The sequence below is a fragment of the Haemaphysalis longicornis genome, unplaced genomic scaffold, assembly GCF_048455015.1.
Source record: "Haemaphysalis longicornis isolate Haplotype H1 unplaced genomic scaffold, Haemaphysalis longicornis Haplotype H1 scaffold_2, whole genome shotgun sequence".
Taxonomy (NCBI): Eukaryota; Metazoa; Arthropoda; class Arachnida; order Ixodida; family Ixodidae; genus Haemaphysalis; species Haemaphysalis longicornis.
Genome location: NW_027526295.1, coordinates 64066187 through 64138275, shown reverse-complemented (window position 1 = coordinate 64138275; position 72089 = coordinate 64066187). Strand labels below are relative to the sequence as shown.

The 72089-nt window shown below is 48.5% G+C and overlaps 1 protein-coding gene and 1 pseudogene across 1 annotated transcript; one reads left to right on the top strand and one right to left on the bottom strand.

Annotated features, from left to right (window-relative positions):
• The window catches only part of LOC144168931 (uncharacterized), a 2063-nt pseudogene extending 2038 nt beyond the window's left edge, over positions 1–25 (top strand).
• A 20588-nt stretch (positions 26–20613) lies between these two features.
• Positions 20614–66190, bottom strand: LOC144168929 (tRNA (uracil-5-)-methyltransferase homolog B-like). The gene is made up of 14 exons (XM_077697925.1): positions 65926–66190; positions 65688–65864; positions 61411–61465; positions 57704–57826; positions 56180–56279; positions 55413–55486; positions 52000–52146; positions 50071–50165; positions 42751–42868; positions 41483–41579; positions 39221–39322; positions 28413–28529; positions 27706–27805; positions 20614–20814 (listed from the first exon to the last, which is right to left on the bottom strand). Exons 1-14 carry the CDS (start codon positions 66027–66029, stop codon positions 20691–20693), a joined length of 1533 nt encoding a protein of 510 aa, XP_077554051.1. The 5' UTR covers positions 66030–66190; the 3' UTR covers positions 20614–20690.
• Positions 66191–72089: the final 5899 nt, after the last annotated feature.

Sequence of the window (72089 nt, the reverse complement as noted above, 5' to 3'; positions counted from 1 at the left end):
GTTGCTGCCAAGCCATTTTTGTTTTGTATCACGGGATCGGCAATTATGACTGTTGGCGTGATGTGCATATTTTGGGTAATTTCAGTAATTAAACTGTGATTAGTTTTCACTTTTATTTGGTAACATACTTGAAGGGTCTTTTTAAACAGCCCTTTTTAAGGCAAACTCAAACGAATCACTTTAGGATCAAAATCTAAAAAGATTTCTTAAAAGGCGGCAACATAAGAAAAAAAGAGAACGGCCATGTGGCCCACTAGCTCATTTCCTGCAACAGAACCTATGATGTCGTTGACTGATTTTAGCGTTTAACGTGCCGACGCAACGCAGGCGATGAGGCGCGCCGTAGTGGAGGGCTCCGGATTAATTTTGACCACCTGGGGATCTTTAACGTGCACCGAAATCTCGTACACACGGGCGTTTTTGCTTTTCGCCTCCATCAGAAAAGCGGCCGCCGCAGCCGGGAATCGAACCCGCGACCTCGTGCTCAGCAGCGCAACACCTTAGCCACTGAGCCACCGCGGCGGGTACCTATGATGTCGTATCAGCCAGCTGTGCGATTGGCAGAGGCCAGCAAAAGCAAACACAAAGTAGGCAGGGCTTATGAGCTTGCCGAAAGCTATTTGAACTTAAATTTAGGCCACATTCTTTTTAAAGCAGTAAGAATGGTGGGATCGACAGGGGAAGTTACAAAAGCACACGTAAACGTAGAAGTACCGCTGCGTACTGCTGTCGGTACTGTGCGCACTATGCTTGGTTTGGTTGCACAACACTGCGGGGCTTTGGGTTTGTCTCAGACGACACTAGCCGACTGACGCAAGCAACGGCGTCCTACGTGACCATATTTGTCGAGCGAGCACTATGTTTTGCGAAAACGATTATTTTCTCCCAGAACAAAAACAAGCCAGGTTTAAATATCGTCAAAAGCAAACCAAAGGCAGGAAACGGCTTGCTGCGGCATGGTGGCGCGATCTAGGTTCACCAACGGTAAACATGGTTTCAGAATCTGCTGCAGAGCAGTCAATCCCTGCGATGTCATTGCAGACCACGAAAACGCGATTTAGTGGGAAAGTTAAAATGTTAACTTAAAATAAGTTGGTTGTTCCAGTTGGTGCATATTCCAGGCCTCACATTTGCAAACGCAGTCATTTGCCTCTCACCAGGAACACGAGAGTTGCTAGAGCGCCAGCAGCGGGAAGTAGAGAGAGTCGCCCTTGGATGCCATAGCCGTGTCGCCAACGAGGCTGAGCAGGGGGACGTGGGATCGTCGAGCTTCGAGGCACGGGAAGCTTCGAGCAAGATCGCCTACCGCGGCCGTCTCCTCTTCCTGCCACGCATGCTCCTTGTTGCTCGGCCAGCACGAGGTCATCCCCGCCGGATTGCGTGATGCGCTGAAAGAAATCAGCTTCGATGACTACGTCGACGCAGACAGCAGTGCGGTTGTGTGCGGCGCTCTGAGCGACGAAGATATCATCGCGCAGGTAACTGGCGAGGAACCTGCCGATGAAGATGACAGGGACGAAGAGGAAGAGGCGCCAGTGCGGCCCTCAGCTTCTCAAGTGATGGAGGCGATCGGTGTCGCGCGCCTATTTTTCAGCTTCGGGGAGGGCGAAGATGATGCTCTGTGTCATGATCGCGCTTTGGAAAACAAAGTGACAGCCATAGCTTTCAAGGAAAAAAAGCAGAAAGTGATCACTGATTATTTTCGACAATACCTTTGTGTGCTGGGAGTGCTTTCAAGCAACGCGATCCGAATTCTGGCTGTTTTTCAGTGACTTTCGTTAGTTCGAATTCGGTTTAATTCGAACTCGTTAAGCGTCCCCGTGAAATTCGAATTAACGAGCTTTTACTGCATACGGCCCCAGGAGCTCGGGGAACAAGACATGGGACGCGCCCCCACATCGAGGCCTTTTGACCTGCAGAAAACGTGGCTTGTCGCCTAAACACTACACATGGTAAGCGGCCCCTAGACAGGGCCTCATGACCTAGAGGGAGCGAGAGCCCCCCGGCCGGCGCCGATTGGAATGAAAGCGGGGAAGTTTCAAAAAGAACATGTCAGGAAAATGTGCATTTGTATGCGCAGCACTTAATCTGATGAAAGCAGTTGTTTTTATTTGTTTACTGGAAGTGCCGTTATTTGTTATAAAACGTCACGGACAAAAACTTTGGTGCCGAAACTTGGGAGTCACCCAATTATTGACTTCAATAGACTGTGTTTCCACGACGACTTGGGCGCTCTGCCAACAAACATCAGACCTTACGCTAAGCTGCAAACAAAGAACCTGGAGACCCTCGACGACAAAATCGAGATGCTTCAGCCAGATGAAGACTTCAAGGACAAGTCCGCGCAGGTGCTGGATTATAACGACCGCATCTTATCGTGTCTCACAAGAGTCCAGCAACACATGAAGTGCTATTCAGTGCCAAGTGCCGCCACATCAATGGTCATCAATGAGGTTGTCAGCACCGAGCAAACGCAACGGTCCAATATCAGGTTGCCAAAGCCAGAGCTGATCAAGTTCAGCCAGTGACGTAACGAGTGGCAGCACTTTTTAGAGCTCTTCGAGGAAGTTGTCGAGAAAAATGAAGACCGTTCATTTATTGACAAATACAACTTCCTGAGGGCGTCCGTCACTGGAGATGCTGCCACTGCTTCGCTAGACTTCCACCAACAGCTCGTTGCTACAAAGATGCCATGCAACTACCAAAAAAACTGTTCGGAAACGACGAATTCCCCATCCAAGAACATTTCAAAAAGTTGATAGATCTGAAACCTGTTCGGTCATCGAAAGATGCACGCGGACTGCGTCGACTGCGCGGCACCCTTGCAGCCCACATCTGAGGCCTGGAGACACTCGGGCGCGAGCAGGATACCTTCAGCTCTACATTTCTACCCCTCATACAGAGGGTGTTGCCAAGTGACCTGCTACTGGATTACAGTTGGAAACGCGTCCTCGAGACATCGAACAACGACTACAGCCGACAACTGCCTCTCACTGACCGTGCCCGAGGCTACCGCTGACTCGCAGAAAGGCATCGTGAGGTCTTTTTCTCGGCTTATGGACTTCTTGAGTAGAAGTGGAAAGTCGTGAGAACCTGACTGCTTTCCGTCGCATGAATGTCAAACAGAAAGCAAAGCACGACCAAAAAGATCACCAAAAACAATCTGAAAAGTGACCTGAAAAGCATGCATACTCCATATCAACGTTGCGCGAGTGTGCCAGTCAAGAATGCTGCTTTTTCTGCAATGACAACGCGCATTCCACTCAGGAGTGCAGCTCTGGAAAAATCGATTGAGGAAAAGAAGATGCTGCTTTCTTATGAAGATGCTGCTCATAAAACTTGGCGTTAAAAGCAAGCTGAGTTCGTCTTTAAATCAAATATTTAACTTCTAATTCTGCTTTCTATGAAAACAAAGGTTCTATAACTATTATTACTTATTGCTCATACAAGCCCCACATGTCTAGAATTACACACACAACATTCATTTCCATATGTCTCTGTGTCGATGCATGTGACGTGATCCGACTTGCGAAAATGGTGGCTTTCGCGCCTGGTGCGACCGACACATCAGGTGTGCAAAGTTTGCCGAAGTTGCTCTGGTGCCAGATATGTGCATTCTTTACAACAAAGTATTCTAATCCCCAAGTTGAGCAGTGGGGGTGAGAACTGGCCAGCTCGAGTGTCGAAGATCAGCTACGGCCAATTCACCGGACTGAGACGGCTGGACGCTCAAACGGGGTTGTGAACTGAGGAAGCCATCCACTTGGCTCCTTTCATTTTAATAAAGTATACTCTCTCTCTCTCTCTTTGTTCTTCTTGACGCACATTGGCGATTACCACAGCTTGGAGTTGAGCCTTCAAGCAATGTGTAGCATTGAAGGGTGCACGAAAACTTGTTCAGTCATAACGTCGTTTAAGAAAAACATGTACATGTACCGTAAACACAGGAGCTTCATTGGTGCCGACGTCATGGCCAGTGCTGCCTGCCTTCACCATGGTGACACAGGCCTTGCCAATGATGTTACGACACCACCAGATTCTGCGACTGCACCAGGAGCACCGCCAGCAGCCCAGAAGGGCAGTCATGCTGAAGAGGTGTGCACCGACGCATCCCAAACAGGTTGTTCAATTTAACAGCCTTCACCCGAATCCATCACATCACACTTTGTCGAGAGGGCTAAGAAGAAAATGTGCTTATTTTTTAAAGTTCCCAGAGGAGCACAGAGTTCTGCATGCCGTAACGCAGCGAGTGACAAATGACCTGAAGTGTCTCTTTGAGGATGCACATCAACTCTTTCCCCGTGAAGTGAGGAAGCTTGTGCCTGCATGCTCTGGGGGTTACTGTAACCTTTACAAGCATCTGAACTGCGATTTCATACCGGAACTGTTTTCATTCTCAAGGGCGAGTTTCATGTGCAAAAGGCTTAATGCCTTTTGCGCCTGGTATCAGGTGGACAGGCAAAATACTCCCCCATTCTTGGGTCACCACCACAGAAACGAATTCAGACAGGGACTTGGAAATGGTCCTGCAGCTCCTGGAGGATGTGGACTTGGAGACTGCGGAGTCCGTGAACTGGAACTCACAGAAAGCTGACCGACTGAGAAAGAACGCCCAAATCCTGGATCCTGGTAGAGGCTTTCAAGGAGCGCTTTCCAATGGGGCAGACCCACTTCAAAGTCCGAACGACTAAGAACGGATACAGGTTAGTCGACAAGGACTTGTCCCAGAAGGAGGGCTTGAAAACGGCTCTCGAGTCAGTTGGAGTGGGAATGAAGCCACAGAAGAGGTGCTCCGCTCTAGCAGAGGACATGAAACAGCCCGAACCAAGGGGCAGGGAGCAGAGAGTAAGAAAGTATGAAGACTGGATCCATCAACTTGTGCATAGCGAGCCTCGTGCCATTATGTTGCCTCCAACTCTGTGGATTTCCAGGAGGCGGACTGTGTGCACCCTTGGGATCTATTGGCGCAAAACATGTGTTGGGAAATGTATAACACTTTTTGCAGACTTCACATAGGGCACACCTGTTACCGGATTATGGGGTTCTACTCCAGACTTGGAGGCCCATATGCACTGGATTTGGTCCTCGGTGTGTTCATGCACCCTTGCTGAGGACCTTTCTTTACTTGTTCATGTCATGTCTTTTTTTTTTTGGTCTTTTCACCGCCCCCTCCTGTCAAAGACCTTGTACTAGAGGTCGGCAGTACCTTGTAAATAAAAAAAATAAATAAATAAGCAAGTTTCCATGCTCTGACCTCCTCCATGGTCAAAAACCGAGGACCCCAGTGTTCCTTTGGTAGCAAATACAATGAGCCATGCAAAATTTGAAATATTCAAGCAGCACATCCAAGCATCTGACAGTGAAAATCTTCAGAAGGGTGACAAAATGGCAAAGATAAACATCCACTTAGGCTTGCCAACATCTCCCTTGAGCCAGTTCGGAATTATTTTGAGGAGTTTCAGCCTGTGCGGGCAAACGGTGCTGCATTTTGGCCAACACAGCGGCAAGGTGTTGTGGAAAGGGTAGTAGCAGAAACCCGCACCCACCGGCACGGGGCACGTAGGGGCGATCGCTTTTCACCTGGGGGCAAGGTCGTCACCTCCACGTCACGCACCACGCGAGTCCAGACGGCCCAATGGGGCACGGGGGTGAACGCGGTGACGTCACGAGCCGTATGGCCAGGCGGGAGGAAGGACACCGCGCGCGCCCGAGGGTGTCCGGTTTGGAACAGCGAGAAGAACGGCCGCCAGGTAATTCCTCTTCCCTTTGCAGGCGAACGTACGGCTCCGGCTGCCGCCTTGCCGGACCAAGACGAAGAAGGGGGACGGGGTTTGGAGAATAAACCCCGCCATTGCTTACGTTAGACGGTTGCCTTTGCGTTGCCTGCCTCTCACGCCGGCCTGTATACACGGCAGCCGCATGCGGAGGATCGTCCGAGTGAGACCCACGCCACATTTTGGCGCCCCTAACGTGGGGCCTCGTCTGCAAACGCAGTTGAGGCGAACAATCAGGCAATATGGCAGGCAACGCCAGCGAGTGGTGCGACCTGATGATGCTTGCCGGCCAGGCCGCGGAAACCCCTCATCGGCCGACGTTCCTCACACCCCCAGCGAACGCATACGTGAGTCGGGAGCACCCCCTCTACGGCCGAGTCATGAGCGCGGAGCGCGCACAGTCGGCCCCTGCACATTTTCGAGGGCACGGCGAGCAACTGGCGCCGACCGGCACAGGGCATTCGCCCTTCGCGTACAAGGCAAACGCCTTCCCCCGCACGCCATTCCCCGAACGCAGCGAGCACCCCGCGCGAATCGGCACGGGGCCCTACTAAGCTGCACGGGCGGCACACTCGACAGACCCTACGGTGCCGCGGACATGTACCGCCTGGACGAACGACGCTGCGCCGTACATGCTGATCCAGTCGCCCCCGCAAACGGTAAGTGAGCGCAAGGAAGAGCCAGCAAACATGGCTGGTGTCGCAACTGCACTCGCCAGCGCGATACAGCAAGCCCTGCAGGCTGTATGGCCGTCCGGCCCACGCATGAACATGCCGGTTCCTACGTACAGCGGCTGCCGCAACCAAACAAGCGCCAATGCGTTCTTGGTGGCGCTGAATCGGTACCGACAGGCGACCGGCTGCAGCGACAGCGACGTCCTGAGCAGAATTTTGCCCACGACCTTGGTGGGGGACACACTCGGGTAAGTGGGGAAAAAAGGAGGAACCTGCAACGACAGCCACCCAATCGCGGGCCAAGTGACCCCATGGCGGCGAACGCCTCCCAAGCAAGGCAAGAAGCGGCCAGCCCGCAACCAGCGGGGTCAGTCTCGCAGCAGCAGCCGAGCGGACTGAAGCATGGAAAACTTCCCATCGCCACCACCACATAGCAGCAGCAGCGGCAGCAAGGGCGGCCCTGGCCCACGGAGGAGGCCCCGGCCCAATGTCAACCAACACCATCGGGACGCGCGATACCGGCCGTGGTTCCAGAGGCCGGAGAGGCCCAGCAGCGGCGGAGGTGCCCCAACGGCCACATGGGACAGCGTGGTGCCACGTGCGGCCGAGGCAGCACGACCATGGGCACCGCCGTACGCGCCACGGTGGAACTGGGAGAGCCGCGGTGCCCGAGCACCCTCCACGCGACAACCACCAGCCGATCCGCTGCGGGACAGCAATTCCTGCGGCCCGGCGCTGCACCCTCGACGACAGTCTGCCCCGGGGGGCAGCGGGGAGCCCCGAAAGAAGCGCAACGTGGGCACGTAGGTGGTCCAAGAGGAGAATAGCCCCCCACGTGGCTACTGTAGCTCGGCTCCATGGAAGGTGCAGCTGCGCATTGAGCCGAGCCTGCCCCTGGAGCTCATCCCCAGAGTCTTCCGGGGCCACACACCGCGCGACTACCTGGCCCGTTTCCCCAACGGCGTCGTGGCTCCATACCCGCTGGCCACCTACTGCCCCAACTGTGGGATGCTGCTGGTGTCGGAAGCGAAGCACCGGGCCCTCACGGGGCATGGGCCAGACCTGGAGGACGGAGGTGACCCTACCAGCATGGCCACCATGCGGGCCCGGATGCAGCAGGACTCCGGGTACCGGGCCGCCATTATGGCCCCACCGGCGGGCAGCACCAACGCGGTCGGACCGGGTGTGCCCACCGAGAAGGGAGGGGTGCCAGCGGCCCGACCAGGCCGCTCACCGGTGGCGGAAGCCCCGCCAGCCAGGCCCGACCCCAAGGCGCTTAGGCTGTGGGAAGGGTCGCCGTCTTGCGAGGCGGCCGTCCTGCAGACCCAGCATGAGGAGGCAAACGCCTCCAGCGACGGGGACGCCGACATGCTGGACTTGGGGTGTGGGGAGCCCAACGTCTCGGACGAGTCGTTGGGTTCCAGAAGCTCTTGGAGGAGGTGGAGGCGGAATGAAAGGTAGGCGAAACCGCTTAGCCTAAGGTGGTTAGAATGCTAGCCATCTTGTATTCAGACACCATCATGAAACCGGGGTGGTGACAGTCTTAAGGGAGGAGTGTGGAAAGGGTAGTAGCGGAAACCCGCACTCATCAGCACGGGGCACATAGGGGCGATCGCTCTTCGCCCGGAGGCAAGGTCATCACCTCCACGTCACGCACCACGCGAGTCCAGACGACCCTATAGGGACCGGGCAGCTGGACGGGTGGCGCCACCACTCGGCGCTCCCCTCGTCAGTGGAATGAGCCGGTGCATTGGACTACATAGCCTCCCGATGTTTTTGTCGTGTTTGCTTCGGTGCTTTGTATGTTTTGGTGGCGTTGTGAGCAGACATGTGAGATGAAACGAAGTCTAAACAGATGTGTTGGGTTCTTTGATGCAGTAATGACTACGTAAACTTGTCGGACGCGTCTAAAGTTGGGTATCGGCTGCAATGGCATGAGCGCTTTTTGCAGCGATCTGCACTTGGCTGCACCCGTTCTGAGTACGAATAAAACTACTATTATTAGCATTATTTTCTTCTTAAATGCACTCACAGCTACGCAAACTTATTGGATGCCTGTAAGGTTGGGGAAGGGCTGCATTGGCACGAGCGCTTTTTGCAGCGCTCTGCGCCTGGCTCCGCGCGATCTGAGTAGGAATAAAACTATTAGCAATATTAGAATTAATGTCTGCCACTTTAAATTATCTTCACCGGTTTCAATGACTACGGTTTCCACGTCAGCCTTATCGCTGGGATACCTCGCTACGTGTGCTTTAAATAGAAAGGCATACGAGATGGATTACCGTGTAGCCGTAGCAATGTTGCGGTAGTTTACACTTTCTGTAACCGTGAGCTTTGTACCTTTGGTTTTGGTGAGCGACACTGCGACAGCATGGGAGTCTGAAAGCCGAAGTGGAAATCCCACGTTTGTGGTGGTCATTTTATCAAGAGCCAAAGTTATTCAACAGCCCAAGCTACAAACCATCCCTCCTCCCCTTCCCGTTTTACACTCTGCGTAGAATAAAGGCTGGTACCGATAGTTAAAAAATGTGGCAGCGTTAACGTCAGCCGGTGTTTTTTAATGCTTACGTATTCTTTATAGAGTAGAGTACCTAAAAAAATCGTGTAATGCCTGTTGAAGACACCAAAAACGCGCGATTAGTTGCCTCAAATATGGGTGCATGAGCCCGAGTCCTCCACCGCAGACACATTTCCGACACGCTGTAAAAAGTTTACATTTGGAGAGGGGGCATGGAAGTTCAAAATTAAGCAGCAAAATCATCTAGCCCTCCGTTTAATGATTATGATGGTTGAACACAAAGCTTTCTTCGTGCGAAATCGAATGGGAAATGGTGAATGTCAAAGACGCTGCGATCAAAAGACCAAACTGCCTGCTGGTCCAATTCGACGCTTAACTAGTCAAAGTTTAACTCCAGAAGGCAACCAAGGAAACCCATACGACAGAGCTTTGCAATAAACCATCATCGTCGTTAGACGGAGGTGCGCATGATTTTTCAAGCGTAGGTGGCAGCTTGTAAACCGACCGCAGCATTCAGTTGTGAAGCTGAGTACTGGTTTCGGACACCCTCCTGTCTTGCGTCCTTCAGCCACGCAGGAATTGGTTTTTGAAAAACCATTTACCAACTAGCCAGCAACCATTGCAATTCTTGTAAAGCAATGCTTCTCCACGACAAGCAATAACATTCTACTATCATGCGGTATTTATTCTATCAACGATTCCCGATGACTGAAGTAAGAGAATTTCTGTGAAATTAAACACGTTTCAGCCGTAGGTAATGAAGATACGGAAGCTTCGTCCGTCACAATTCCTGTTTTGAGGTAAATTTTCGAAGACACCCTCCAACTTTGTATTTCGCTTGTGCACGACGTCGGCGCCGTTTCGTCATCAACTTCCAAAGGCCAGCGCCGCAGCATTCCTAGATCGGTTGCACACACCGGCTTTGTGGGATCATTTAGCGGCAATATACTCCTCGATTCGCGAAACTGCATGCAGGCATGAAAAAATTGCATGAAGCAACCAACTTCCACTTCCAGCTTGTCTTCCAGCTTGGCGCATTGAGCGTCGTCTGCTATTTGTAAATACTGAGTATGGGCGTAAATAACACACATGGCATGCCTCGTAAACGTCACATCCACACTCAAGATTTGCCGATCTGAAAAATACACGTGGGGTTACGTTCGCTTTGCAAGCCGCACCGCAGAAAAACGACAGAAAGCCATGCACAACTACGCTGCGCTGACCGCCACCGGCATTCCACTGACGAGCGGTTCGCCACGGGCGGCGCTGTTCGCTGAAGCGACGGTGGTGCCATACAACGGCCGCCCGGTCCCTATGGGGCGCGGGGGAGAACGCGGTGACGTCACAAGCCGTACGGCCGGGCAGGAGAAAGGACGCTGCGCGCGCCCGAGGAAGTCCAGTTCGGGACAGCAAGAAGAACGGCCGCCAGGTAATTCCTCTTCCCTTTGCAGGCAAACGTACGCGAGCGAGCCCGTTCCGAGAGCTCCGGCCGCCGCCACGCCGGACCAAGACGAAGAAGGGGAACGGGGGTTTGGAGAAGAAACCCCACCATTGCTTACGTTGGACGCCTGCCTTTGTGTTGCCTGCCTCTCCCGCAGGCCCGTATACACGGCAGCCGCGTGCGGAGGATCGTCCGAGTCAGACCCACGCCACAAAGTTTAGAAAGAGAATGACAATGCGATTTGGTTACAAGCCACGGATCCTTTGTTCATCATGAGGTTATTTATTCAACATTGATATCTACTGCGGAAAACATTACGGGGAAAGCACGAATGCACCGCTTGGAACACATGTTTTGAACGCTCTCAAATGTGTTAATCTACCAGCAAGCCATGTTATTTTTACTAACAATGTCACATCACGTGCTATATTTCAAGAGCAGAAAGAATGTGCATTCAGGGCAACAGGAACCCAGAGGCAAATCAGGCTGAAGAAATTCCCATTCCCATATTTGAAGGAACTAGCCAGGCAAAGCAGAGGATCTTTTGATTTTATATGCGAGGGTGAGGTCTTCGGTGGCAAGTGGAATGACAATAAGTGCGTGTGCAATGCTTATGATGGCATTCACTCGACCGCCATAGTCACCCGCTGCAGCCAAAAGTGATAAACAGCCGAGAGTTATACAACAAGCCCATGGGTGGTGTCGACCTACTCGATAGGTTCAGCAGCAACTATGTCCTTACCTAAATGTCAAAGTGTTGCGGTCGTTACTGAGCAACCTGCTTGTAAAACTGAGTGTTGCAGCCTGGAAGCTGTAAATGGAACTAGGGAGTGAACTGCCATTTGAACAAGAAATGTGGAAGTATTCTCCCAGACACTTCAGGGTTCAGTTGCAAGACACGACTGCAATGGAGATGCGTCAGGTGGTAGACACGATTCAAGACATGACTTAAGGCTCGGGAGGTTCTAGCGGGTGCAGATCTAGCCAGCACAAGTGATTTCCAGAAGCAGCCAGTCCAACGTCTGCTTCAGTTTGGGAGTGCTGGAAGCCCGTGCAGCGAGCGCACACAGCAGTCGTTTCACGATGTCTGAGGTGGTAGAACTGAAAGCCAAGGCTCATCCACAATATCGCCACACAGGTGGCAGAATTCTTCCGCTGACAATGCACAAGCCGAACAACCTACAAGAGGTGACAAGGGATGCAGAGGTAGAAGAGAAACGATACAAAAGGTGCAAGTAGTACGCGCTTGGCAACTTAAGACCTACAACGTGGAGACGGTGCTGGGCCAATGCATGTGCCACCTGCAAAATCGTGCTAAGCAGATACGTTCAACTCCTTTTGTCGATAGACTGCACTTGGCAATCTTGTTTCATGTGCTGCACATCACCTGTTCATCAATCACCTAGACTATACTAGGTTGATGGGATGTGTATGGAAAGGATTGTGCTTCAAGATAAATGCGTGCAGACTCAACACTGCAGCATTCCATCCACCGACGCACAACTGAGCGCATCACTTTGACTGCTTGTTCGACATTTGTGCTTGCGGAGCACAAGTTCGCTCCAATAAACCTTAATCCCTGCAAGAACACTGCATCATTACGGACTACATGACATCTGGTAAAAGGTGCTAGGTAGACAAACTTTACGCATCCCACTTTCCCGGGAAACTGCCAAACCAGCCCTCAATGAACCAGCCGACGACAGCAAGGCCTAAATTTTAGCTGAGTGTTGTCTTGTAATTGAGAAACCCCAAAAGGCAAGAAAAACACTGTCACCTCTAACACCAAGATAAAAAAAGCCACTTCACCCGTAGCCCCTTAGCATACATGGGAACTGCTGTCATTTTGGGGATCCCCCGGAGACCCGAAAGGAAGGTTCGAACAGTTGGAGCCCATCTAAAATTTCAAGCATGTGTTCTTCTATTTGGAAGACTCAGCTCGAATATGGTTTGAGAACCACGAGGTTCCCTTGCATCGTGGTTTAGATTCAAGGCAGTAGTCCTGACGACGTTCACCTCAGTCGTATAGAAAGAACAGTTCAAGTCCCAAAGACACCTCGTGCAAAACAATTTGTGCGGTAGTTCGAGGTAACTTTTCCGAGCAACAATGCTACTCCAAGTCACACTCTATCAAACAAAATCCAAAAATAACTACACCAAGCACTAAGGACTTTTATGCAGCCAAAAGTAGGCCGGCAACATTAGGTGTTGGCCTACACAGCTGCACACGCCATCCTGGCCCTTCAACACCTGTAGGCCATGACGTACTGCCATCCATCGTCGCCTTCCCAACCATCTGCATTTCAACCCTCCACTCCAAGGGAAACCAATTTGTAGCAATCCCCTCGTCGTCTTCCACTGTGCTGCCCCTGTCGGGAAGCCAGCCACACCTTCCGTCGCTGCCCCTACAAACGACTCGGTGTGCAAGGTTTTTTTGTCAACTCATCACACCCCTTGCCCAGCCAGCACCCAAGTGGGATCAACAAATACCTGTTTCAGACCAACCATGGCCCTGCATTCTTCAACCACACTCAGTCCCCACTCACTTTCCCCATGAAAGGTACCCCAGCCTCCATAGGGGAAACCGAAAGCAGCAGCTACTGGAGGTGAAGTTGGTTCACAGCGAAATAGTGCAAACCCTTTAACGACGTAGTGACGCAATGCAGACGAGGCGTCGCGATGCGACGCCCAAACACGGCGATATAGCCACATGCTGCGACACACGTCTGACATGACCGAGCCTACCACGAGACAACACGCGGCAACAGGCTAAGAACATGAACCAGTCGCGATACGATGCCCCAAAGCTCAAGCCGAATCATTTGCGTCTGAAATGCAAAAAGTTACAAGCTAGGACAACTCCCACATATGTGCACTTGGACCTCGTTTCACCAACTGGAATGTGTACATCTCACATGTCCCAAACTGGCACATACCGCACCCTTTGTTTGTTGCACGACCCCTTCGGTGTGCATGGAGAGCGCTTGAGAACATTCGACAGCCCCGTATGGCTGAACAAAGCCGGCCTTACGTGCAGTCGAATCGCCGGCTTGCCAACATCTTTTAAGGTGGCACTGTGGCAAGGTAAAAAAACAAAAAACAGCCCCGCTTCGCACATTCAAGAACATGCTAGTGCTGCTAGTACTTCCCCAGAGGCCACGCAACTTCCCCACACCAGGTACAGAAGGTTTTCAAGGGCCTACGTCACTACCTGTCAAAGAAAGTGCACTGACTTCTTCTGCCGAATGACCTTCTGCCCTTTCGGAGAGAAAGGTCGCTGCACCGAACTCTTGAATGAGACAGAGTAAGTTTGACCATGACAGGTACAGACAGGCCTAGTTTCTGCTGGTGGCTGGAGGAACATGCCAAACGTCTTCCCTTATTTAGGTACACGTTAAGAGTCGAATCTGCTAGCGAAAATTCAGAGTATGTACCGAGAGTGTGCCGTGTGTAGTATTGAGTAGTGTGCAATGTGATGTGAAGAGCACCACGGGAAAATACCATGCAAATGCTGTGTGCGCTACAATGGAAACAAGAATTTAGCATTGAAAGCACACATTTTTTCATTCCCCAAAAATGAGCAAGCACGAACGATGGACACGGCCCATCCCAACGGATAAATTGTCCATATCAACAAACTCTAATGTAAGCCCAGCTTGCTGTGTCTCTGGGATCTATTTGCACCTTACAGTTACACTACCTCTTGCAAACACATCGGTCTGATGACTGGGGTGCAACTTGCTTGTCGCAATACTTGACAAGAGCAAACTGGTGCTGCTGAGTTTTTTGAAGGCGTCCCGCAGACTGACAGTGGCCTCAACACAGCCACTGAGGACTCGGACAGTTACACTTGCACAACGATAACTTCTCTATAAAAGTCGTCACAACGAGACAAAGCACTAAGAATGAGGTTACTCTACAGTTTGTGAAGAAGGAACGATTTGGAATGGAACCAGCTGCTGCAATACCGTTACACTCTGTCGAGAAAAGCTGTATCCCCATCAAACATTAAAGAAACAAAACGTCCAACTTGCTCGGCAAGTATTCAGTGACGCTGGGCTGATGTGTAATCGGGGCAAAACACCAGCTTAAACACCGCGCAGAAACAGCAAGCTTCATGAAGATCATCGGCAAGTGCTGGAAAATTGTGAATGTGAAGACTCCTTTCAAAGGAGTTCATTTCCGGGATAACTTCAAGAAGCCTGTGTATCCTTCAGAAAAGAACCCCATGAAGTCTTTTTTGTAAGACTTTCTACACAGGCTGGAGCACTAGGAGAAAGAAGCTGACACCTGACAGTTGACAAAAGAGACTCAGCGTGCTTCTTCACTAAGCAACACAAGCACCCAGAGATCTCCAGATAACGTTTTGATGAGCTGGTCCATCCTGCTTGGCAAGTTTCAAACTGACCTCACGGAAGATCACTTCTGAAGATACAGGCGGCTGGCTAACTCACAACACCTCATGTCCGTAAGGCATCTGTACGAAGGGGAGGTCAAGCTGTGGCTTCAGAATGCACTGCCCCAGATGGGCACATTATTCTGGAGGATTGGAACAGATGCCGGCGCAAACCAACAATGGGACGACCTTCGCAAGCAAGCCGATGTACCACTGTCGTCGTGAACACGTAGCACTGTCTAAAGCTTATGTCGCAGGCTACACACTGCATGTTGCCCTGAAGCAGGTAAAGCATGAAAGCTGCAATGACACCCTGGCCATAAGCAGGGGCATTACGGTTTCATGGTATGATCCGTTGTACAGTTACATCAAAGACATTGACGGGAGATGGCGTGTTTACCCCACAATGACAACTATGGCCTACAACTGTGTTGTTATTGGGAAACTTTCTAAACGAATGAAGTCTTTAAAGATTCCAATCCAGTGTCAGCTCGTCACTGAGCTTGCGCTAGAATCGTCCTACTTGAACATGTGCGAAAAAGGATGCCAAAGTAGTTCTAAACCATGTGATGTGGTGTAGCACCAACATCTTTTACACACCAAAATTCAGTAACACAGCACTAATGCGCGCAAATAAATCCCCGCAAAGCTGAGGGTACAGACACTCCCACTCACCCTCTTGAAAGGTCGGGAGCAGAAACCAGGGCTCCGTTGTAACTAAAGACATCGCTCGCGCACAATGCGGCGGGAGCCACATGTGCTCTGCTCCGGCCCCAAGACCCGCACGACTGCGGGTAACACCTGCCCAAAATTCAGTAACACAGCACTAATGCGCGCAAATAAATCCCCGCAAAGCTGAGGACGTTCGTGCCACTGGGAGCAAGAGTGGCACACAATACTCAAGGGAAACGTCACAGCTTTCTGTGTACATTGATAGCGTGTAAAGTTTGACAGAATAATTTAGGGAAATGCAAAGTTAACTAACCAATCGCTGAATGACTGTCGAATTCAATGACTAACAACCCATGCCTCTGACACTGTTCACTATCACGTCAGAGAGTAAAAGCTCAGCATTCACCTGTGATTACGGCATGCGTTGGTTATTTAAACTGTGATAGTGACTGGCCCATCGTTCTTTCCACTGGTACGTTTCGCACAACTGTACACACCTCCATAAACCTTTTGAGGCCAACACTTCTGCATCTGCAGCTAGACGAAGCCCACAATCGTTGGGGAAGGTCTCAACAAACGTTCCCAAGAAAGACTGGTTTATAACTTAACTTAGTTCCTAAAGGTCCTTAACTGTCCCTCCAAACAGACCTCAATGTACAAACCATCGGGAAAAGAAAGTGCACTGACCTTACAAGTGACATCAGCAGAATCGCAGTGTCCCAAGCTATAGCCAAGATCACGTCACGCTTACTGTTGATGCCGTGTCAACTGCTCGGGGTGTGCGACGTGGATACGCCTCCGGACGTGCCGACGTTGCCTTGAGTGATGCGGCCGTACCAAACACGGAAAGTGGAGCTTCAGCAGTTGAACCGCCGATTGAGGCAGCACAGGCACATAGGTGTAGCAGGCTGCTCTTGAAGAGGTTCTCGTACGGATGAATCAATTGTCCACAGTGCAGGACCCGACAAATATTCTGATCCGGAACATCCAAGTTGAAGAGGATTGGAATGCTGACCCAGCAGGAATTTTCGCTTCATAGTGCTTGAACACAGCACGAGCTGAGTGGGTGTCTTGTCAGTTCAAGTGGTCAGCTGAGTGCTGTTTGAAGAGAAAAGGGGCCCAGTGTGCATAAGGCCCAACCTCCATCCACTCTGACCCTTATCTGCAGGACGGTACGCTGCACGCTGAAAACCGCACTAATGCACTGATGGAAGTTCGAGTTTTGAGGGTACAGACACTCCCACTCAGCCTCTTGAAAGGTCGGGAGCAGAAACCAGGGCTCCGTTGTAACTAAAGACATCGCTCGCGCACAATGCGGCGGGAGCCACCTGTGCTCTGCTCCGGCCCCAAGACCCGCACGACTGCGGGTAACACCTGCCCCCATAAACGCTGGCGTCTTCATCAAAGGCAACGAGGCTTCTGTGGCTGTTGTGCAGAGCTGTCCGATACGACCCTGGCATCAAGTAGGCTGTACACCGGCAGTTTGTAGTCCATGATCTGTGAAATATCAGCTGCGAGATTATCGGGGTTACGTCCTTGGACGCTTCGTCGACGTGCTCCGAACAAACTCAATGCCCTGCCCTTTTTGAATGGCTGGATTCTTCTCCGAGCACGAGCAAGCATGGATGGAGGTTTGCGTCCTCGAGTCCACCGGCGAGACGGCCGCCGAGCATAACGGCGTGCGAAGAGCTGTTTTGGCAAGGCTGTCGGGCCTGCTTGCGGCGCCGGATCTTGTGTGCCGACGTTTCGTTGCGTCGCCAGCTTCAAAGACGCTACCAAAGCGGTGACGGAGTCGCCTGAGAGTTGAAAACGACGCTGGAAGGGTAGTCTCTCCCAAAACCATCACTCGGAGTTTTCAGTGCTGCAGGGGCCCCGGATTCGGACTTGCGTGCCACCCCTGAAGCATAGGAAAGCAAGTGTTTTTGAAGATTTGTAGCTCTAACCGCAATACCAGGAGTGTCACCACGCTGCCACTCCACCACAGAACAGGGAGGATTTTAGAGAAGCAAAGGTCTAGCCACAGAACAGGCGAACAGGGATCCACAGAACAGGTAGGCCACCCCACGACCCCACGCTGCTTTGTTTCGCGCACGCCTCCATGGCGCACGCACTACTTAGCCGGAACTTAGCCTCATCCGTAGCCGTAGCCACGTCACGAACCGAAACTCAACCGACACGTAGCCCCAACTCGTCCGCATTGGTGGCAAATTTGTAAAGCGCAGTGTTTTGTAGCCTGCGCGCGACGCGAGGCGCGGTCTCCCTAGGTTTACACTAGCTTGTTTGGTGGCTCTAGTTTACGCCATAATCGAAATAACCCAAATTTCGTAGCGAAGCTGCGAGTGGCATCTCGGCTGGAATATTTCGTTTCCGCAGTCGACCACGTGAGCGAAAAAGCATTTTGTGGCGATGACGCGAGCCGAAACACCTTTCTTTGGGGTATCCCCGCATACCTGGCCGTCATCTAGGTAAAACGGGCGACCGCAACCACCCGCTAAGCTGGACAAATAAAGGTTTATTGACTCATTCACTCACTATGCTACGGCCGCTTGCTAAGGCGTATTCCTAGGCAGACCCGTTCCGGTGCGTCTGAGCAGCTAAACTTTCAGTTGCGAGTCAGCGCACTCATAACTAAAAGTTTATGGTTTCACACGCAGTATATAATGCCCACGTTATCAACAAATAAGGAAAGAGGGAAGGTGCAAGGTTGCAAGGTTAGTGAAACAGCAGAGCTGGCCACCGGCCCCATCTACTTTCGTCTCAGCCCGGCTGTTGCACCTGACATGGATTTCCGAACTTGCCGCTGAGTTCCCCATGACTGCACGCCCAGATCGTTTTGTCCGCAGGCTTTCCCATATCTCCCAAAGTAGACCGCGTGAGGTAGCACCCACGGCAACCGGCTCCGCAAACTCGGCGTCTGTGCTCCCCACTCCAGGCACGAACGCACGTGAACTGGATCACGCCCCAAACGCTTGGCAGAGCATCGAGCTTGCCGACGCCGGATGCTCCTCACGAGGCGCATGCTCATGTGCGCTCGATATTTTATTCTTGGTATTTTTTTTTCTTCTGGTAACGCTCCACGCAGGACTAAAAGCTTAAACAGCTCTGCTATTAAAAATTAATCCATTGCCCTTGTGAAGAAGGATGACCACCAAAGCAAGGAGTGCACAGAAAAAAAGTGTTTCTAATTTGCGAGTGAGCATACTTCCTGGAATAAAACTTGGAAAGTCTAGAGTAGATTTTATTCTAGCACACAAACATGGGGCTACCTCCCGCGTCGTAGGCATATCTTACCGTCCACGTAACAGACTGACCCAAACCGCTCGACCACAGAAAGCACTCCGGTTGCATCATGTCCACGTTGAAATCTCCAACCAGTACAATGGGCCACCGCGGCCGGGATTAAGCCCGCATCCTTGGGCTCAGCAACACAACACCTTGGCCACTGAGCCACTGCAGTGAATTATCCTCAAGGTCTGCGCTTGTCGTGACAAAGTGTGCTATAACATACCTTGAAAAAAGATCTAGATGAACACAAGAGAGTTTGTTGCTGGGCTGGTTCGTGCGTTTTAAGTTTAGAGGAAAATAGTCGAATCTCCTTCGTTTCAATGTTCAGCTGGTTTCCTCTAAACATGGATGAACACAAAAGTGCTTGAGTGGGCTTCAGGGATTCCAGCGAGGACAAAGAGCGGATGATTCCACAAGGCGGCCGGAACGCCACCGAGAGTGTTTAAAAACACTCCGACCGACTGCAAGGATCTCTGCTCCATGCTCTGTGGCAAGCAGTGATGACGCACGACACGAGCACAAGGCATGGTAAGGATTCACACTTAGTGTAGAAAAGGAGCTGCAGACTCTGTGACCATTCTGCTGTTCATGAAAAAAAACAGTACTCAGCTCGGGCATTCTTCGCACATGTAACCTCACGACTGCACAATTTCACGTTTTGGGGCCACTTGATACGAACTGAGCAACTATGAAGGAGTGTATCTGTAGCCCCCTTTCCCACCCCCCGTTTTCACCAAGGGTCATAAAATGGCCTCAAAATGCGACTTCAGTACGTTTTGCATTTCAATGTATACCTATCCAATCTCCAACTGTGCTGCTGGTTTTCTTTTTGACGAAAGGAGACACCACTGGCCATGCATCATGGCCGAGACTCAATATGCTGTGCGCTCAAAAGTTGGTTAATTCGACGTGCACAAACAGGCACATTTATATTTGACGATGAATTGAATTCAAACCACAGTGCTAAACGAGTTATCGATCTGGAGCAGTATTCTCGAGTTTTGTCCCCTTTACGTCCCTTTCAAAAGTGTCCCTTTTGGCAAGCCCTGATTGGCTAAAAGCAAACAACCGGAAGTGACATAACGCAAGCGCGGCAAACCTACTGCCAACGCTTACTGCTTAACCGGAAGTACGTCACGAGGAAGGGGCGCAAAAGGGACGTTTACAAAAGGGACAGTTACGAGAATACCGCCCCTGGTAAAGCCTAACTTCACATGCTTCATGTTCGAAGTGAAACTATCATTTGCAACTGTAAAATATGCTTTGTCAAGGCTCGTGAGGAACTTGTGATCAATTAGGTTTCATGGTAAATTCCTTATGCATGAACTTACAATATTTATGCATAATGAATTCAAATTTATTATGCATAAGCAAATCTTTATCTTCGTAACTACATGCCCAGGTTTTTTCATTATCTGTTTATACTGCACTAGCTCGTAGCTTTCACATTTTGTTAACTTATAACCTGTAAAACCTGCTTCCCGATTGGGATGTACAGTCTCGACAAAAGGTCCTTAGGCCACGCTAAAACTTTCTGGGCCACGAATAATTCAAAGCAGAACCCTAAATACTGAAACGAAATGTTCTATATACCGTAAAGTAGGCAAGAGCATTATCCACTGCAATACAGCAAAAATATACTGATTACATCCATGAGTTTAGGTCTCGCCTTGAATGTACATGGCCTGGGAACTTTTGACATAGCCTGTAGGTGCTGTAACAACAGTGAAACCCGGTAACACAGCTGCACTGCCCCACAGCAGTGGCATCGGGTCCTTCATTCAAACCTGTGCCTCCATTTCCCTAAAAAGGAAAAAGAACACACAGAGGAAGGGAGGGCAGTCCATGCGGCCACTGCACAGAGAGCGAATTTATTGCACATCTCTAAAAATGACCAAACACCACAAGTTAGCGCAGCCGTCCTCCTCCTCTAGCGGCCAAACAGCAGCAGGAGCTCGCAGTGTCGTGTCTGGGGGAACATGTCCACCGGGCAGGCCAGGAGGAGGCGGAACGGCGCTCCCACTTTCCGTGCCTTGGGAAGATTGCTGCACAGCCTGCACAACACACACCACGCACTCTTGAGAAAACTGTCATAAAATTCCTCAGGCACTCATCTTGAGAACCAAAAATTAATGTTCTGTATTAGAGGCCAACTGCACTCAAAATTTCAACCTCTTGAAAACCCTATTTTTGTAAAGTCTGCTTAAAAAGAAAGCACCATGCAAAATACAACAGCTGAAATACGCGTGGACGCTGCAAGCGGCCAGCAAAAATCGGCGATGTTGAAACCGAAACAGAGGAGAGCGCGGCCATTGTAGTGACGTTGCAGCCGTCCAGCGAATGGCCGGACGGTCACCAGCTCGGGAGAAAGTCTGCGCGCAAGCTCTACCCCTGCACGGGGCAGCTAATGGGTGAAGCATGTACAGCAGAGCTCGACCGGTTCTCCAGCTGCGTGGCTGGCCAGAGGAAGAAGCCCCCGTCGGCTGGAATGTCACAGACACGTCATGGCTGTTTACGCAATCCGCCGGCAGGTGCAGCAGGGTCGGCGGCGGAGCTTCTTAAACGCTTCTGACTGATTAACGCGGCGTTTCACGGGGGTACCACTTATGTCCCAGCTGATTTGGGGGTACTTACTACGCATTAAAAATAAATTTGGTCGAGGTAAAATTTGAGTGCAGTTGGCCTTTAATTGTCTACAGTCCCCCTCGAGACCAGCGACTGGACTTTGAGAAATTTATAAGGAAAATTAGGAACATCACGAAAGGGCCCAAAGTTGTGATCGCGAGTGATTTTAATGCTCCACACATTTCAACCACCAAGAAAGGAACCCGTATCCGTGACGCAGTCCAATCTCACCATTCAAGTCTCTGGAACGATCGGCTGCAACCAACTCAAGTAGGAAACAGCATATCCAGAGACACTAATCCTGACCTCACCTTTGCCGCAGCAGCACTGTCGACGAACAAATCCGACTGGAGGAGACGTTAACAAGTAATCGCCACGTACTACAATTTGAAATAAGCCATCAAAAAAAGAACCATTCGGTCTGGGACAGCAAAGCTCACAGATTGGAAAGCCTTCCGTACCGACGTCAATCCCGGAAACATCAACGAAATTGATAAATGGCTTTCTAAGATACTTGAGAAAGCAGAAGGAAGAGCACACATTAATAATTCAAGTCAACGCAGCTATTCCCACTTTTGACCTTCACCTTTCCTACCTTTAGGAAGCAAGAAGAAGACTCCTCAAATGATGGAAAAGACAAAAGCACAATGGAAAACGCAAGCTGAAAACCAGCGCCATCGCCAAGAAAGCAGAAGAATATGGCGCCCTACTCTACCGGCAAAATTGAGACAAAGCACGTGACCAACTTGAGGGCACCTTCAGCAAGAAAAGGACATGGCATACCTATTTTACGAGGCCTCCTGGCGGCTACACGGACAAAGCAAAAGCAAGACCTCCAAAAGATCATCCACTCATACACAGGCACCTAAGAAAACATACTAGTTAGATTCAACCCAAGCTTACCGGTGACATCATATCAAGTCCGACCAGTACTGATCTGTACCGTCGCCAATCTAATCCCGACCTCGATCGGCCCTCCACAGAAGCTAAAATGGAGGCAGCCCTGGCCTAACTAACAAAGAACACTTCACCCGGCAAAGACAAGATTACCAATAATCTCCCCTGTAACCTACCTTCAAATGCAAATGAAGCGGATACAGTAAATTTAACAAATGCTGAGAAACAGGCGAACTACAGACAATGTGGAAGCATTCAGATGTGATAATGATTCCTAAGCCAAACAAGCCTCTACACATTGAGAATCTTCGCCCTATATGACTGACTTCCTGTGCAGGTAAATTTCTTGGACGTATGGTCCACAAATGGCACACCCATATCTCGAGGACAACGGGTACATATCGGACACGATGTTTGGGTTCCGACGACATCTGTCTACCAAAGACATCCTTTTGCTTCTGAAGGATGACATCATAGACCGCCTGGACTGCCATCACAAGACCTGTATGCTCACCATAGACGTCAAGACAAAATAAACACTGTGGCTGTGTTTTTAAAGGAGCCATGAAGACAAAATACAGTTTTGGTTCATTAGAAAGGCTGCTTTGTCCTGACAAAAATGATACCGATTTCATCGCAAACTTCCAAAAAATAAAGGAGATTTTAAAGAAAACGCGTGGAGGAGTGGCGACTCACTAGCCAGTTTCCGGCAACTTTTCTATGATGTCACAGAACCTTGTTTGGGCGATTGACGGCGGCCGAACTAATCAATCGCCAGGACACATGACGGGACGATTGCAGTGGGGCTGCTAGTTCCGTTTGATCGAATCACTTGAATGCTAACGTGCACCTAACCAACTGATAATTATGTTTTTAGTGCTGGCCCATATGACGTCACTCGCACCGATAACACGTCACTGTGGCGCGAAATTCATTAAGTATTTCTTGCGTTTTTATTGGTTAAAAAACGTCTTTCGTGGCTGGAATGGAGCTGAGTGAGGTACTGAAGCCTAACTCTTTAAAGTTAAACAAAGTTGTATTTTCTCTTCATGGACCCTTTAAGTGGAGTTTGTTTGAGTGAGAGTAAACAAAGAGTGCTTCATAGGTAGGTTGCAATGTGGCTGGGTAGTGCGGTTTTAGTGCGGTATTGCTTACAGTGAGGATTTTTCCAGCTCCGACAAGACACGTTACAAGCAGTCTACACTGTGCATGATAATGTAAGCAGAGTCTGAGGACAGCAACACCGTGGGGAAACCAGGGCATCAGAAACAAAAGCACGAAAGTTTTAGTGGTTTCAGAGAAAAAAAGTGGCCACGCCCGGCCAACCAAAACTGCGAAGATATTGCGTAAAAAAATCGCGGGCCATCTCCACTAACGTGAAACCTGGGAAGGGGTGAAACATGCAGTGTATAAGTGTATTGTTGGCGCCTCGGTGTGTTTGCCAACGGAGATAAAACCATTGGGGGGCACACATATACAGCTTTGTTGTAAAAGTCTCGTGTCTTTGAAGCATGAAGCTCTCTAGCGGGAGGCCTAAACGAGTGTCCCGGTAATTTTTAATACGCGTTACATTCTAGCATGAGGCGTGAACGAGTTTCCTGGTGTTTTAGTACCGTGACTACATGAGACGACGGTTACGACGACGACCGGAGACGCCAACAGCCCCAGCCCCTAAGGGGCTTCGCCCCCAAAAGAAGCACCGGGTTAGTTGGTGAAATGGCGCATCTCGTAATTAAAGCTTATAAAACAAAAAAGCCACAACTTCTACCCATTTCCCAACAACAAGTCCATCTCGTTTGTGAGATACACAGTTTTGGTGGCAAAGGCCTGGATGACCAGTTTGATGTCAGCAACATCGCCGCCTCTCTGGGAGGCAACAATGATCTAGAGAGAACAACTGCCCGAGAATGACATGCAATAAGTCAGGGCTTGTATGGTCCTCGAGGGGGTGAATTGCAGTGCAGGCAACAAGTGCAGGTATGCCTCTGAGTGCTCCCATAAAGTTCACCATTCCACATCAATCATTCCCCTGATTCGTAGCTACCGACTTCCACCGACAAATTGCCCAAATTAGTGCCCCTTTTCACCCATCCCTAGAACTTCATCACCGACACTGAACTACTGTTTCCCAGTTCCTCTGTTTGCAGCCAACTCGGATATTTCCTCCCGTTTCTGTACTACCAAGCTTCCCCTGGATATTTTACGAGTAATCTTTAAAGCTGGAAACGTTGCTGTGGTATTGAAGGAAGCATTTTCGATGCGTACCTGAGCCTACAACTCCATCCTGAGAGGAGCAGGATAAAATGGCACAGTTCATACGAGAAGCGAGACTGCAATCGAGCATACCATTTAGCTATTGATGCTAGCGAAAACTTGGACCATGAGTCGGCTTCACAAGTGCGAATGGCTACGTCCGTCCCGAAAATCTCCTCGTTTCGTTTTGTCACCTCCACTGACCCTGCCTTCCCTTCCTCTCTTCACATCAAGAGGCAGTCAAATGAACCGCCATTTTACGTTTTTTATAGCGTATCTCTAACTCCCCGTTTTTTTTATGTCTATAGGACGAGAACAGCCGCTTGTCCTCTCATCTTTTGGGCAGATGTTGTCAGCATGTGCTATGGGAGACTGCACATGCCCTCCCTTCGTACACTTGTTTGCCTCCGGTGCTTAATATTTTAACGCAAGATGTATGTTGCCCCTGAAAAAATGTCTCTCCGGCAATGCATTTGTGTTTAGAAGTGAAAGCTAGCATTAAGGAAATGAGTGTGAGCTCAATCTTCGTAATCTGGCTTTCTCACATTGCACGCCACACAGTGAAGCCTACTCATAAGCAAAAAATTAACTATTTCGTTACGGCGGAAAAACGGCCGATTTTGAGTGCTTCCACAAAACGTTTTTTTTTCTCTTAAGCTACTGGACACACTTAGCCTTGCTAGGCATGAAATTGTAGCTCACAGATTGCTCTTTCAAACACAAAGCAGCACTTTTGTTAAAGATACAATTACTTACAGTTTATTCGTCAAGTAATCAGAAAAAAGCGCCCAAGAAAAGTATACGAAAAACACAAATCGGCAATTTTGCCAAAACTAAAAATTATTTCAGGAATTTTAAGATGTACAAATTGTTCCTGAGTTCCTTGGCTATGATTTAATATATAAATCAACATATACAGCAAGTTTTGGAGTTTTGAGGGCCCATCAACCTAGCGGAACTGACGGCTGTGCCACGCCGCGAAGGCACTGAAGGGTGAGTGAGTCTCTGTAAAATGTGCATCCAAGCATACTCTTTTGTGTTCTCGCACAAGATCCTTATTAGTTCGATGGTAAAAAACTAGAAAAAAAATCCAGCGCTCTCGAAAAGTGTCGCGCATCGCCCTGCAGCACTAATCTGACACGAGCGCCAGGTTATTTTGAAGGTGATAGCGTGATGCGGCGCGGTGCATTTGGCAAAATATCCTGGCCGTAAGTTGTCGAGACCCTAAACACAAAAGTAAAACCGCAGTCGTCAGATAAGAAGCACATTTTGTTTATAAATACAGCGCGGAGTCACAACAAAATTACCTGCCAGCACTTGTTGAAGTGCGAGGCACCTGAACCGGAGCTTTGTCGTCCAAACTGAAATCTGAATATCCCACATCGTTGCTTGACCCATCACTGCTGCTGGATTTAGAAAAATCGACAGCAGGAGCTGCCGAAGTGCAGCCCGACTGTGCGGAGCGCGGTGCGTACCCGACGCCATTTTCCTGCTGATCCCCTCTACCTTTGGTTCAAATTTCTCTTGCTACACCGCAACCACACGCAACACATAAACAAACGAAACCAAAACTGAAAGAGAAGTTGCCAATGAACACACCAGATGGCGATAGTTGTCTCTGGAGTGCGGGTTTTAGATTTTGCAGGAGATTTGAAATCATCGGACGCCAGCTTCCGTTTACGTATGGCACCAGAGTGAAAGAGTTAAAGCCGTTCCCCTCAACGTGAAGGCTGTCGGAAGTGCAGAGCAGTGATTCGCCATAATAGGCTGTAGCTTCATTATCCACTCACTGCTATCACCCAATGCAATTCAAATTTCCCGCCTTCACAGTGTTTGCGCGTCCCCTGCCTGAAACTGCGCCAGCGGGAGTTCTGTTCTTTTTGTGCTTGCTTTTCCTCCTGCACGTGTCGGTGTTGCACTGCCACTTTTTTTCACTTACTATCGTACAAACCAACCCAACGAGAATTCCTAACTAAATGAATGCGGGTGTTGCCGGTAAGTTATGTATATTTTAACTCAAATGTACCTGCAGTGTTCTTTGCGGGGAGATGTATGGCAAGCGCCAGCGGTTCACGAGTTTCGAACGCTTGTGACTATATAAACCGATTGGCTTCCGAAGCATCTGGGTTACGCCATGAAACAGCCGCTACGACAGAACACCGTGCGGCTCTACTTGGGTCCAGCGAGCGAGCTACGATGACAAGGTGAGCCCCTAAAGTGCACTGCACTTAAAAGAAATCGGCAGCATTGAGTGCAAACGTGGCGGAACACCACCAACTGACAACGATCGAGCCACGGATGCCAAGCGCAAGCGTGATGCCTGTCGGAACCCCAAACACCGCGAGGCAGAAAAATGCAAGATGTCGGCTTGGCTACAACTCCGCTGAACGCCTTCCCAGCACGACAGACAGCACAGATTGAGTGGAATTTCGTGGGCAACCAGTCACCCACACACAGCTACACCCACCTTGACAGGGTGGAACTGCATGGAATTTTCTTTTTGCAGGCCATTTCGAGATTCACTCAGAAAGAGAATGTCGACTAAAGCGCTACGTTGGGCGAGTTATTACTGACCAAGGAATTCATCGCACAAACGAACATTAACACGGGGACAACGCTAAAGAGAAGACGAAACACACGCTAGAACTTAAACTCAGTTTATGCCGCAGAAACACAGAAAACGTCCATATGTACATGAAACGCAGAAAGGGTGAATATAAAAACATAGTGAACACGTACAAAACAGTACAGTAGAAGCTCATTGATACGTTAAAAAAAATGCATGGGAGAAACATACTGTCCAGGAAAACGTACTATCTTGAAGAAAGTGTACTACGGGGAATTTTTGGTGTTCACAATTGAGAGCGTAGTGACCGGGAAACCATATGAACCAGGAACATATCAACGGGGTTGTTCTCCTGTATTGCACGCGTCACACTTGCTCATATCACAAAGTCACACCACAGTACCGACCCATATCGCACGGCGTAAAATGAACCTACACGTGTATATGGCAATCACCCCTCACCCGTGCACATAACCTCACCAGTGAACCTCAAGTAGCTCACATGTCCGTCCCACTGACTCGCACACCAAGCGTCCCCAGTTCTACCGATCTCAGCAACAACTGCATCCCCGTGCAGTCCTCGCATCGCAGCCGTGCGACTCACTCGACAAAGTTGTCCATGGCCGCACCCTCGGGCTGGCAGGAGATGTAGACAAGGCGCTTGATGTGGCCGTACTCGCGCAGCGCTCGAATGGCCCTCGCACCTGCAGGACACACATCACCACGCACAGGAGGGAGAGAGTGTCAGCATATGCAACAACAGCAAAGATGCAAGCGGAGTTTGCTGTGGCTAGTCCCCATTCTCGATAAGGGATGAGGGAACAGGGAGAAAAACAAAAGAGGAATAGGGCATCAAACTCAGAAAAAAGAGCGAATGTAGATGGCCAATGTTTGCGATGAGACATAAATGTCTCATCACAAAACTGCGAAGCTCACTACACGTGCCAAAAACTGCATGACTGGCTAATCAGTGCTGCAGTCACAAACTCTTCAAAAGCATCAAACTCTCATAAGCAGTGTTTAAGGAGTCCCTAGAGCTTGTGGATTCATGTCAGCACTGGTAAGGAAAGATGCATACCTATCTGCGTATGACATTAGCGTACACCTTTGCTGGCAAGCAGCAATTATGCGGCACTGTTGCTGCTAACGCTCACAAGACCAGCCACGAAACAGCAAACGCCGAGTTCTCAGTGCATTTTTGCAACACCTGCTTATAATGAAGTACCGCATGACCCAATGGCTGTTTGCCAAAGGCTTTGCAGAAGGCTGTGTTCAACTCTCAAATACTATCCATGCGAGGGAGGCACTCACTCAGACCCGCCCGACCCGGGTTCACGACGGCACAGAGGTCGTCGGCAAAGAACTGGCCACGCAGCTCGGGAAGCAGCAGCTCAGCACGGCCGACCTGGTAGCGAGCGTTGCTGATGCCTGCGCAACGGAGATGACACATTATCAACACAAAATCGCAGATAGAATAGCGCACTAAGCAGACAACCATAGAAACAAACGACATAGACAGGTGCCATAAAGATAAACATATGCGTATACACCTCACCATAAATACATACATTTCATTTAATTAAATGACACATACATATACTGTAAAGTTCCGAGCAAACGCCCACCCCTGAAACATCACCCACCCTTCTTGAGGGGTGAAATATACAATTTACTAAAAGATGTCAAAGATCACCCACCCCCTAAAACTGATGGCTTTAGCGTCGATGAGTGAACAAAATAAACACGAATCATCTATGTATTCATGTGTTGATGCGGTCACTTATTTGTCCTTTCTGGACTTGAGCCGAAAGTTCGTTCATCTGGTATTTCTTTCTTGATATCTCCGCAGTTTTGGTTGGTGGTGCAGCCACTTTCTGTAGTTTTTCGCACCTGACCCAACAGATCGCTGATCCCGTATTTTTCACTTGATGTCTCTGAAATTTGGGTGGGCATTCTTTCAAAACTTTACGGTATGTCGGCAGCAATGCGTATAAACGACATTCGCAGTCACCATAAGCCTATCCACGGCGCCTCTATACGTTGTTTGTTCCTATCATCGCCTTCCTCTGCATAGCGCCCCATTCTTTTTTGACACACTCACGAGCCAACTAGCTCAACGAGAAGCTCTGCTGAATCCCACAACTGCACCACATCTGAATCAATTCTACTGCCACGAGGGGCCACTGTCACTTCTGATGATGGTTGGATGTTTATGGCGCAAGGCCAACTGGGGCAAAGAGCGCCAAAACAATAGTCATATATGAGTGGTGAAACCTTAAACACTAAGTAAAGTAAGCATAAACAAAAGTAAAATCACAAAACGACAATGAGCATGGCTGGTGTATAGGGCCAGATTTCATGATGCGTGATAGGAAATGAGGTTTAAAAACTTGACGTCTGACAAATACTCAAACACACGTTTCACGGAAACAATGGCTTCGTCACCTAGAAAAAACGATGGATGTAGGGGAATATGTTGTCTGTAGACATCTCTGAAGTGTTTGTGTCGTGTTGTGTGAAGTGCCTTGCATGTGATTAGTATGTGCACTACGGATAGGGCCTCTCCGCACCTGCTGCACTGGGGTCTAGAAGATCCCGTCAGCAGATACGAGTGCGTCGCATGGGTGTGCCCTATCCGCAGCCTACCCAAGGCGACTTCCGTGTGTCTGTTGTGTGAGTCAACTGTGTACCGTCCCAAGTGTGGCTTTATTACATGTAGTTTGTTGTCTGTCTGTTCATCCCAGTGTGTTTGCCATGTTCTGCGCAGGTGTTGTCTTATCTTATGTGTGGCTTGAGGTCTGTGTAGGGTATCGTTGTAATGTCTACAGTGTTCCTGAGTGCAGCAGCAGCAGCAGCCCTCTCATCTGCCAACTCGTTCCCAGCGATCCCAGCGTGTCCTGGGATCCAGCATAGGACCAGCTGATGCTTCTGCGCATACACAGACATGATATAGTGGTAAATACAAGATTAACTATGTGGTTTTTGGGGGGCTTGTGCGATGACAGTGCGCGAACAACACTCAGAGAATCTGTGTAGATGATAGACTTCGGAATTTGATTTTCAAGTATGTGTCGTACAATCAGTAAAATTCCATATGCTTCTGCTGAAAAAATTGTTGTGTGGACGCTCATGGTTCTGGCTGCACTGAAATCCGGACCATGAGCAGCGCAGGAGACCATGGTGGAGGTTTTAGACGCGTCACTGTAAAATTCTGCAAGTGGGTATTTAAACTGCAGAGACAGAAAGTGCTGCAGTATTGCAGCTCGCGGTACCCGATTTTTGTCAAGTTTCATAAAAGAAAGGTCGCACGACACAGGACGAACTTGCCAAGGCGGTAAACTGTTTGAAAAGGATGACCTGTACACATCTAAAAACGAAGCACTGAGATCCGAGGCTTGCTCTTTCACTCTAAGTGAAAAGGGCAGAGGAACGGATGGGCGATTTATGAAGAGCAGAGATGTTGATGTATCGTTAAAGACAGGATAAAAAGGATGATTATTCAGTGATGAAATTTTAAAAGCATAAAGCAAGTCCATGTATGTTCGTTGGTTCTCAAGGCTCCACTTATTACACTCGACATAAAGACTCTCAGCAGGGCTAGTGCGAAAAGCACCCGACGAAAGACGAAGGCCCAAGTGTAGCACTGGGTCAAGAATTCGCAAGGCTGTCTTAGTCGCCGACCCATACACCACACTGCCATAGTCCAAAAGAGACCCAACCAAAGCAGTATACAAGCGAAGCAAGAGTTCTTTGTCAGAACCATAGGATTGGTGGGGGAGAACCTTAAGTATATTCATTGTTTTGAGACATTTATTTTTAAGTTCCTTGATGTGGGGAATGAATGTGAGTTTGTGATCAAACACCACACCTAAGAACTTGTGCTCCTTGTTCACAGGAAGCGACACGCCATTAAGATGAATGTCTGGGTCCGGATGGACCCCACGCTTCCTGGTGAACACAACGCAGGAACTTTTTGCAGGATTCAATTTAAAACCATTCTTGTCTGCCCAGCCGGCAAGTCTCTTGACACCAAGCTGGACTTGACGTTCGCAGATTGACATATTACATGATTTATAGGATATCTGGACGTCATCTACATACATGGAATAAGAGATTGTAGGTGGCAGTGCCTTACCAAGAGAGTTCATTTTTACTATGAAGAGAGTGCAGCTTAACACACCACCTTGTGGCATGCCATTTTCTTGCACGTGAACCCTTGAGAGTGCACCACCGACTCTCACTCGAAACGTTCTTTCTGACAGGTAACTGACAAGAGTGTTTAACATGTTACCCGAGACACCGAATGACTTCAGGTCACTGAGGATCCCGTAGCGCCAAGCGGTGTCGTAGGCCTTCTCGAGGTCGAAAAACACAGTTACACAATACTGTTTATGAAGGAAGGCATCCTTTATATACGATTCAAGAGATACGAGTTGATCGTTCGTGGATCGCCCCGCCCTAAAGCCTGCCTGGCAGCTCTCGAGAAGACCATTGTACTCGAGGAAGTACACGAGCCTGCGATTGATCATCTTCTCGAGAAGCTTGCACAGGCAGCTCGTCAGTGCAATAGGACGGTAGCTTGAGGAGGACGATGGGTACTTTCCCTCCTTCAGGAAAGCTACAAATATAGCCTCCTTCCAAGAGTTTGGAATGTGCCCCGAAAGCCATATCTTGTTATATAGGTGTAAGAGTGTTAGAAGAGTGTCTGCTTGTAGGTATTGTATCATTGTATATGTGATGTTGTCTGGGCCTGGAGCTGAGGGTTTACACGTGCTCAAAGCAGCCCTCAGCTCATGCAGTGAAAACTCTGAGTTATAAGAAGATGTTGACCTATTGTTATCTAGTATAGGCTTCTTTTCGGCCATTTGTTTGTGTTTCATGAAGGTGCTTGTGTAGTGTGCTAAACTGGAAACGTATTGGAAGTGTTGTGCGAGTGTGTCAGCCTGGTCTTCGAGTGTGTCCCCTGTTGTGCTGACCAGAGGCAGGCTGTGTGTTTGTTGTCCTTTGAGTTTACATATTCTCGTCCATACTTTCCGTGTGTCTGTGTAGGAGTTAATTGATGTTATGAATGTACGCCAACTATCGCGTTTTGCCTCACGGCACACACGTTTTCTGAACGCCTTGGCCCGTTTGAACAAGAGGAGGTTACTCGATGTGGGGTACCGACGAAGGATACCCCACGCCTTGTTCTGGGCCTCTCGCGCCCGCCTACAGTCCTCATTCCACCACGGCCTCCGCTGGTTGCGCGGGGCACCAGAGGCGTGGGGAATGGACCTTTCGGCGGCGTCGAGGATGTGCGCCGTGAGCAGTTGGGTAGCTTCATCGACGTGTAGGTGTCCTATGGATGTGTGGTGTAGTTTGGATGTCTCTGTAAATGTGTTCCAGTTAGCTCGTGCTTCATTGAACCTATTATGGGAAGATGGACTGCTCGGGCCTGTACCTATATGCGTTAATGAAGTGGGGAAATGGTCACTACCATATGGGTCTGTGCCCACGCCCCATTCAAGACATGGAAAGAGAATTGCAGAACCAATAGCCAAGTCAAGATGTGAGTATGTGTTGTGACCTGTGTTATGGTATGTAGGCTGTTTCTTGTTGAAAAGGCATGCTCCAGAGGATGTTAAAAACTTCTCTATCAGGCGACCTCGGGCATCCATGCGAGAAGAGCCCCAATGAGAGTTGTGAGCATTAAGGTCGCCTGTAAGGATGTACGGTTCGGGCAGCTGGTCAACCAGCGCCTCAAAGTCCGAGCTCGAAAGTGAGACATCAGGAGGAATGTATATGGAGCATACCGTTATCAACCTATTAAATATTATTGTTCGAATTGCTACAGCCTCAAGGACAGTGTTCAAGGTGACAGGGTGGCATGCTAAGGATTTGCGGGCAATTATGGCCACACTGCCAGAAGAGTGTGTGCAGCCATCCCTGTCTTTCCTGTATACCAGGTAACTATTCAAGAAATTTGTGTGTTTGGAATTCAGATGTGTTTCCTGGACACACATTAAACTTGGCTGATTGGCATGCAGAATCTCATGCACGTCGTCAAGATTATTCAGAAGGCCTCTGCAGTTCCATTGAACTATGTTTTCTCTTCCCATTATGATGTGTTAGAGCTACTGGAGTGTGATTATTTATGTAGGGTCTTTCGGGGCTTGCACTCTTGGAAGGGGTTTTCTGGCCTTCTCTACTGACCTGGACATCGCAGCCCGTTCCTTCCCCTGCGATGAAAGCCGGAAGGGCTCGACGTCCATGTCGTCATCTGATGGCAAGGGGGTGCCCAGCGGACTAGGCCCCCTTGACGTGGTACCCTTTCGGGTGTTCTTTGCCTGCGCTGCCAGTGCCGAAGGCGTGGGGAGCACCACAGGTGGCACAGGCAGTGAGGCGGGGGAGGGGGTCGCTGCGACTGCCTCCGTCTCCATCTCCGTGCCCTTGCGTGTGCTTTGGGCCGGTGGAGAGGAAGCAGTGGATGCAGCGGCATCCCCAACAGACGTTGTTGCCACCACAGCCGCTGCTGGGTGAGTGAGCGGTGCGGAGGCGGGTTGGGCTGCCATAGGCAACCCAGGGGGGGGCGGGGGCGGTACTGGGTCCCTGCCGAAACCAAACGCCGCTCCGCCCCCCGGCGAGCTGCGTCGGCGTACCTGCCCAGAGGGAAGGAGGCGAACCTCTTTCGCGCCTCTGGGAAGGTGATGTTTTCGGTTATCTTAAAGGAGTACTGACACCAAATTTTGATACCTAAAAAATGATATAATGGGCTTCAGTAGTTTGTAGATGCCTCACAGAAATTTTTGCAGCGATCCGAGGCCGGAATCACATCTAAAATCGATTTTGATTGTCCAGGCCGCGAGCTTCCACAAATCGGCAGCACTAGCGCAATCGCTTTCGGCGTGACAAAACATTGGCCTACGTGTCCGGCCGGTTCAGGGTGACGTCATATAGTCGTTTTCAGAACCGGAAACGATATCCTGCGCTGCTGTTGTCGGTGGTATTCGTTTGGGCAGGAGACGTGGGCGTAGCTGTGTGAGCAATGCTTGTAAACGTTGCGTGTTCGACGTCTTTGCTCTTCAGTTCGTTGCCGGCGCATGGTGTTCGGCACTGGTGCCGAAAACGGCGTGGTGCGCGATGTCGACGGGCACCGCGGCGACGCGGCGGTGCGCGTCGCCGAGCTCGCCCAAGTTGTGCTATGGCAAGCTCGCGGTATGTGAAGTACTGCTCGTGGAAGCCTGCCCGAGCAAATCGACGACGACGCCAAGATGCATTATTTTCCACGCGACGACATGCAGCGCTAAATGCGGACTTCGTGGAGTTCGTGCACGCCGGCGGCCGCAAGAACTGTCGCCCAAGCCAGCGGGCTCGGGGTTGCACGGGTCACATTGGGTGTTGGGAACTTAGTATTGTGGCGACTATTTGATCGCTGGTATCTGTACAACTGCAAATGACAATCCCTTACACAACTTTTCACCACACTATCATCCCCTTTTTCGCATATGAAGCTTTATTTTGGCAATAATTTCCGTTTCTGTGATCGGTGACCAAGACATCTGCCGCGGCCTGTTTTGATTCTAGCGCGCAGGTGGCGCCATCTTTCGGCCGCTCGCCGCACCGTGGTGCCGACAGTGCTGGGTCGGAGCGCCGAACTTCCGCTGCCGGTCAGCGTAGGCTTACCATCGCGGCAAATATCTGAACGACACTTTTAAATTCAGCGCTGATAACAACTCCTAGCACAATTTTCAACACACTAACATCTAGTTTCTTGCATGTAGAGCTTCTTTTTCGTGATCAGATTGATTAGAAGAGTGGCGACAAGCTGTTGCTATCACGGTCTGCGCCGGTTCGAGCCGCAGTGATATTAAAAAACGGACGACGGCAAAGACATCGCCGGCCTAATCGCCTGGCCAAATAAAGTTGGTCTGTCTGTCGGGTGGCAGTGACTCATCCGAGTCTGAAGATTCAGACGACATGTCGACTGCGCGGGCGAGTCGCGGCCCATGTGCAATCGTAGCAGACGATGCGGCGAACGCATGAAGGAAAGAAAAACGGCCCTGACGTCACGGGTGAGACCGTGACGTAAGGCTGCCCGCTTGCAGGCTGGCCTTCGAACGGCCATTTTCCCGCGCGGCGACCAAATTTGAAATTGGTTGCAATAAACGTGCTATAATTAATTCTGTGTTGGCGGCTGACGGCTTTCGGTTCGATTTTCGTAATTACTGGGCCAATAGGTATTCTTTACAGCATAAAAACTGAAAGCGAGAAATTTCGTGTCAGTACTCCTTTAAGGTTAATGATTTTTTTTTCAAGATGAAACTTTTCACAAGCGCGAGAGTATGCTGCGTGTGGACCCTGGCAATTCGGGCAGGTGAAGTTGGTTGCAGTGCAGTTGTCAGAGAGATGATCGTGCTGGGCGCATTTGGCACATGTTGTTCTGCCTCAACAGGAGTTGGTACCATGCCCGAACCTCTGGCACTTGAAACAGCGCCTCGGGTTCGGGATGTACGGCCGGACAGAACAACGGATGAAACCTGCGTTGACATGCTCGGGCAGTGTGCAGCGGTCAAAAGTCAGGATCAGATGTTTGGTGGCTATTTCTTTGTTCTCTCTCCTGATGACGATGCGCCTTACTGCTGTCACGCCTTGTTCTTTTAGGCCTTCGAGCAGATCAGTCTCTGTCTCGGTTAGGAGATCTGCCTCAGAGATCACACCTTGGCAACTGTTGAGGCTGCGGTGGGGTGTGACCCTGATCTCCAGATCTGCCATGCGGGTTTGTTTCAGGAGGATTGTGGATTGCTGCTTGGTTTTAACTTCAACTAGCACTTAACCAGTTCTGAGCTTTTTGGCGTCATATGTTTTGCCGATGATACCTTCAAGGTATTTAGAAACAAGAAATACAGATTGAGAGGAAACCGGCTTCGATTTGTCCACAGATTCAATGATCAAAAAACGAGGGTAGTTATCTGGCTTTGGGAGTGAGATAGAAGGCAAAGAAGGAAAAGATACTTCGGTGCGGCCCCTTTTCGGGGGCCGATCACGTCTGGGGGGGGGGGGGGGTTTGAAAATGCCATATAGCATAGTATAAAAGCAGGGAGACGGGGGTACTTTCTTCTTTGACCTTACCCTGGTAGCCAAAGAGGTCCCGGAGCTCCCTGCCTGGTAAACAGACAGGGAGCCCATCCGCTGGAGCTTGACCTGGGCTCCGACGGCCACCGTTCGTGGTTTCTAACCCTCCACCTATAAATACATCGCCCAGTTGGATCCAGCTTATGTTTGGGGGCTCGGGGTCCGTGGTATCGCCAGTACCGTCACCAAGATTGCTCAAGGTGCCCCGTGCGGGGCCACTATCACTTCTGTCCCCAAGAATGAGGCTGTGGCTGTCCACCCATTTTGCCTCTCTACCACAGATCGCCGTAAGTGCGAATCAAAAACTTCAGCCTCGAAATTGGCCACTACTATCAGTACACAACTTCTGCCAGGTGAGAGAAAAGCGCTGGAGAACCCGTTGACAAAACACAAGGCATCCTTTGACTGCTATTCTTCATCTTTGGGGCAGACAGAAGCAGCGACTCAATGAATAGAAACGGATGGTTCTTCCATTGCTCGTTGCCGCCTGTACCATGTTTCTTCTTCGGAACACAAGACCATACAAAAGGAAAATGTTGATGAAATGCTCAAGAAAAATGTTGTTCAACCATCTTCCTAGCCTGTTGCTCTTGTGCAGAAAAAGGATAGTTCCCCGAGATTCTGCGTGGATTAGGTACCGGGCACTGAACAAAATCACCCGAAAAAACAAATACCCTATGCTGCGTATCAATGATGCACTAGACACTTTACAAGGTAAAGAATATTTTTCGAGCCTAGATCTCCGATTCACATACTGGCAAATCCTATGAACAAAGTAGCTTAAAAAAAAAAAAAGGGCATACGCCACGCCTGACAGCCTTTATGAACTTAATGCGATCCAGTTGGCTGATGCAATGCTTCTGCAACCTTTGAAAGAATGATTGATACCATCCTTCGAGGTCTGAAATGGAGAACCTGTCTGCATTACCTCGACGACACTTGTTTTTTCCGTGACTTTCGAAGAGTGTCAAAGATGCCTAGACCAAGTATCAACATGTCTTGCCACTGCTGGGCTTCAGCTCAGTGCAAAAAAGTGTCCACTTGAGGGACTCAGGCAAGAAGGCCCTTTATTCGGTGAGCAGTAGTGCGGACCCAGAAGGCGGCTCCGAACGGTGATGGTGATGAACGAGCAGCATGCACCTAGACAAAGATGTCCTGATGATGAAAGGGGGTAGTTGGACAATGAAGACAAAGTGCTGCTAATGAATAAACGAAAGGCAACGCAGCTGAGACACTGGCCCTTACAGTTATCTGCCGGCGCTTACCGTACAAACGCTGCGGTGACTGAAGCCAAATACATCACTTAAAATAGAACAGGAATAGATGCAGTTATTCAGGCATTGCCCAACTTCTCTTTTAGGTCCCCAAAACAGCCTGCCTCTTCTTTTTGTCGGGGACACTACTTTTAACGACCCTGAGTGCATTCAAAACTGTGCCGCCCGATTCATTATTTCCCAGTACTCGTATTACATTAGCGCTCCACGCTCGAAAGCACAATCCTGGCTATCACCACCCTCTATTCGCCAAAGTATCGCCACCCTTTTCCTCTTTTGTAAAATTTGCTGTTATTCATTCCACCTAGCTCGCCACACACATTTCATATTGCAACAGCCATCCGCCTGAAATGTCCTGTTTTCGTACGAGATTTAAAATTTTTCTGCCTATTTTTTCCCCTGCGTAGCCAAAAATTGGAGCGACCTTCCCGGCTCTATTGTTTCAACCACCTCCCCATAAACTTTGAAATAAAAATGCACCTTTGCTGCTAAAACAAACGCCTTAAAATTTATTTTGCTTTGTACAAACAATAAAATGAAATGAAATTCACTGCAGCATTCACACGAGAATCACCCTTGTTTCTCTCCCAAAGTTCATGGCCCCATCTTGAGAGTACGGCCCTTTTTGAACGACCGTCACTTCTGAAGTGGCTCCCCAAGCCACCCAATGAGCTACTAACAGTGTGTGCCCCACTGCAGAAGGTATACTTTATGCAACCATCAGCCGTGGTTATTGAATGTTTCTTCAAGCTAACATCTTAATGAATGCACGCCTTATTTTTTATCAGAAAAGCGCAGCTAAAAGCTGCATTGCAGACACTTCATTTGCATAAAGACAGCTGCTAACCTGTAACACCCCCTCCCACACTTCTGCAAGCATGGCTGTTACCCGTACGAACACTCCGTTGCTGATTTCCAATGCATTCTAATTCATGGCATGGCTCCTGGTATAATTTGAAACCTCGCTAAACCGTATCTGACGGGCACACGAAGAAAGTACGGGCCAACCGGCCCTACGGTTTATCCAAATGTATGAGGTTAAAGGGAAACTACGTTAGGGATTTGGCTTAACTACGCATAAAATGAAACTATGGCTTATGCGGGTACAGTTTAACGAGATTCCACTGTAAATCCTTGTTGTTCTGACATGCTTGCTCTCATGGGAGAGTCTTGTGTAACGTACCGATTTTTGTGCGACTTCACGTAGCAAAAATGATGTGCGCACAGTCATGACACTAAGTCCTAGTTTTTGCGAGGCCAACTGCAAAGTAGACATTACAGAGGATGGGGGGATAAGTGTGTAACTGTTCCTGAAATAACCTGGGGAAAAAAGAATCGACTTTTCAATCATGAAAACAAACACCGTACTGCTTGCTCTCAAGCCTCTCTCAAGTAGAAGCAGCTGCAGTAGGCAGAGGTCGCAAGCAAACTACGACGGTGCAGCTGCCATACTGAAACGCAGAGCCTCGAATAGGACTATGCAGGCCAGTAACTTGGGGGAAGAAAAGTATGTAATTTCCGCACGCTGGATTCTTTTTATACCACTAAACCGTGCTGTATGAATTCTCACCAAGCAAAGGGGTTAACTGCAGTGGCGCTAACTAAACCAGATGTTAGGTCTCTGCAGTCACACCTCCTCAACACTGCTGCCAGTCACTGGACTGACAAGTCACAACGCGTACAATCAGCCCTCGCAGTTGGTCAGTCCTGGCCCACCGCCGTGTACCCACCCACCGTTGAGCTGTGCGTTGTGCGTGGCGTCCTCGATGGCCTGTGCAGACACGTCCATGCCCAGCACCGTGTGCAGCTGCCGTGCCAGCGTCAGCCCAATGGTGCCTGCAACAACGCAGGGCGGCAGCGTTCCTTTACCCACACAGGGAAACAAGAGATCACCACCAGGGGGAAGCGGGGGAGCATTCAGAAGAGATCAAGTGGATGCCACAATGACCACTGCCTGAGCCCAAGGACACGGCTTTGATCCCAGCTGCGACGGCTGCTTTTCTCGTGGGGGCCAAAAGCGAAAACCGCCCATGTGTTGGAGATTTCAGCACACATCCAAGATCCCCAGGTGGTAGAAGCTAAGTCGGGAGCCCTCCACTATGGTGTGCCTCACAGCCCAGGTGTTGTAGCTTCGGTGAACTAAACTCCCAAAATATGAATTCCCAATACCACAGCACGGATCCCCCAAGCATGCCACATCTCCGCGCTACTATTCTGGATGACCATTGATTCAAGAGAATCAACTCAAGAGAACTAACCAAGGGGACCTGACATACATTTCATGAAGTAGGAAATTGGGAGCACAGTACAAACTTTGCACAAGCCTCTGGTTCGGAACCTTCAAGGAGTGTTGGGCACCCTCGAGGTCATGTCACTGTACCTCTGCTTCTCAAGCCCCCATCCCAAAATGTGCCTTCTCCGATGCTGTGCACCCAAGCAATGCCCGAAGCACTCCCACAGTGCCACATTCCTCTTGATTATTCTCTCCAGCTGCTATACTCGGGCCCAACTTAACAACAACAACAGAAGTTGCCCCTGCGCTCATTGCCGTAGCTGGATGTTCCTCCGTGCAGGGCAAAGATCACGTTACTGCGAGTGTTTTGGACGTGACACGAGGTGTTTCTGTGATTTTGGGGGCTTAATCTGCTAAATGGGGGGCACTGCTCTTAAAACAGCTTCCTTTTAATTGTTAAGTAAGCTCTGTGAAACTTGTCAGCCTTGCTGCTTTTCCCCCACTGATTTCAAATGCGCCATTATTTCTTGAGTAAGTCAATTAGTTACCAAGATAATTAGAGATAACCAGTCATTTTTGGAGGCACAATAGACAAAACAGTGTTAGCCACAAAACTCTGGTCTTGATATTTTCCAATACTATAAACCCTGGTGAGTGCAATAAGAGAATAAGTTTGATGATGTACCACTTGGAACTAACTTTACAGCTCATTAAACTTTGGTGTTTGAAATGGCCATTTGAAATGGTTCCATGTCACTGGTGCCATCAAAGTTTAATGAGCTGTAAAATTAGTTCCAAGCAGTGCATCAACAAACCAATTCTCTTGTTGCGCTCACCAGGGTTCAAGTATTGGAAAATACTTAGATCACAGTTTTATGGCCGACACTGTTTTGTCTATTGTTCCTCGAAAAATGACTATCTCTAATTATCTTGGTAACTAATTGACATACTCAGAAAATAATGGCACGTTTAAAATCAGTGGGGGAAAGCAAGACTGACAAGTTTCACAGAGTTCACTTCACAATTAAAGGAAACTTTTTTAAGAGCAGTGTCCCCCTTAAAGCTACTGCAGCGCCGACAAACAAACTACCTGAAAAATAGCGGACGACATTGCACATTAAGCGCAATCTCCTTTCAAAACGCCTGTGCGTGTAGACATCTGGGCATGTTGCTTCGGTGAAGTGACACACTGCATGAGCTATAGCCATTCTTAAGCTGTACCCAAGTATAGTGCTTCTCAGTTCTAAGTAAAAACTCCAATCTCCCCTCGTGGGAACCCCTGTGTAGATGCGACGCATAGGCGGAGTGGCGAAGGGACCGCGTTTTATAGCGCGCATAACGTTGAGGGGACTGCGTAAGCCGGTCCCAGTCGATGACAACTTTGGCGTACTGCCCGAAGGAGAGGAAACCGCGGAAGAGAGAGTACTGCACATGCGCCGGCCCCAGCGCGTCTGCCGCGGCTATGACGCAACGTGCTGCGGCTAGGACGCAACACAATCCAACACAATCCACTTTAATCCAAGTCAAGCCAATCCAATCGAATTTAATCCAATGCCCCTCGCGAGAGAGTGTTCGCTATCGGAGAGGAGAGGGGGTGAGCGGCAGAGAGCGCAGCTGGCGCGGCGAGGAGAATGGGGGAGGGGCGGACAACGCCGACGCCAATGCCGGAGAGACAAGGCGAGTGAATCTGATGCACTGCATCTAAAAACACGGCAGAGGCACAGAGTGTTCACAACAGCACTCTGCCCTGCAAGGAGACCCACCGGTTCCGCAGCAGACGTCCAGCAGGGAACCCTGGGGCCCCGGGTTGAGCAGCTGGCGCACCGCGTCGTACAGGTACGTCGCCACGGGGCTGTTCACCTGCGACACGAGGGCACCGTGCTGCTTGGGCCTCACACTTGGCTGGGGCCCCCCATACGGTTGCGTACCAACATATACTACAGGAAAATCTGTCTGTCTGGTGTGGATGCTGTCATAGCAGCTACCAACATACTTTGCCTGTTTGGCCTGGCTAGCCATATGGCTTCCTCTTAATCGTGAAACAAAAACCGACAAAAAGGGGTAACATCTTTTTCTTTGAAGCTTCTAAAAAATCTCTGACAAAACCTTCTGGGATTCAACCTTTCTATCAATGAGACAACTTTAAATAACCTTCTACAATAACATTGTTTTTATGTACCCACATACCTGCCAACCTGGTGACATGGAAATTCGGAATATCTGCGGACTGGGGGAAGTGGCGGGCAGCACACTAATTTTTAAGTCTAAAAGGATTCACGTTTTTGACACGCGTTCTCCTGTTTTCCGAACCATTTGTGAAAACCGTCAGTGTTGAAGAGTAATGAGCAGCAACTCCATTGGGAAGGGCAGCAAATTCGGATATGTACAATTTTGAGAACACTTGGCAGTGCTTTCGCAGCTTCGAGCCCGGCATTGCACAGCAAAGCAACTACCGTGGTCATACCACGGGTCTTACTGCACAGGACACAGCAGTCATACAAAGAGCGCCATGAACACGGAATTCGTAAACGGCCCGTGAACAACATGCTAGAAGCAGGCTTGCCGAGGTAGCAGTGAGTTCTGGATATGGATGCGTAGCCAACCCCGAGAAGACGACAGAAATCGCAGCTTTGCAGATGGAGATAACAACACTACGTATTGCTTTCTCGTGGTGGTACAGGTACCACAGTGTCTTTAAATAGATGGTTCCATTTTTATCAAAAATTCATATAATTTCAGGCACGATTCGTAAAATCGTAAGACGGGTCAAAATTCGTACATTTTACGAAAAATTCGGAAGAGTTGGCAGGTATGGTACCCACGGGCAACTGTTGAGCCTGTCAGTGAGTCGTGATTCTAAGGACAAGTGGAACGTTCCTACCCAGCATACATGAGGGCATGCCCACTGAAGCGCCCAGACACAAGCGCCAGGTTTTCCTCTATGCGTATTAGTGCGGAACACCACTCCCTTCTTCCCCCACTCAAGATGGAGAGAGAGCCCCCTCCCCCATTCACCCCCTACCCCCCTCACCTGGAAGAAGGACTCGGGGGAGATGCGGAAGCGCAGGCTGCCCAGCTGCTCCTCCAGGTGCGGCTGGCCGTGCAGCAGCTCAAAGGGCGCCTGGGCGTGCGTGCACCGGCTGTGGGGGCTGCACTGGGGCAGTGCAGGGACGTCACTCTTTTTCTCCCCCACCTCTGCCGGTTGTCCCTTTGTTGGCAAGTCGGACAAGGAAGCGAAGGAAGACCTCGCGGACACTTAAGTACTTCTTTTTCAAGTTGTGATACAGAAGCATTTTTAAGGGGCCCCAAAGACAGAACACAACTTTGTTTAATTTGAAAGAGACAGCCTTTGTAACACGCCCCGCCCCATTCTACCCCCAAAAGATGCTTCTTTAACCGAAAGAAATGCAAGAAATATTCAAAGACTTTCAGATTTTGTGCCATAGTGGCGTGATACGGACAGGAGTGACACAATATCGATCAGCACTAGAAACATAGGCATCAGTGTGTTAGTTACACGCTAGCGTTCAAGTGACACGACGGAGTGGAACCAGAGGCCCGCTACGATCGCCCAGTCATGCTTCTTCGTGGTGGCTGAAGCTGGCCACCGCCAATCGCACAAACAAGACTCCGTTACATCACAGAGAAACCACTGCAAAGAAGCTTCCCGTGTTTTTCCTAATATCTCCATTATTCGTTTGAAGGTTGCTACTATAAAGTTGGCATCACTGTTATGAGGACAAGGCAGTCTTTCCAATGAACCAAACACCTCATTTTGACTTCATGGCCCCTCCAGCGTTTAATTCGCCATCACTCACAAATCCCCTTGAGGGCGCACATGCCAATTATGGGTAAGTATGCTGACGTCACAATGAAACGGGAATGGGTGTAACAGCCGTTTCCTTCTTGAGGCAGTTGTCACCGTAATGAGTAGGTGTGCTGTTGTGCCTAGCTTTAAAGTGTGGTCGCCAGAATGTCCAGCCCAATGATGACCCAAGCAACGTCAAACTCACGGTACAGGGGGGATTAAAAGAAATGTGAACAACAGAGCGCACAGCCTCTAACGCATGCTGCCCCGTCTGGCTGCAAAGTCAGTAAACTGCGCACATGTGCACTTTTTTGCGAGTGTATGAGAGTGTGGCCTACATTTATGGCAAATGCTTGATCAAAAAGGTACGCCGGTCATTCATGTTGGGGTGCCTTTTCATGCTGCGTCGCCACTGAGAAGGATGATTGTTGAAGGGCATCACGCTAGCTTCAATCAGCCTACTGCACGTTTGGCCCCCTAATGTAGTAGATAACAGGACGCTCAGTGGCAACAGAGCATAAAAGGACACCTCTATATAGATGATCGGTGTCGATTCTTTATCAAGCATTTTCCCTAACAGTAGGCCAAACTCTCAAACACCCTGAAAGAACTGCGCATGCATGCAGTTTACCGACAAAGCAGCCAGACGGTACGGCATGCGTCGGCTGAGTGCTTCCTTGTTTGTATTTCTTTTAATCCCCCCTCTACATCAAGCTGCGTGTACCGCTTAGCAAAATGTTTCAAGTCAAACCCACAATGCATGTGTATTAGGTCTGCCTTTACTAAGCTAGGGTCATGGACTCCAACTGGTGTTGACTAATACTTCTAATGCGTGCTTGGCTCTCTCTCTGAATCCCATCCAGGCCCAAATTTATTCCAATTTTCTCCACTTTTGTTCTCTTTGTGCCGTCGGCCATTTGAGGAGCCATTCAGCTGTGACAGACACCAATGCCGGGTGCCAGCTTTCCCACTTGATGAATTATAACACCTCCGTGGAATGGCATTCTGTGGGCTTGAGCAACGCTGCCTGTATTAACATTGCCTAACACGTCGCGCACTTTTCAATGGGAAGGGTAGTGATGCTTAGTTCACGCACTCATCTGCTATGTGGCGCGCACCGGCGGACATCCCGCCTTGCATCACTGCTCGTGAGTCGCGAAAGCTGCACCCACTTCTACGACGTGTGTCTATCAGCTTGCCTGTTGGCCTTCAAGAGCCGTTTCGCTCACATCTGAGCCGCGACGGGGCGCTAGTTCTGGGGCGCAATGGGGATCTCATTCCACGTGTCGCTTGCTTCATATTTGCTCAATTTTTCGAAAGATAACTGATGGAGGTGGAACTGAAATAGTGTAAGAACATATTAATTGTCGAGTAGACAAATAGCGAGCAGCAAAACAATATTTTCGGATGGTACAGCCATTATTTGACTGATATTTTTCTCTCTGGAGGATTTAGGTAACAAAAAATTGCGGGCACATTTTTTGTTCAGGCCGCTCACTTCTACCATTACTTTCCAAAAATATCACGTGCTTGTAAATTTCAGAACATTATAGAAAACAAAACGATAAACAGCTGAGGGTCCAGCCACGCTGTCCAGGCGCTTCTACAGTACAGCCCTCAATCTTAAAAGTATGTACCGATGCAGAGAGCAAACAGCGGAGACAAAACTAGGACGAAATGCGGAGTGGACAGAAAGGGGTGCCCCACTCAGAAAATTTCAGGGCCCGTGATTCAAGTAGGTAAGCACGCAAAGCCGGCATCAGCCTGTGGCAGCACAAGTGATGCTGCATCTGTGGCAAAGGCAGTTTTATCAGTGACAGACCAAGACAGACAGGCATGTGAAAAGCAAGAAGGCGTAGGAGTGCTGCCTGGGGAATGCTAAACAAACTGTCAACTATTTTGCATAGTTTCCAAGAAGCGGAGCTGGCCGACGGACATGAAAGCACGCAGGAAGGCTACGGAGCGGGAAAGGGCAACAGGAGAGTGGCTGTTTGGCTCATGCTCGCTCACACGTTAGGCAATGATTATACAGGCGGCGTTGGCTTGAGCCATGACCCTCCACATAACCTGCCCATGCTTGGCGATCCCTCTGCCCCGTAGGCGTACGCACGGTGGTCCCACATGAGAGGGAGCCAGTGCTCCTCACAGCACTGGCCTCTCTCATGTGGATGCTCAAAAAAATCCCATATGTAGCTGTGCAATTGCATTTTCATTTTAAAATGTGGCCGTAGGAAAGGTGCATAATCATTTACACAAAGTGGACAGCTTAGGCACACCTAAAGTTTCACTGGCTAGATTTACCACCTCTTGACTATTTTATCAACACGCAAATTGTTACAAGATCAAGAGGAATATCTGAGCATTGGTGAGTGGCTTCACTCTATGGTTAAAGAAATGAAAAAGAGTAATTTTTCACAAGTTACGTCACAAGTAACCACAAATTTTGCGCCCTTCCCTAGTGGTCAGGGGCCCCCTCCTAAGTGCCCACCTATGCTCTGAACCACATCTGCTTTTGCTTGTTCAGCTTTCTTTTGTTCTCTAGGACGCCCCTCCACCAGCTTGTGGCATATTTCGTCCTCACTTGTCAAGCTCAGTGTTTTTATTGTTGCCTATACTTCAGCCATGCGCAGTCACTCGGTCTGCCGCCATTTTCATTTAATTTCATTTGCCCCCCCCCTCCCCAACAGACACACACACACCTAGCACCTCTAAATTTTCATTTGTTTGATCGGTCCTCCCGCAACCCTAGCTCTTCCCTATTTGGCCAGACAGCCCGCACGCGCTGCAGCTCCCCCTCAAGGCTGAAACATCAGGGTGGCTTTCTTGCACAACATCGCAGCTGTGCAGAGAAGCCAAATATGCCATAAAAGAATAAAAACAGTAAATCCTTTTGAAAAGTGTCCCACAACTTCAAAGTGTGAAGAACAATCAGCTTGATTCTGCCCAATAAATCCACTCTTTTAAAGTTTCCCTCTCACTTTTTTTTTCTCATCTGAGACATTTTCTTTGTCCGAGCTGGTTCAGTGTTTACTCACGACTCACGAGGCATTTTATCTGAGAGAAAGCTTCGTTCATCCCGCCTTGCAACGCCGGTGCACGTTTCGCAGCACTCCGACCCTCAGTGGCACTGGCGGCCAGCGAAGCGGGAGTCAAGTAGTGCTAGTGACTTCCTACGAGAACACAGCACGTGTCCCTAGCATCCCTAGCGTTCAGCGTTGTCATTGTGTGGCTGAGCTTTAAACCGCAGAGTGGAACGACTGAGGCCAGTCGGAGAACCGCAACTGGCAACAAAGGCATTGCAAAGGGGAGGCTGGGTGACTGTCCGTAAGCACCAGCATGGACCCCTGAGCTGAGCCTCTTGGTGGTACCGTATTTTTGCGCATTATAACCTGCACCAAATATACGAAAATTTCAGTGGCAAACAATGGGTGCAGATAATACATGGGTTTTTTTTCTTTAGTGCAGCTTCACGGCAATGCGTGTTGTGCCGTGAAGCCCCACCGCAGTAACGCTGACTAAGCCTTCCATGGCAGCTATTGGCAAAACATACAAGGACAAGGTAGAAAAACCAAGGATTAGCGCACTCTAACAACTGAATTTCATTGATGAATTGCGACTTTTGCCTTGCAGTCAGTGTATTCTACTTGCTAAATATACGCTTTTTCTCTTCACATAGTATGTGATGTGTTTCTTGAGTAGTAGCTTTCATGCAGTCATTCCTGTATCAAATGTGCGGGCAATACACGAGGATTTTTTCTCTTTTCCGGCAAGCTGAAAGTGGGGGTGCGGATTATATGCAGAGGCGGGTTATACATGTGAAAATACGGTACATCCACGACTCCAGCCAGTGATTCAAACAGGCCTCACCAGAGCCCTGGCAAACATAGCTGCATCCCGCAGCTTTTTCGAACAATAGTGGGGTGTTGCAACGTCTTTTCTTCCCAGCGAAGCTGCATACACGACTAGGTTCCGAAGAACCCGTGTCCATCAACAGACTTCAGAGCTGGTGTAACATGCTCTGCAGCTATCCATCTAATGTAGGCACCTTGGAAAAAAAAAATCGTACTGAAATTGGCTGCTAAGACGACTCTATCATTACGCTGAGTGCCATTTACTTCTCGTGATTATTTAGTTCGGAGTGAAGTTCTAAACGTTACAGAATCCCCACCTGCCGTCAAGACATGGGCTTCCACGGGAGGGAAACGGGTCAGCCCCATGTTTGTCTGCTCAAATAAAGCTGCAGTACTTCCACGTTCGATTCAGCTAATATTGGTTAGAAAGTACGCTCACTCACAAATTACGAACAAGCACGTTTTGTTTCATGCACTCCTTTAACTGTGCCCAGCCTCGCTGGCCATCCTTCGTCACAGAGTGGAAGGCCACTGAATTCTTTTCTTTTTTATCTAGTCTTTAGAAAGGAGCAAAAAATCGTCACAAAAAAGAAGCTTAAAGAAGCCATGCAGACCAAATACAAGTTTGTTTTATTCAATAGATTTTGTGTTTTATAGTGCCCTTAGCGTTTGTCCAGAAGCAAACGATGCTTTGCTCCCTGAAAAATTAGTCAGTTTAAGCTAAAATTTTGATTCTTCCGCCAAATCGTGTGTTTTCATGACGTCTGCAAAGATGTCACAAGAGCAGGTGTTCAAGCTGCTGGGAAGCCCCGTTTACCGTCCGTCAACCTAGATGGCGCCACCACCCCGCAACGGGCCGTTTTCTGTCTTTGCTTTGTTTTTGACCTTATTAGTACCTGGCTTGTTTTCGTTAAGGTAGAAAATAATCGTTTTGTAAAACATGGTGTTTGCTCAACAAATATGGTCATGCAAGACGTAAGTCATGTAAGTCGTTTACGCCAATCGGCCAGTGACGTCTGAGACAACCCCTAAGTGCCATTGTGCTATGCAGCTAAAACGAGCATAGTGCACGCAGTACCAACAGCACTATGCATCGGTACGTCTATGTTTATGTGGACTTTCGTAACTTCCACTGTTTATCCCACCATCCTCACTGCTATAAAAAGAATGTGCCCTAAATGCACGCACAACTAGCTCGTTCAGCAAGCTTATAAGCCCTGTCTACTTTGCGCTTGCTTTTTCTGGCTTCAGCCAATCGCAGGGCTGGCGCATACGACATCATAGGTTCTGTTGCGAGAAATGAGCTAGTGGGTCGCACAGCTGTTCCCTTTTTTTCTTATTACAGTGGAATCTCAATGATATGATTCTGCGTGAAACGAATTTCGGGATGATACGAATTTCCGATAAGTTCCGGAGAAATTTCACTGTTTGCAATGGGAAAAATTTTGGTTCTTATGAACCGACCTGCGCGGCCCGGCGGATGATACGAACGAGGCGGCGAGGCACCCAACTGCCGAGCAAGCAAGCGACGGTGACATACGGGCTCATTTCCTTCTCCAGTACAATATGCTGTTGGGCTAGTTGGTTCATTGCTTAAGGAAAATCGAGCCCTACAAACGAGGACAGAAAAAACGAAGAACGACAAAACAGATGCGCTTGTTCCGTCGTTCATCTTCTCGTCGCATCTGTCTCGTCGTTCTTCGTTTTTTCTGTCCTCGTTTGTAGCACTCGATTTTCCTTCTCCAGGAATGGCCGGGCTGTTTTCTGCTCGTGAAAACGTGCCGCGCACTCCACAGGTGCGCTGATGCCGCCGCGAAACCACCCGCACGCTGCACAGGGCGCAGCCAGCCACGGCAACATGGCGGTGGCTTTGGTCGTGAAGTGGTGCGGGGCACTCGAGTGACCGCTTCTAACCAGTCTTTAAAATGCCGCTCATAGCACACACGAAGTTACTTGTGTGGTAAATGAGCTAAGAATGTGAGCGAAAATGGTGCTATAAAACATCATCCGCGCCGCTAGTGAAAGTGCCCATGAAATATCTGCCGGGGAACTAAGCCTAAACATCTCCGGCGGAACCAGCTGGCTATCTCGACCGCTTCAGAACTGCCGCCACAAGGCACACGCCTTCCCATTGGTGCAAGGTTGCGCGTCGACCTAAGCACAGGCGGCCGCGGGCGCGGAATCGCCGACATGGGCATGAAAATATCGCATGTGCAACGCCGACGCACATAAATTGCGTGCAAAAACACTCCTGTAGTGAGCTTGGGCACTGTGAGTGAGGAGATGAAAGTCCAGAAAGGACCGCTCAACGACATGGAGGTAAAAAAAAAAAGCAGAAAAACCTCACAGATTTCTTCACACGAAAGTAAGAGAAGAAATAAACGAGAACATTTTTTTTTTGGTGCTCAATTTTTCAGTCGGTGTTGGTTTGGTCTGTGTTGGTTCACACAAATTTCCTATGAAATTAATATTTTTCGCGGTCCTGCGAGATTCGTATAATTGGGATTTTACTGTTTGTAGCTTATTTGGGCGAAGTTTATGTTAAAAGTGGTGTCCGTATGATTCTAACGAGGCAATCCTTCGAATGAACCAAACTTGTGTTTTGCTTGCATGGCCCGTTTAAAAAGAAAGATTAAACACAAAAAGAAAGGAAAGGGAAGTCCACTCTTGCAGCAGCTCACTGCTGTCTCACCATGCCTGGAAGTAGAGGGAGGAGAGGTTGCAGGCACTCCCTGGGCCGTGGACAAAGTGCTCCAGCAGGCCCGCCTTCTCCCGCGACAGCTCCTCCTGCATCACATCAGAGACAGTCCGTGGGCCACACCCGAATGGACTGTGTTGGCTTCCATTGTACGCTTTTAAGATCACACCCGGCTGTCTCAAGGTTAGAAGGGCTCCCTTGAAAGCCTAGCAGCACAATGTGAAACCACAGAGTGAAGAGCAACAGCTGTGGCCAGGAGGAGGAGTATACTCCGAGTGTTTCTCAACTTCATTGCAACTTCTGTGCTTCAAACAACCGTGCCCCAGAGAACAAACAGTGAATGCAGATTGGGCAAAAAAAGAAGGGAGTGTTCTGTCATGACGGACGCATTGCTGGGGAACTTGAAGTGTGCTTCTTTCAACGCATGCCTCTACGTCTCCATTGCAAATGAGCAGTGAGATCAAGGCACTCCTCCACCCCACATTACAGAAGGGCAGGATTAAATGCCCTCACAAGCATCAAGATGAGCTGACAGAAAGTCATCCGGGGAGGTTCTTTTCAGCATCCGTTTAGTGTTATATGAAGCTGCACTGTGCGTTATTTTGTTCTGGAAATGTTCCTAGCGCAGTCTTGCTCAAGTAGTCAAAAGAGGAGGGAAATGCCAGGCCATTATCCGTGGCAGTCAGGAAAATATCCCCGAATAAAAGCAACTGCCTTACACTCCTTACATCAGAAAAATAACAGCCACTGTTACAAGTCTCGCCAAGTAGCAGCTCACAACACTTACTCCAAAGAAGTAATGGCATTAATTTTTCAATCCTGTAAAGACACTGCAATAGATAGAGTCTAACCAACACAAGTAACTTTTTTTAAATGTAAGCAAGCAAGGCAACACGGCAAAAATTCACAGCTAGATTTTCTCGGACACTGCTTAGTTTACAAATACCAGCAAGGCAAAGAAAAAGCCGCCCAGTAGAGACTTGACTTGGCTTGGCTGAGGTGCCCTCTGCACTTAGTTCGTGAGTGATTACGTGGTTACAATGCAGCTTTTTAGCAAACGCATCAAGCCACACCATTACGGCACAAAGGACCACACAAAGAAAGGAAAAAAAAAAACGTTTGAGCACATGTTCTATGCGACTTATTTCTCGTTTGTGTTGGATGGAATGCTTGCCCACCGGCACACGCATGACGTCAGGTGCATGGCGCGAGGCGCGTGGCAAGAGCGCTTTATTCTTTCCACTCTGCTACACGTGCGGGTGCAGCAGATTGTCCCACAGTTTGCTCTTTGCACTGGGCAATTAAGTTGCAAAAAAATTGACGAAATTCAGCATCAATTGTAGTTCAGAACTTTCGTCTGAACCCTTCCCTCTCTTGGTGGAGAATACTGAGCAACTTTTACGGAAGACGAGGTGTGGAAGTGAACTGGACAAAATTCTAGTGCTTTATCAAACGCGACCTCTTTGGTGTTAGGGAGTGTCGTTAGTTCGCGCCGATCTATACCATGATCGTTGAAACATGGCTCACAATGACAGCAGGTTTGGCATTGGGCATATCTGACCACGTATGGGACCTACACAACTTGCAAGACAGCATTCACACCACAGTTCTGTGTAGGGAGTAATTTACCAGGTAGGGAGACCAGTTCAACTTAGGCTACAACATGCAGCCGGCACGAGAAGTTTTTGCCCAATTCTCTTTTGCGTTCTTTTAAATTGGCTTCCAAGGCTTGTTTCCAGTTTCTACCATGGCAAACTGCGCAGCGAACAGGTATCATGACTGTCTCATTGTTGTTTCCCACATGGAATGACACCAACAGCCCAACCTGCGACAGTTGGTGCACAATAAAGTAGCCGTTTTGTAGCCTCGAGTGACCAATAGAGGCCACTGGGTGACCCACCCATGCTGGTGACCCCCACTCACGGGAGTCAGCTGCTGTGGGTGCATGACGACGATGGCCATGAGGTGGCCCCGGGAGTTGGAGCGCACCACCAGCTGCTTCCAGTGGCCCCGGAACTGGGTCTCGTAGCAGCCCTCCAGGGGAGACCGACGGATGTACTCCTGGAAGGACTGCGCAGGGGGCAGCAAGGGTGGATAGAGGAGGTCAGGGAACGTCAGTGGTCACATCCCTGCCAAGGCATAACAACAGAGCGGCTGCCACAGCCAGCTATGTGGCATGCACTGTACAGAACATTGGCCACGACAACTCCAACCCAAATACTATGCCAGGCTGCACAAGGCCACCATCGTGCAAGGCCTGCAATACGAGCGGGGCCATCTCCCTCTTCCTCCTTGACTGCATCGTGTGCACTCTGAATGAAAGAAACTTTAGGGCCCCTTAGTTGAGGAGGTTACGTGCCTGACACTGTGCATGCTCTACTGTATGCAGGTAAGTAACACCACTGCTGCCACAGTTATGGCTTAACTTTATCAGGAACATCAATTGTACAAGCAAATATGTACTCTTCTTACTGAAATCGCAGTAACACTTTCCCCCTTCCATGAGCTGCCAGGATTGCTTGAGCATAGGTTCAAATACTGAATCTCAAAGAATCGCTATTTAGTGGGTGTTTCCTGAGTGCTTCGGCTTTTTTGTGCTGCTCGTACACCACAAGCAGCACAAAACAGAGCTTGGGAACACTATCCCCAAACTCAGCTCTACCGCTGAGCTTAGCTTCACTTTCCCGCAAAAGAGAAGAGCCCGGCATCAAAACGCACACACCAAAACAATGAGCACCATCAGCCTATGATGCCTCGGTTCGGCCGTAGTACTTATGTTTGTGTTGCAGTTTCGACAAAATTAGTTGCGAGTGCAACACCGTCCTGCCATCCTCCTTCCCTCATGTGCGTGTCTACTATGCTGCACTTCAAGCTGCTCAAACAATACAGGGCCCTGTTTTCGAACAAGAAGAGCCTTTCTTTGGAAGGACTTCAAGCCACAAGCTTTTGTCAGTCAACAGTACGTATGCATGCAATGCTAGCTACAATAAACAGGACCCCAACACCAGCACCTGCACTTTACCACATGCACTACCTGTGTAGGTGGTGCTGCTACTTGTGCGGAAACATTGGCTGGCACGGGATGTGCATGTGTGTGATGCAAGGGCAGCCTGGGCCCACACTGCACTCGTCACGCGGCTGTGACTGCAGGCAGTGTTATTTTGCCTCAATCAAACACCCTCCCCTCCCTAGAGAGGATAATTAATAAGGATGTGGACTTTGATGTAACAGTGTGTGCCACACAATACCTTACACAGAACACCGCACATGTTTGAAGGCCTCAGCTGCACAATGCAGCTCAATTTTAGGGCGCAGCCCTTTGGTGGCCATCTCTGGGCTGAGCCGCGGTGCCGTCGTAACCGAGTGAACGATGACAAGACCGAACAGTAGTGAAAGAAAGCTAAGGAGGAGAGGGTCACGAAATTTGGAGAGGAGGGTGGTTCATGCGGTGGCGCGAGCCAGCGCTCTCCAGAAGTGTGCGGTGGGGGAGGGGAGGGGGCAGTATGCTGTGCCTGCATGAGGCGCTCGACGGTGCAACCCTTGGCGAAAACGGGATAGGGGCATGCGTGTGACGATGGCGCGCGTTCTCTGCCTAAGATGCGCGTCACGGTACCTTCCCGAGACGCACTTCACGCCGCTGACCAGAGGCTAACCACAGCTGCCGTCGAGAGAACCCACGAGTGAGTGCTGCCTCAGCGCACTGCTGCTGCGCCCAAATATCGCATTAGGGAGTATCGTAATCGCCAGCAAATATTCATTGATGAATCAGACACCAATTTCATTAGTTTTTTGCTGCCTGCGTGTGTTCTCGAACACAGTCTCTTTTGCCTCATACAGTAAAACCTCGTTATAACGAAACGGTATATAACGAACTAATGGATATAACGAAGCAATCGTAATTCCCCTAGAAATTCCCATAGATGCCCATGTATTTAAAACCTCGTTTTAACGAAGCTAAAATGTCCTTGCAATGGGTATAACGAACCATTTTTCCCCCAAAACGAGCACTTACTGACCGCTTTGCGACCGACAGATCAATGTCTTATAGCGCGCGACGGTTACGTCTCATTACGGACGAGATAATTGAAAACTCCCGCTCGCAGGGCCGCCGCCAACTCCCGCACGCTAAAATGGCAACAAGCCGCCTGGCAACCCGCACGAACTGGCGCGTCTGCCGGCCTCCCCCTCCGTGCTGAACGCGTGGACCCGCCCGCTCTTCCGCGTCCGGGGGTCCGGGCATGCTCGGGGCGCTGCGCCGACCGCGGTTTTTGGTGTTGCCTGCGATCATTCGAGTGTCAGCAGTGTCAGCTTTTCAATCGGATGACAAATGCGTAAGCAGTGGTGACAGCGACGATCTAGATGCTGCCGTCAATGAGGGTGCCGCAGGCGACCAATCCCTGGCATCGTGGGACGCTCTTCTTCATGCCGGTGTCATCCCCGACTGCGACACCTTCTACACGTACGTCAGTGCCGATGCTGACGCGGTAACGACGGAGGAGCTAACAGAGGAGGAAATTGGACGTGAGGTGACCGGGGTGCCTAATGAGGACTGCGCCGACAGCCCAGAGCCTAATCTCGGCGAGTCCGGCGTACCGACGTCCGCACAAGCGCCGGATGCGGCAGACCTGCTGCGCCGCTTCTTTGGCGCGCATGATGACGGCGAGGATGGAATCGAAATAGCGGCTGCAGCTGAAAAAGCCATCATTCGTCTGAAGAAAACGCGGCAGCAATCCATCAAGTGTTTCTTTTCTGCAAAGTGAGCCGCAACGGCTGATGTGCTGTTTCGATCAGTGAAGAGCCATTTCGTGCGAATAAAGTTCTGATTCTTGCTGTTCTTATTTTTTTTTCGCTGGTTTTTATCCACGCCACGGTCGTTTTTCTCTCGTGGCGGCTGCTGTGAGGTTCGGTGGGGAGTACATCCTCTTTTCTTTGTTAATTAGCGGTAGATAGTATGAATATTTTTATAACGAACTAACGTTTATAACGAAGTAATTACGACTCCCCCTTCAACTTCGTTATAACGAGGTTTTACTGTATAACACACCCATTCAGTAAGGCACTAAACTGCTACTGTTTTCAATCTGTCAGTGGATATCACTCCTGAGTGGAAACCCTAGTAGTAGTTAAACAACACACGATAGGTGCTATTTTTGAGAAGTCATGCTTACCAGCATTTTCACATCTGTCGATGCGTGTTTCAGGTGTAATTCCACTGCGAGTGTGCGTGTGTGTACACGTGTATTGTGCATGTGTGTGTATTGCCACATGTATACCGAGTGTGTAAACGAGCACATTAAAGTAGTCTATGTTCAAAAAAATAACAAATGGGCACCCACCTTGGCGACCTGCTTGTGGCTCTCCTTGCAGACCACAACGTGCTCGGGGCTCACACACACCACACGGTCAAGATCTGCGAGGGAGCACTCTCCTGTCTTTTATATGAGAAGCTGCACAATGCTCCCTCCCCTGCAAAGCCCCAGGGAGCTGAGGCAACTTTTTCAGCCCACCACTTCAGGTTACATTTCAGCCTGCTTAATTAAAGGGGCCATGACAACAAAACACAACTCTGTTCAATTTGAAAGAACTGGCCTTTAGCAAGTCAATCAACTCAACTACAGCCACGGAGGACGTTTCCCTAACTGGGAAAAAAAGACGTGAGAAATACTGAAGAGCTTTCAAAGTTAACACCACAATGACATAATATAGGCACGAGTGATGTAACAGTGTGGGCCAACTCTAGAAACGTCGTTATCGTCCAGTGTGTTCCCTGCCTGCTCACATCCAAGTGATGTGGTCAAGTGTGAACTGCAGGCCCCACTGCAATCGCCCACTCATGTTCCCTGGTGGTGGCTTTGGTGGACGGCCCGCCAATGGCACAAACACAGTTCCGTGACGTCACAGAGAAACAGCTGCAAAGTGGATGGGCAGTCACCACTGCTTCGTGTGCTCTCTTTAACGGGTCAATTACTTGTCTCAAGTTTTTGATAAAACTGGTATCGCTTTTATTGAGACAAGGCAGCCTTTTTAATGAGCTGAACTTGCTTTCTGTCTTCATGGCTCCTTTAGGAATAGCAGTAGCTCCATCGCAGAGAGCACTACTCACCAGCGGGGCTTCCCACCAGGAAGCCGACCGTCTTGGGCTCCCCACGCGGCCCCTGGCGGACGGAGAACTCGTCCTTGTTGCGGTAGCCTTCCACCACGGGCTGCGCAGAGCAGTCACCGTCACTTGTGAGAGTGCAGACAACCAGACATTACTGCCAAGAGAAAAAGTAGCCAGACGCTTCTTAATGCACAGTGTGTTCAGGCCCTGCAATTTAAGTGTCCAGGGCAGAAGTCGTCATGCATGCATACATGTATAACTGCAGGTGGTCGAGGAAGAAAACCTCAAGAGTTCTTTGCTATCAGCAGACACTACTGGCTGTCCTCAGCATCTAGAAAGGAGACGTTGTCTCAGAAAGACGGCTCAAAAAGTATAGCACTTTCCTCTAGGGTAAAACTGTGTGTACCAAGGCAGCAGAAAAGACAGCAACAAGCCCCTAAGCTGCCACGGCCGATAAGTACTTGAACCAAAAAGATGGGCTGCACAATGCAGGTGCGCAGTGCGATAACTAAAAAGCACACACAAAATAAATGAGCATTGACCTGGTTCATAACACCCTGGCCAGCCTTGTGGCTCAGTGGAATGAAGATAGAGTGCAGTTACACGAGGGATGTTGCACAATTTATCAGAAAATGCTGAATTCAAGGCAATTTCAAGGAACTTCCAGGGGATGCCTGCCTTCACCCCCTATCGCACACTGGACTGACCCGAAATGACAAGTACAGTTTCCTGAGGAATCAGCCCTAAATGTCTTGCACATGTCATGAAACACTGAATGTTTCACACAGCTTAAGCACTCGAATGCAGTGTGCACACATCTGCATACCAGGGTCCTATTCATGTTCTTGTTAGATTGCAGTGACTGTTTACACATGACAAAGAAAACACGGGGCATTCACAAGACGCGGAAACAACTGATTTATTCGCACAAAATACTGATGATTATATGAAGGTGGGGTGAGGGTGAAAAGACAAGATCAAAATAAGTTTTTGTTAGTAGGGATGATTTGTTATGCCATGCTGTTTTAATAAGCTCCATGTCCCCCTAGAATAATCCAAAAGCAGGCGCCCTGATGCAATTAGCAGCTTCAGTGTAAGGATGGCGAGCTCTCCCTTTTTGTACTCCCTGTGTTCTCTGCCAGAATGTATACATTATAAAACCAAAGGACACATTTGCATTGTTTGCAGTGGCCATGGGCACTCCCAGGGCTTGCTTGCATGCTCACAACTCTTAATCCTTCATTTTGCCATAGTAACTAGCTGCCTCCTATCTTAGCACTACTGAACAGGTTTCTATGCCAGCATAGAGTGGTGAAGCTCCTGACCCAAGTGCACAAATCCCCACCCCGAAGTACTCTACGCGGACTTGGAGGAGCCCACGGGCCTCAAGCGCACACGTGTTCACAGTAGAGGAATTTCGGAGACCTCACACCGTGTCCTCTAAAACATCTAGTTGGCTGTTCCCCCCCCCCCGCACTTCTCTGTTGAGGTCACCCGGAGGGGGGGGTCGAGAGGTGCACTCCTTACCGATGGCAGCACTGGTCGCAGGGGGCAGGGCAGCCCGTGGGGGTCGGGGGGGAAGGTTGCGTTGGCCTGGCGCAGCCGCTTGCCCAGCTTCTGCAGGCACTTCTGCAGGTCCTCGTACTTGAACTGCACACACCAAGAGGTCAACGGTCAATGGTCAAGACAAGCAACACTCATGCCCTGCATGCCGACTCGTGGAATCGATCCAGTGGAACAGGAAATTCAAATTTTGGGGGTTTAACGCGCCAAAGCTACACCTGGGCTACGAGGCATGCCGTAGTGGAGGCCTCCGGATTAATCTGCACCCCCAGGGGATGTTTCACGTGCGCTGAAATGTGGACACACGGGCGTTCTCGCTTCTCGCCCCCATCTGAAAAGAAGCAACACCTGCGGCTGGGATGAAACCTGCATCCTTGGACTCTGCGGCACAACACTTGGCAACCGTGCCGGGTCCACAGAAACAAAAGGTACAACTTTCGGCACAAGGCAATGGAGACGACTTTCCCTTGACTCCCTGGCACAGGGACGGCTTCCTGTCCACCCACTCCCCTGGCTTGCCCCTTCACGACACCTCATTACGCTGAGAGGGGTCTTTTTAGCTGCTCTGGTGTCAGGTAATATGCCCCACACCCACACGAACCACAGAAAAAAAAACAAACATGGGAGTGTAAATATTGAGAATTTCGAAAAGATCACAAATAGTGCGTGCTACTCGAATGGGCTTGAAGCAAATTTTTTACCAGTCAAAGTGTTTGATTTGTAGTTTGCTGTTTTTTTGAAAATTCAAAATTCAGAAGTACATTAAAGAAACAAAAGTCGGCTTTGCTGCATTACAAGCATGTCTTTAAAGGGGCATGCAGACAAAATACAAGTCTGGTTCATTCAAAAGATTGCCTCGTTAGAACCATACTGACACCACGTTTAACGTAAACTTTCCTCAAATAAGCTACATAATTAGGAAAAAAGGGAATGGCCATGTGACCCACTAGCTCATTTCCCGCAACAAAACCTACGATGTCATATGTGCACAGCTGCGCGATTGGCTGAGGCAGGCAAAAGCAAATGCGAATTAGGCAGGGTTTACAAGCTTGCCGAATGAGCTAGTTGCGCTTAAATTTGGGGCACATTCATTTTATAGCAGTAAGAATGGTGGGGTAAACAGTGGAGGTTACGAAAGTACACATAAACATAGAAGTACTGATGCGCACTGCTGTGGGTACTGCGCACACTATGCTTGGTTTAGCTGCGCAGCACGACGGCGTATTAAGGTTTCCTCAGACGACATTGGCCAATTGGTGTAAGCGACGGTGTCTTACGTGACCATATTTGTCGAGCAAACACCATGTTTTATGAAACGATTATTTTCTACCTTAACGAAAACAAAAAATACGGTCAAAAACAAAGCACAGGCAGAAAGCAGCCTGCGGCGGTATGGTGGCGCCATCTAGGTTGACTGACGGTAAACAAGGCTCCAAAGCAGCTTGAAGGCCTGTTTTTCTGTTTTTGTAGGCGTCATGAAAATTTAGCAGGAGAATCAAAATTTTAACTTACATTGATTAATTTCTCAGTGAATAAAGCGTCGTTCGCTGCCGGACAAGCACTGGGGGGCACTATAATACCCAAAATATCTCAAATATAACAAACTTGCATTTTGTTTGCATGACCCCTTTAAAGGGACACTAAAGTGTAGAAGCAAGTTTGCCTATATTGGAGGATTAGGGTGCTGTGAGTACAAGTATGCCACTCGAAGCGGCAGCAGTGTCTTATTAACACAGAAAATGCCAAAAGTGTAAAAGCAGGTGTCGACGCCTCGTCCACTTTCCCGCACTACAGTTTGTGACATCACAAGCCGCGAATGGGATTGGTTGATCCTGCCCAAGCATTTTTCTAAAACAAACGCAGGGGCATCCCGGATGTGCAAAAGTAAAATAAATGTATTCTGGAACTTTCGATGGTCATGCATTTTTGAAAAGACGCAAACCACAGTAAGCCCGCACAATAAGATATGACGCCAGAGCCCAGCCACTAGTCTGTGTTTCAGTTTTTATTTCACCAAACTGTTTCACTTTATGTGGGAACACAGTCAAAATATACATGCAATGTGTGTGAATGCGAGAGCCCACCACACCTACTGATCACTTGTGCATGTACCATACTTTTGCGCGTATGTATAACCCGCACCCCTGCATATAACCCACACTCTTACATTCCATCAAAAAATAAAAAAAAAATCCCCGCATATTTCCTGCACATTTTATACACAAAAGAAAAGATGAACCAAGCTACTACTCAAACAACCTTACACATTTGTTTATGCAAAAGAATCTACGTAGCTGACTACGTAACTAGACGACTTGCTGCATACATTTTTTCAGGTTGGTATATTGCTGTGCTGTGTGTGCAAAATAAGCAGTGTCAATGGGATAACAGTGGCTTAGTCGCTATTACTGCTGTCGGGGCATCACGGCCAAACGTGAATTGTGGTGAAGCTGCACCAAAGGAAATACCTCGCACATAATCCGCACCTCTACTTCACCCCTGATATTTTTGCATTTTTGGCGCGGGTCATACGCGCGAAAATACAGCATTCATGAAAAAACAGCCAGCAGCAAAAATGGGTAATAATGGAGCGATTGACCATAGAGAGGTGGACAGAAAATTATCCGATCAACTGCAAACATACTTTCAACAGCTGCTCCCAGGTGACGCCACATCCTGCATGCGCATGAGAAATCTTCGCCTACATCACCATTCCTCGGCAATAAAGAGTGGGAACTTGGTGGCCGATTTTGCTGTATGCTGCCACGGCAAGATGGCAATAAACGGACCTTTCCTGATAAGGCACTACAAACATGAACACCTATGAGGGAAGGCTTTCAGGCAGATGCACAAATCAAGTAATACTGGACTTGGCTGGCTCTGGCTGCTATGCAGCATGCTCACAAACGTCCAGAAACAATAGAAGGGAAACAGGCCAGCTCTAACTATTTATTTCTCAGCAAACAAGACAAGATTGGTTATGGAAAAAAAGCTGAGAGGGCTACGGTATGTGTGAACTTTCAGTTGAAACAAAAAATTGTCCAGCTTTTAGTGTCCCTTAAGCTTCGCCGCACAGACCACACTTTTAGGTTGACTTCTCCGCACTGTGGCACAGCTGTGCTGGAAAGCCTACCTCATGTGAGCCTTGCACGGACCAGGCACGTGCCATAACTCTGGTGTGCATTACCTAAGGTACGTAACACGGCATTTGAGCATACAATTCGCAACGAAAAAAAGTTTGTGTTTATTTGTAGCATGAGTGAGGTTTCATGAGTCAGCGCCCATTCACTATGCTTACAACAAGATGCCAGCAGCTACAATACTCAGCAAGTGGCATCCTTTTTTTACTACAACATCCACACAGTTTTTTATTACACTGCTTTGCCAACTTGTCACAAGGCTCGTTTTTGGAACGACATTTTACCAGCAGGGTTCTTCTCCAATCAGCAAAGGTGCTCAGTCATTTCATTACAATTTCTACTTCTGCGAAGTCAGTGTGGCCACATTCGACCCACAGTACTGACGTCTTGAGGAATTCTTATTTTTCCAGTCTGTCCTAAAAAAGTGTTCACACATGCACGCAATTAGGGTAAGACATTTACATCTAGAAAAAGAGAATGTCCCTGAGATCAGACAATCGCAACATATGACACCCAACCAGGGCCACTCACCAAAAGCTGCTTTTTGTAGGGGTACTTCCAGAGTGGTGTCACCACCATGGCCAACCTGCAACAACACGGGCGCAACAATGTCAGGGCACTCGCGAGTCGCAACACATCGCTCAGGACAACTTCTCGGGCTGTCGACACAATAGCTGGACAGAATTTTGTTGTTGCCATAAGTAAGTTGTTAGTCTTTGCTTAAGCATTTGAGTAGATAAGCCAGCCAGTGTTTTTTTTTTTTTTTTTTTTCAAGGCCTACTTGGAGTTGCACAGAAATCTTCATATGCCTCTCATCGCTCAGACTACACAGCTCGCACTAAAGGAGGGACATGGCTCTTAAAACAATTTCTTCTAATTTTTAAGTAAATTCTGTGAAACTTGTCAGCCTTGCTGGTTTTTTTTCAACTGATTTCAAATATGCCACTATTTCTTGAGTCAGTCAATTAGTTTCCAAGATAGAGATAATTAGCCATTTTTGGAGGAACAATAGACAAAACAGTGTCAGCCATAAAACTGTAATCTTTATATTTTTCAATACCATCAACCCTGGTGAGTGCAATAAGAGAATCGGTTTTTTTTTTTTTGATGCACCGCTTGTAACTAATTTTACAGCTCATTAAACTTTGGTGTTTGAAATGAACATTCAAAATGGTTCCTTGCCACTGGTGCCACTAAGGCTTAATTAAGGAGCTGTGAAATTAGTTCCAAGCGGTGTATCAAAAAACTGATTCTCTTATTGCACGCACCAGGATTCATAGCATTGGAAAATATGAAGATTACAGTTTCATGGCTGACACTGTTTTGTCTATTGTGCCTCCAAAAATGGCTAATTATCTCTAACTATCTTGGTAACTAATTCACTGACTCAAAAAATAATTGCATATTTGAAATCAGTGGGAAACAAGCAGTAAGGCTGACAAGTTTCATAGACCTTACTTTTAACAATTAAAGGGAGCTGTTTTAAGAGCAGTGCACCCATAAAAACCCCATGTTCAATTGTTTGCATGCCGGTGTTGTGCTATGATAGTACGTACGTTCCTGATAATTGTGACACGTACACAGGAGGGCCCCAAGGTCCAACTTTCTGATTTATATTAGTGATACTCTGTGTTGAACCCAATCACCATTTCAGATGTTTCTTTTAGAAGACAACTGTGTCGTGTCTATAATCCCAAATGAGACCTACAATGCTGCAAGTTATTTATGCACAATACGACGTATGGGGCGCAAGACTTAAAGCATTTAAAACCAACTGCATCATATCTACCCAAAAGAAACGCTGAATTTTACGCCAGGCTAGGTACTGAGCCACAGAACTTTCAGCTAACCTAAGTTTTACTCACTTAGTTAGAAAGACCTTTATAAATTATAGCAAAGTTGTTTTTGATCCATCCCTGACATCAGTCCTCTGTTCACATTCATTTCTTATTGAAATAAATTGCCAGCCAGTGCTGTGAATTTGTAAAACTTCAAACTTGTCTGTAAACTGTTCACAAAAACATTGTTTCGTCAGAAAATGCACTCACGTAGAGTGAAAAAGTATTTTGGGGGGTACGTATTCTTGTTGGCTTGTTTATTAATAACAAGGTTCATTTTCACACATCATGCACTTCATTTCTCTCAAAAACAAGCCAACTTTTTTTTTTTTAAATAACAAGCCACCAGAACCATGTTTTGCTTCGCACATGTACAATTATGTCTTGCTTATCTTCTTTGTTGTCGTTGTTGTTGTGCATACATTAACGGTTCTTGCTCTTGATTTGTGTCAGTGATTTGTTCTGAACTGTAATTGTTATTTTCATGTGTTCAGTATTAACTGCTTTCTTTGCCTATGATATACAGGGTGTTGCGACGATAACTGGGACACTAAAAAGATTTCCTGAGCGAACCGCTGCTCTGTTCGCGCTCAAACTTGCCACAAAGGTCGCATTTTGTGGTCTATTTTGTTTGATACAGGGAACAACGATGGTACTTACCTGTTTATCCTGAAAATAAATAAAAACGATTTTCGCCTATGGGAAAATGGCGGCTGATTTGGACGTGCGAGCCAGCGCAAGTTGATGTTGGAACGACGGAACCACCTGCAGAGTGAAACGCATGTTGGGATTCACGTACGGAGCCAAATGGTGCAGCAGACGATCAGAAAATGCACCTAGAAATGAGCTAGCAGATGATCAGAAAAACCGGTTTTCGGGCTCGCACGTCCAAATCGCCACCATTTTCCTATAGGCGAAAATCGTTTTTATTTATTTTCAGGATAAACAGGTAAGTACCGTCGTTGTTCTCGGTGTCAAACAAAATAGACCACAAAATGCCACCTTCGTGTGAAGTTTGAGCACGAACAGAGTGGCGGTTCGCTCAGGGAAAAAATTTAAAGTGTTCCGGTTACCATCGCAACACACTGTATATGTACTTCTTCCCGCCCACTGTAATGCCAAACTGGCGCTGTGGGTACCATGATAAATAAATAAATAAACTTAATTTTTTTTAAATTGCGTTAAGTATGCTATGCGTGTTAATTCATGTAAACACACTTGTAAGCTCTCATGAAGGGCCACAATATGCACGAGCGAAATCAAATAGAATGCATAACTGAGTGCAAACCCCAGAGAAGCAAACTTGACTCCCCAAATTTCTAAAAGAAAAAAAAAAAAGAATTTGCCTTTTTCTGGGGCACGAACCCGACGCCACAACATATCAAAGGCAATCGCTCTTCCAAATGAGCTACCACGAGGGCTGGTCAGTGGCAAAGCTGATCAATCCGCAGACCAATTTATTGCCCCTATACAACATTAACATTTATATTTTCATCCCATTACATGGAAACTCTTCTTTCCCTGTTCTGTGCTCCGTAAGCTTCAAGCTGCACTCTGCCCAACCATGGAAGACTATCAGGTAGCCTGCTACCAAGCTCTACTCGTGAGAAGCGAGACTCGCGGTTGCACCCTAGATTGAGACCACTCATATGGTAAACTTTCAATGATGCCAGCTTCAGCCGATGTACAGGATGGCCGACGAAAGCCTTTTACAGTCCCATAAAACATTCCACTGGGGCCAGAATTCCCAATTATGTCGGCACCAAGGAATCCTTGAGGCCACCGATAAGCTGTCGAGCAATCTGCAAGGTGCTGCAACGTGACTCAATAATAACATCACTCAGAAACCTGACTGAACTGCCGGTACACTGAAAGGCTTCCACAAAAGAAGAGAAAGCTTGCTTTGCTTGCAGCAGTGGGTTATGCGGGGCTTCACCTCCCTTACGGCCACTCCCACATCTGTTACTGCATCCAACTTCACGAGTTTTCTCTGTTAGAAGCACAGCACTCTCCATTAGTTTCACGAGAAACCTGCTCAAGAACGGTGCAACTGGAAAGCGGAATGCCTTGACAGAGGAATTCGGGGATACAGGAGGGGGCCTGAGGAGCATGGGTGTTTCTGGGAACACATTCAAAGAACCCGTGCACGAAGACAAGAGAGAGCAGAGTAGCAATCTGGCTTGTTTTCCACTACCACCTGAGAGTGGGTTCATAACTTTTTATAAATGCCCATTAGAGATGGCATGGGAACATTGTCGCAGCATGTCAAAGCACAGGGGTACAGGCCGGGTAACACCCAGGGCCCTCCTTATTGCAGAAACAGAGAAATATTCCGCTCGGTGCTTTTTCCAAGAACATTACTGTTTCACCTTTCTTGTTGACAGCGCTTAACGTCTAACGACACTGGCAATGGTGGCCGACACTCAGTTTCCACGAATGAGGCTCAAGATTTCTTTTTTTTTTTCTCGATAAGTTCGACAACTTTGCACCGGTTGCTAAGTACTCTTATTCATCATTTTGGACTGCTCAGAACTGCACCAGCGAGGCTTTGTATTTCGTTTGCCCATAGAATTTCCATTGCGAGTGCAGTTTTGGAGTGCCCGAGAACTGCTCGAAACTGCTCTGGGCAAGCAAATGATACAAGGTGAGAACACCGCTCCACGTTTCCTACGGCAGAATCCGCCCCTGGTGGAGGCAGACGTACCAGTCACAATGAAGAAAGCTTGAACAACCAATCAGAAGGCGGTGCCGGCAAAATATCCGTGTCGGCTAACATGCCGGCTGCCCGCAATATATCTACTTCCCGTAGGCTCTTGTATAACGCGGTTATACAGGAGGCAAGGCACTTCCGATAAAAAGAGACCAGTAGAAAGCACTAGTTCATTTGACTGCAACCTTTCTTAAGTAATTTTTCGCGCGTTAAACAGCGCAGCTGTGTGTCGGCGATCCCCAGTGCCCTCTGTGTCTCACTTTTCGTATTTGTTGTCGTCGTCGACGCGGTACTTCTCGCGCAGCTTCAGACGGCGGGCCTCCGCCTTCTCGCGCTCGTCGTCGACCCTTCGGGGCGGCTGGTCCTGCTTTGCAGCCGGCTCGCGGGGAGGCACCGAGGCGGCAGGGGCGGCAGTGTCCTCGATTACGGGAACAACTCTGCAGAAACATGGAAAAAGCATCTCAGCGCGTGCCAGCGCCTTGCCGCACTCGCGCTCACCTGCGGACTGCCGCGCGAAGCCAGCGCACGGTGGTCCGCGCGTGCGTCCCTACGAACGAACGCTGCGCAGATTTCAACATGGCCAGCTCGTGCAAAGCACTCATACTAGCCGACCAAACCACAGACGAAACCGGGGTCAACACACAACCTACAGCACTGTTTTAAGAACCATAACGGCAAAGATGTTACAGCAAAAGTTCCGAAAACACGCCGGGACGCGGATGCATTGCGGAAAGCACATGGACTACGGGATGATGATGATAATGGAACAATTTTTTGGTCAATATCGGCTAGGGTAAGTCTCGTGCCCCGCGTGGGGTACGAGATCTAGCCCCCTCGCGGTGGCTCCTGCCCCGCAGAAGTGACGTCAAACTAAACTAGTCACGTGACTTCCTGTGACGTCACTATTTTTTTTTTTTTTTTTTGCACCGTCGAGGTTGTTGCCGTTGTTTGACAGCGTGTGCGCGCATTGTGGGATTCCGGCCGTGGCTCCAACCGCAAGCCTGCGCAACGTTACGTCCTTATCGCCTTGCACAGCGGCTGACTCGCGGCGCTTTTTTCTTGTTGGGAGGATTGTTTACAATAATTTATTGAGTAGTTTTCGTGAACTTGCTGCTGCTAGTCTTGGTAAGCCTAACGCATCCTAGTTTGGCAAGCTGCTTCGCCCCGCTTTTTTCCGTGCTCCTTTTGTTGCCGTTAAATATGTTGCTAGCTTCATATTGTCTTGCAGTTCGTGTGCCATCGGCTTTATGCTCCTGCATTCGTTGTCTACTTGTTCCGATCGCTACTTGCATTCCAAGCCTTGTATTTTGATTCTGGCGTGAAACGTGTTACGTGCGGATCAGTTTTCCAGCGCTTTGCGCCGTGGCTAACGAGGTAGCTGACTTTGATGACGTGATAACGCGAGCAACGCAGTGTCAGCGGCGTCAGTGTGCACGAATCAAGTATCGTCAGGTAGCGCAGGGCATCGTCGAACGCAATCCGTCCTCGCATGTAGCCTGTTCTGCAATTTTTCTCGCGGGGCACTGCAAGAAACGTTACTGCCCCGCGAAACGATCCGTGCACGCTGCATGCAGGGAGCGCAGCTCCACTTTCGTGGGTGGCCTGGTGAATGGGAGAGCCAAGCAGCTGCCCGTCCGTGGGCAGCATAGGTACTCAAGCTATCGCTGAAACCAGCCGCTCACTGGCTGGCTTCCTGTGCAAGGAGGCTCAAGCTTCAAATGTGCAAGTTCGGGAGAAGTCAAGCCGATAAGATCGCCGTTTGTGCCAAGCTTGACACTTGTGTTAAATAGTGCTTTCAAATTTGGTGTGCTCAAGGTAAACAAGTGATTGATTGATTGTGGGTTTAACGCGCCGACGCAACGCAGACGATGAGGCGCGCCGTAGTGGAGGGCTCCGGATTAATTTTGACCACCTGGGGATCTTTATCGTGCGCCGAAATCTCGTACACACGGGCGTTTTTGCTTTTCGCCTCCATCAGAAAAGCGGCCGCCGCGGCCGGGAATCGAACCCGCGACCTTGTGCTCAGCAGCGCAACGAAGGTAAACAAGTGGCTCTTGTTGTTCATCGAATAATACTATTGTGCTTTCATGATATGCAAGACTTCAAATGAGCTGCGAATTCTAAGCAATCTGTAGGCAGCCATTATTGAATGCACAGGAAACAACGTTTCGTCTACCTTGAAATTTTCTACATAGGGTACGTGGAACTGCCAGCTAGCAAGTTTAATGAAAGGTTGTTATCTGCTCAGTTATAGTAAAGAGGTAGCAAGGCATAGATAGGATAGCCCTCCCTCCTCACCAGCTGATCGTCTGGCAGCGTGTCATAACTTCGTTCACAATTACCGCATGGATTTTATTTCCCTAACCTTGCCCCACTGCCTTCTGCCTTCTTCAACCCGGTTAGTCAACAAACTTCATCCTGCATCTGTTCTGATTATGTATTGTGGTACGCTAGTTTTTTGTTTACTCGTGTTTGGCTTGGAAGTCAACATAACCAACAACAATACTTTCATGCCCACTCAGTTGGATGGCCAGTAATGGTGAGAGCTTCTCTCGAAGGCTTACAGAGGATTCACGAATTCTGATTGACTGTGACATCAATGTACCCATCCGGAGCCCCCTGTGGAATTCAACTTGACGTTAATACTTGTGTTCACAGCTGGTAATTGTCTGCTCTGTGTTTGGAGGAGGGGGGTGAACAGTAAAAGTTTCTAATTGCAAGGATATATTTCATGTTCTTTTGCTTTTTAACTCTGTGCTGTGTAAAAAACTGTTTCGGCTAATTGCTTAAGTGACTATGCTTAGTCGTAAGGGCCATAATGCAGTGTCCCATATTTTCACGAGGGTGCTGCTTTGGGCCTGTTGGTATGACATGACGGAATCTTGAAGCGCTAGGACACAGGGACAAGCGAGTGGGACAACACAAGCGCCTTGTGTTGTCCCACTCGCTTGTCCCTGTGTCCTAGCGCTTCAAGATTCCGTCATCCCATATTTTGTTTGCAACGATGCATGCCCAGCAGAGCCCAACTGCTAGAAAGCACATTCTCTGGTGGTGGTAATTAGCTTGAAAAAAACAGGGCACTGAAACTATTTTTTAAGCTAACAAGCCTAAAAAACAGGTTATAAAGCACATCTACGAGGGAATGGTTCTTGTACAGCTTGACATTATCCTCTCCCGAGAGCACTTCATACCTTGTGCAGGAACTGGAGCCGAGGTCACCTATGTGGACGTGAATGTCTTTATTGGTGTTTGTGAATATTGCAGTACAGCTGAAAGCTGTATGTATCCTGGAAGGCTTCAACAATAAAATGACTCCAGTGAACGTACTTCTGCTTTGGTGTCAATGGGCAGCATGTGAGCATTGATAAGTGCTTCGCTGTTGACATTTTTGTTAGACAAAAACAGGCTTGATCAGGCACTGTAGCAAGTCTTCATGAAAAAACACAGGAAAGAAACACAAGGAAAGACACTGTTCATCACAGCACCTTTCCTTGTACTTCAGTACTGTTATTGTCGCTGTATTTTCCCCCAAAATATAAACCAACTCTCCCAGATTCACACCTTCAGACAGAAAGCAAACATGGTGTTTGTCAATGACAAGTGATTCTACCAAAATTCCGTGGCTGTGAAAAAAGTCAGTGAGTAGCTCTACTTTCTCTGCACAGTCTGTGGTGTGGAGTTCCTTTTCCAAACAAAACGCAAGGGTTTCTTGGCACAATACACAGAAAAAATGCCGAATAAGCAAGTGATGCCTTCTAGCATCAGTCCTGCAGGAAAGCCAAACAACCAAGTGATCTTTTTGCTTGAGTGCAAAGCTCTGCAGAGAAGCCAAGAAAGATTCCTTTTTTGTTGACACCAAAGCTCTGCTGGAAAGCCAAAACGTGTGGCTTCTTTCACTGCTGATTTGCTGTAAGACGGGCATGTGAATGTATTGCAGTAAGGCATTTGTTGTGTACATGTCCTTCATACATAGATAAATAAATATGAACCAGGCTGGCTGTGTAACAAAAACGTCAAGTGAGGTAACAACCAAATGTTTTATGTAAAATGTTAGAATACTGTTTGTTATAAATAGCAATTAATGTTTTAATATGGTGTTGACAGTAGTTAAGTGACGTGCTGGAAATCATAGGCTAAAACTAAACAGAAGCAATGTTTTATACAGCTGCAATCGTGTGAAATAGCAAAAGAATGGTTTGGGCCCTAAATTCAGCAGGCATGTTCCAGCTGGGAATGTGTTTGTAGAGCACAACAATAATAAAGGCATGGGGAAAAAAGGGTGAGCTGAGTTGAGTTACCCCCAAAGTATTGGTAGACAGTTAGAATGCTTACAAAAATTTATAAATAGTTTGGATACCCTGAAACAATAGGGGAAACTTCACTTGCCCTGGTTTTAAGTTTATTAGTACTGAGCTTAATGTACTCCACACAACACCATTGAAGAATGTTACGCCTGCATGGACACAGCAGCGTTTAAGGTATAACACAGTTTTATATAACACAGTAAGAGAATATAACACAGTAAGAGAATATTCCATCATCAATCCATTTATACGTAAATCAGAAAAAGTAGGGTTTTTGAAGTGAAGCTCGGAAGCATGCTAAGTGAAAGGGACAAATGGCGAGTTGATGTTGTTACTAATCACAAATTTCAACTCAACCACCTTGCCGGAAACAAACCCCTTCCATGGAGGGAGTGTGTGTAATCGCAAGATTTTTTAAAGAAAAGTTTGTGAATGCACTGTACACGTAGGCCAGAAGGTATTTCGACACCCCAGCTGAGGACTCTGAGTCATCAGCGCTCTTTTCTGCTGTTTTGATGATCAAGGGCTGTTTGTTCAGGAACCACCCCCTTTTCTCCCTTTGGCCACCATCTTTCTCAGTCACTACATTCATGTGCTTGCTGTGGGAGCTAGCAAACATGAGGACCACCTATAGGCAGGATTACCTCAGGCTTGCACAATTGCTGGAGAGGCTAAACAATGTTTTCAAGATCCCCAACTGTGAGCTTGCACTTTTTTTTGTGAAAAAAAACAAAGACATCTAGATAGGCCTTTGAGAGCTGTAAAAACAAAGACATCTAGATAGGCCTTTGAGAGCTGTCTGAAATCACAAAAGTGAGTATTTTGTGCCCAAACTGGCCAGCTAACCTCACTAGTTGACCCACACGTTGAATGCCTCGCATAAAAATCAAGAGACTCACTGCATTGGCTTATAAGTTATTGCATGGCATTGTGTGGGTGGGCTTCTGGTTTCCACCTATGAAGCCTGTTGGTTGTGTTAGAGTCCAGTCCTGCTGTCAAACTTCTTTTGAGACTTGCACTGCCCTGGAGTGTACCACCGTGGATTCCTTGGAATTTATGTTGGCCATAAAAAATCCTAGTAAATCGTTACAAGCCCCTGAAGCTGGCTGGCAAGTGGGCATTTGTTTAGCGACCACTGTTTAGGGGTACAGTAGGCAGGCTCTTACAGAGGCTACGAAGAAAAAATACAAGGTTCGTTCATTAAAAAGACCTCTGCCCAAAAAACAAATGACATCAATTTTATTGTGAACTTCAAACAAATAAGCTGGTACAGAAAATGTGTAGAGCAATGGAAGTTCGATACACACTTTCCAGCTATTTCTCTATGACATCACAGAATCTTGTTTGTGCAATTGACAGCCACCAACCTAACCCACCGCAAAAAAGCATAACTGGGCAATTTCAGTGGGGCCTCCATTCCGTTTGATCGTATCACTTGAGTGCTAACGTACAGTTAACACATAACTGCATTTACAGTGCACGTCCATATGACGTCACTCGTGCCCATATTACATCAATGCAGTTTGAAATTGGGATGTTTTTCACCATTTCTTTTGGTTAAACTCGCACCATTACAGCCTTGACCTTTGCCTATCCATTACATTTGCAGTGTGCTCGCTGCTCATACCCATGGACACAAACCATCCGCTGAGGCTTTCACGTTCCAGGCACATCTTCAGATTCTCTTTGACGTTGACTATTGAGCCTGCGTAGAACCCATGGGTTTTAATATGCTGGAGACATGATGGTCGGCCAAGTGTATACCCTTCCTGTTACCGTCTGTACAGCTTCTTCTCTGACCCTATCGGCTGGGTGTCCTGAATTAAGTCCCTTTGCATGAGGGGAATCGGTAAAATCTGGCCAACATAGCCACATATACAGAGACGTGAAGGTTATGCCAATGCAGCAGCTATGGCATAAAGCGTCTAGCTAGTGTACCTTTTGGAGGACCCAGTTCCTAATTTGTCGTAGCATCATGTGTGTGCCAATGTGAGGAGCTGAATGCATGATGGAAACTACCCAGCCACAATCTGGGTCACGGGATACGAGACTGCCAATGTTCTCACTCTTTCACATCCTTTGTATCGCAGATGTATTTCTGCCACATTTTACTGTAGTGAAATGGCTCACCACTACAGCTGCAATAATTTCTTCTCAAAAATCTTTTCAAGCGCTGAATACCATGCATTTATGATGCAAGAAGCTCATGATCACCAGACTTTTCCGCGCACAAAACGTATTTCGTGTAAACAATTTTAAGCCACAATTCAATCCACTCGAAAATATATACAAAAAACGCGACAAACTGCCGATTTTCGGGTCTTTTTTGCTAATCTCCTTAAAGGGGAAACTACTGTG

Coding starts and splice junctions, on each gene's coding strand:
- LOC144168929 (XM_077697925.1), bottom strand. CDS start 66,029: ATGAGTGCTTTGCACGAGCTGGCCATGTTGAAATCTGCGCAGCGTTCG. Junction 65,865..65,925: donor CTTCGCGCGGCAGTCCGCAG/GTGAGCGCGAGT, acceptor ATGTTTCTGCAG/AGTTGTTCCCGTAATCGAGG. Junction 55,487..56,179: donor CCTGGTGGGAAGCCCCGCTG/GTGAGTAGTGCT, acceptor GCTCCCTCGCAG/ATCTTGACCGTGTGGTGTGT.